At 36.9% G+C, this 72,089-nt stretch overlaps 1 protein-coding gene and 1 pseudogene across 1 annotated transcript in view; one reads left to right on the forward strand and one right to left on the reverse strand.

The window, feature by feature from the left end:
• The first annotated feature begins 1,016 nt into the window (after nucleotides 1-1,016).
• On the forward strand, nucleotides 1,017-18,808 carry LOC113750726 (annotated as a pseudogene).
• A 49,078-nt stretch (nucleotides 18,809-67,886) lies between these two features.
• The window catches only part of LOC113750728, a 6,014-nt gene continuing 1,811 nt past the window's right edge, over nucleotides 67,887-72,089 (reverse strand). The window contains exon 5 of the mRNA XM_027294672.1: nucleotides 67,887-67,989. Coding sequence (XP_027150473.1) covers nucleotides 67,887-67,989 — 103 coding nt within the window. The remainder of the gene's footprint in view (nucleotides 67,990-72,089) is intronic.

Raw genomic sequence — 72,089 nt, forward strand, 5'->3', positions numbered from 1 at the left:
TTTATAGCAATTGATTATATTTAGCACCTATTTTCAGATGATTTTGTTATTTTGTTAGTTGTAGTTGCATGTGAAAATGGATGAAAAAATAGAGGTTTATACCAACATAATATTGGCAGTTATCATATGCTTAGCATGCTCAAAGACATAATGGATATTCTCTGCTTATCCTTGAAAACTGTTACCTATTCTGCTCATGGTTGTTTTACTTAAGCACGAGAGGACTTAAGATGATCATAGATATTATGAGGTCTGGGCACCTGCTGCAGCATATTGAGAACTTTATGAATTACGAATTGAGTCTAATATCTACTCATGGACGAAAAGAGTAGGTGTATACCTGTATGATACGTGCAAGGTTTTTTATTAAAACATTTTGGGGGGGGGGGGTTCTTGATGGTTAGACTGTTTAATCAGGTATGCTGGAGGTACCTTTTGGGGTTCTTTAGCGGATTATTTCCAAATCTCTGGCATAAAGTTGCTGGATTGTCTCCCTTTTGTACTCTTCTTTTAAGTTGTCTACTTTTATTCTTTTTAAGGACTTTCCTTTCTTGCAGTTTTAAAGTTCAGCATTTTATCAGTCTTTGAACATTTTTTCTACTCTACCTTTGAGTATCAAATCAGGACCCTTAGTTTGACATCTCTCCTTTGGTCCAGCCAATGATGACCCTTTTGTGGACATATCAATAGTTACTAATTTGTTGAAACAGTTCTTTTTCAGAGCCATCATTAATTATTAATTGATGAAGAGCTGCTTTACCATGATTCTTCCCTTGCTCTGTGGCTGCTTTGTCGTTTGTGATTGAACTTAAAAAATTTTGCTCTTGAAGCATTTGGTGACAAGTAATGTTTAATTGCTAGTTCATTGGCTCATTTGGTGTTTGAATATTAAAGGCTTGTTAGTAGTCTTATCAGTACTTCAGATACATGGTTAAAAAGGGATTCCTTGCTTTAGTCTTGTTGCAGTTGCTTTTTAAATCAAATAGATAAATTGTCTGATAACTTAACTAATTCTCATGGTTAGCTGTACAAAAGTTACTCAGAAGGTTATTAGATGGTCGTTACAATAACGAGTCACTGTAGAATTTGTTTATTGCAATATTTCCTGTTTTGTAGTATGGATTAATACCTTTTCTCTTTGGTGATTTATTTATGTCTCTTGCAGGGTGGATCTGGTGGCTTTGCTCGGCTTGCTGTTTCTGTCATTCAGAACTGCAATGAAAAGCTTGAACGCTGTATATGTACATTTTTAAGATCTTGTATTTTGAACAGAGAAAGTATTGGGAGTGAACTTAAAGAGTGGTACCATGACATTCTCTATGAAATCTTCCGGAGTGCTCCTCAAATGCTTGTTTCTGTAATCCCTAGCTTAAGCCATGAATTACTTGTGAGTCATTTTCCTTTCTGAGTAGCACCTTTCACTATGCAAATGGGATAGATTTTGCTGGTAACTGGTATCCTACTAGAGATTACTAAGTCATCATATTATGACTGCATCATCTTTCAGAATCATTTACCAATCTGTATATCATGATAATATTTTTTGTCATTCCTCTTGATGCTTTAATTAATCATTTGTGTAATATGATTTGCAGACAGATCAGGTTGATGTCCGGATAAAAGCTCTTAATTTACTTAGAAAATGTTTTTCTTTGCCTGGCCACAACATTGCTGAGGAGTATCACAACCTTTTCATGGATTTTCTGAATAGATTTACGGATAAGTCTGCTGAAGTAAGGTTATGTGCTCTTTCATGTGGTAGAGCTTTGTATGCTAACAATCCATCTGGGACAGGATCATCACAAATTCTCAGTAAGCTTTGAAAATTTGATTGTTCTGCTGCATTTCATGAACATTGTTCTGCTATCTGAGATAATCTTAAACTTCTTTTTTTTTTTTTTGTCTTTTTTTTTTTTGTACATTCTTTGAAATGAGCAGCAGAGCTGGAGAGTCGACTCTTAGATTTTGATGATAGAGTTCGAATGCAGGCTGTGAGTATTGTGTGTGATGTAGCAAGATTACAAATAGGCTCTGTTACTAATGAACTAATAAGTCAAGTGGCTGATAGGCTTCGTGATAAGAAGGTTACATCTATTCCCGCCTTTGTAGTTTCTGTTTAGGGTGGCGATTCTGATTATCAAAGAAATAAGGAGAATAGAGCTGATGATTTTTTTTTTTTTTAAAAAAAGAACAGGTATCTGTCAGAAAGAAAGCTTTGCAGAAGTTGCTGGAACTATATCAGGATTATTGTACAAAGTGTATTGGAGATATCAAGATGCATTTTGAGCAAATACCTTGCAAAATTTTAATGCTTTGTTATGACAAAGACTGCAAGGAGTTCAGGTAAAGTCTATTCCCTCATCAATCTTTGTTAGATAAAAACTCATTGCTGTTTCAATACACATTTTTTTGACTAAATTTTTTTAACTTTCAGGCCACAAAGCCTGGAGTATGTACTAGCAGAAGATCTATTTCCTGTTTCACTTTCAGTTGAGGAAAGAACAAATCACTGGATTTTTTTTGTCCTCTCTTTTTACACCATTGCATGTGAAGGCATTGAATGCGATTCTATCACAAAAAAGAAGGTATTGGTCCCAAGTTGTTGGCTTAACTTAATCAAAGAGTATTTTCTCTATTCATGTCTTTTATGCTTTCAGGTTACGGAATGCACTGCAAGCTTACTTACATCTCCGGGTCAACGAGGAGGTAACTTTAAGCTAGCTAATTAGCAAGCTGTTAGTTCCTGTGTCATCCTGCAAAATTCCTTTAGTGGGCCCTCATGACTTGAAGATTAATTACTTTTGAAGCTGTTCTCCTTAGTTTTCTTTTCATGGTTATACGTAAGTTTGTGTGGCGATGAGGTTTATTTACTTTGCCTGGATAATTCTTGTTAATTACTTGATGACAAGCTCTGGATAATTGTTATTAGTTACTAGACGACTAGCGATTAGGATTATTTTGCATGTAGAGATGAAGATCTTTCCAGTGGATAAGAGCCTCTTTGAAACTTGAGGTTGTATCTATGAATCTCACTCTGCAAGCACCCCTCCCCTCGGGCAGGGTTCTCCAACAGACAAATTTCCATATGCATACTAATTTGTGAATGCATCATACTCACAATTTATGGCACTGATTGCACATGAGAACCTGACACTATAGTCAACATAATAATGCTTTCAAGACTTTGAGATCTCTTGTGAAATTTGTGAAAACTTATGCCTCATTTTGGACATGAGTAGTATTGAATGTATAATCCTCCAGTGTCATATTGAATGTATAATCCTCCAGTGTCATAGTTTACTCCAGATTCTAGATGGAAGTATTGTAATTGTGGATTTAAATACTTCATTCCACTGCATATATTACATCTGTAAATCAGATTGACCAATTTTACAAAAAATGGATTGCTCAAATTTCCAATGATTTATAAGCAGAGTTAAAGTATATAAGCACATGACAATGTAATAGTAATGTCAAAAGAACAATGATTCTAAAACTTTGGAGATTTCAAATGAAGTATGTATGTAGCTAGTGTTTTTGGATATGAATAATAGTGGATATATAACTCCCCTGTGCCGTAGTTCACTCCAGATTCTAGATAGAGGCTACCTAGTTATGAATTTAAGCACTTCAGTCCAGTGTGTTTGTGCACCTATAAAGCAGATCTTACAGATTAATATTACATTGCTGAAATTCCCCATGATTATACTCAGAATTAGAAGTTTTCATTGGAAAATGTTTAATGATAATTTCCTTAGACCAGAAATATGCTTCACCATGTTTAGATTGATATATCATGAGTGTATGCCTCTTGAAGGATGCAGTTTCAAATGAATTCATCAGTTTTTATTTGTTTGGATCAATGTTTCCATGTGTTAAGTTCATTTTAGTCTAGTGAGTTGGACAATTGGTCATTAATTCAACTAATGAGTGTTGATGTGAGCCTACCAGGTGATGACTTGCTTTGGAGCATACTTATATGAAGCTTAATTTTCTTTAATTCTGCAATTGCAATGTGCTGTGCATGTGATTTTGGTTACAGCTGTTTAAGAAGGGTGTATAGGTATGATTGCAATACTGGACCACGCATTTTGAAGCCAACATTCAGTATTAGCTCTCTAGATGCTGATGCTAACTTTCAGAATATATTAAAATTCTATTTGAGATTGAATTGCTGATGTTTCTCTTAATTGTTGCTGAAATAGTTTCTCCTTTCCTAAATTGGAATGATATCTTTCAAAAGGCATTAGGAACAGTTGATCAGGGTCCATTAATAATCTTTAAATAGTTTTAAAATCAATAAACTAAGCTGTAGACCCATTGCTCTTCTCCTGTAGCCGTCGTCCACACTTGTATCTTTAGAGAATTTATTCTCCACCTCTTAGTTCGGCTGATTATGAAACAAAATTTGGAAGATGACAAGAAAAAATTGCGAATAGGTTAACAGTAAAAACGTGCAAAACTCGACATAAGAAGAGGACATTATTAGTTGGTATAACTGGTCTGATAATGTTTTACTTTCTTAAATTACAATTGGCACACCAGTCCCATTTTCTTAATTTGACTACTGCTAATAGCAGTTGGCACTTTTATCCTTTTTTTGGCAAAATGGTACTTGTTTTTACTTCTTTTCTCTATGAATCACAAACATGAGAGCAAGGGTTTTATTGTTTGCACTATATTTTTCATATATCAACCCAATATATTCATTTTCTAATAGTTGTCTAAAATCTTATGCTTTTACAGGAGATAGGCTCTGATGAAATGGAAAGGAATACCAAAGCTCTATTTAAAAAAATGTCAGCTTTGTTTCCTGATCCTGCAGAAGCAGAAGAGTGCTTTTATAAGCTGAATCAAGTCGATGATAATGATATTTCAAAATGCTGGCAGACTTGATAAACGTCGGAGATGCTCTTTCTACTAGAGTAAGTTTGTCATCCTTGCAATTGGTTTTCTACTTTGCTTCTACTTGACTCTGTTTAATAGAGATCATGTCCACTTACTCATCCATAGAGCATAAAGTCAGTGCTGTTGTGAGAATGAAGTTTTGTTTTTTAATAGGAGCTTTAGTATTCCAGAACTTGCATTGGCTTTCCAAAAAGTTTAAGAGAATTGGTTATTTGGCCATCTTGTAGAATAATTTTTCCATGATTGCTCCTAAATTTAAGTCAGATTTTGTTGCTTTCAGAGTTCTAATTTTTTAAATGATATTTTATTGTAATTGATGTTGGAAAATGACTTTAATTTGTGTTTTCAGGAATTGTATGAATGATGCAATAGGGTTAAACCATGAGAAAAATCAGGAGATAAGAAAATAGAATTCATAGCTATTAAAATGGGATGGAAACATTGCAGACAAGTTTATTGCTGTACAGGATATCTTCTATTTCGAGCATAAATTTGATTCTTACAATACAAAGAGATGATAATCTGCTTAACTATTGCTGCTCAACATTTGCTTATCTTCCTAAGCACTGATCTTGAAACGGCTACTGTTAGCTTCTGAACATTTTGTCTTCCATATAAAAACTATTACTGGTAGGCAAATGATGAGAGTAGTTAAAATTTTCAACTGGTCCTTATTTTTTTATTTTGTATTAGCTTGTTTTATTTTTTTGAACTCTTTGTTTGTTTTTGTTCACTTTATGTTCTGGAGTCTTTTTTTCTCAACTTGTTCATGGGAGTAGATGTCAGGTATGGTACATAGCAGATCCGGTACAAATACCAACTGAAATGACATTCTCCTGCCATATGTTGGTTTGTTCCAGTGAAATGAATGGTCTAGGCAGAAAATGAGGATGCCTACACAGATTTCAGATGTTGCATGCTTTGTCTTACATTTACATGCTTTTCTTTTCTGTGACCAATCCTAGTTTTGTTTTACTCACTGAAATTAAGAGAAGAGGACTTCCCTGTTGATTTATTACCAGACTTTAAAAGGCTTGAGCTATCCAAAATAGAAGCAACATGTTGCAGTTAAAGAGCTTTTCAATAAGGTGGCCATTGTTTTGCCTGGACATAGCATTTAATCTGCATTGCAATCATGAACATGGCTACTAATGTTTGTTGTTCTCAGAGCAGATCACTTATGTCTCTTAGCATTTAGAAACATGAATGTATTATTGAACAGTCTCCAGTAGCTGGTAGAGACAAAACTGCAGTCAAGATTTTTTTGTGGATATATCAAATAGGGTAAAAGTTTATGGTTTTCTGACTTTGAGATAATTAAAGCATGAAACTTTGAAAGACTGCTTATATGCAAGGTCAAAGTCTGTTAGTATGCTGCAATATGATATCCGAGGCTAAGGCCAATCAAGCTGCTACACTTGAATCTGAATGTTTTTCAGTAATGTGTGATTGCTACTCTACAAATTAGTATAAAAAGAAAGAATTAATGTTATATACACTCTGAGTGTAAAGATTTTTTATGCTAATAGGTATAGATGTATGATACATGGACAAAAAGTGAATTTAAAATTTGAACAGTAATGATGTGGTGTTCATCTAAACCTGCTTGTGTAAAAAAATCTGTACACTGACAGTGTATAAAAATTAATCCCAAAAAGAAAACAAAGAGAAACAAAAAGGAAGAAAGAGAAAATTGTAGTGGAAAATGTTTTGGTAAAAGAAGCATGCAAAAATAGATTCAAGACTGCTTGAAAAATATTGGCGTACTTTAAAGCAATCAAAGTTCCAAAGCAAACAGCAAACAAGAATATCTTATAGTTAGGATGGCATAGACCTGGCAAAACAAACCCAAAGCCAGCCATCTGCCAAACTCAGCTGAGAAATTTGGAAGGTTTTATCGGTCTAGTTTGGCTTTGAGTTTAGTTAGGTTGGGTTGCTTATATTGGTTTGTGTTTGTGCCCATTGAATATCCAAGTTTTAAACCAATTCATTTACGCAACACAACAGAATACCATCAGCCCTAGAACGAAATAAATAAATAAATAGATAACGTCTCAGCCTTTTCCCTCCTACAGCAGCTTTCCTTCTGTGGCTCTAGTAGCAGCTCTACGGGCATCCAGTCTTTCATTCTGATAGCACTTGAGAGAAACTAGACATACTATGTTCATCTATTGTTATAGATATATTTGACAACGACATTGATTATACAACTTGCTATGCTTCATTGGTATTTGAATGTTCAAGCCTTAGATCTTAAATGTTTTATTTAGATTTGAGCAAAAAATTACCAATGGATTCTTTCTTGGGTTTAAAAAAGCTATGTGTAGAATTTGTGAGTTTTTTGCTCAGTGGCAGAGAGAAGATAATGGTGCCCAGATTATACACCCCCATTGTATGTGATTTTGGTGATTTTTGCTTCATTGTGACCACAGATTTGTTATCTATGCCCAAGACGGAGAGTGATTTTGATGTCCTGTAAAGGGACGGGCAACTGTCATAGTGAGCGACAGTCGAGGGGAAGGTAATTGGAGATGTTAGTTGTATTTTGAGGTTAAGCTGTGGCTGCGAGGTTTTTCTGGTGAAGAAGAAAATAGAAATGTAAAACAAAAAGCTTTGATCATTATTGGCTTTTGTGGGTTCAAATGATCCAAAGATGAACTGACACAATGTTAGTCCCCTGACCAGTTGGCCAAGGTGGGTTATGACCCATTTTTCCAAAACCCACTGCTGGTCTGCCAAGTACAATTGGATGCACCCTATTGCCATCACAAGGATGGCAGCAGGATTTGCGGAAGAAATACTGGAAAATGTGATTAATAACAATATTTTGGAACAAAAAAGCAGCAGCATTAGCCATGCAATGAAATAACAAAAAGCAATAAATAGTGTGGGAGGGATGTTTAGTTGTCTAGAAGAAGGGTGGTTCAGGTGGGAGGATCTGTGGGTTATTGTTACTGTTGTAATTGAAGTGAAAGAAAAAGGAGAACTGGACAGTGGGATGGATCTAACCAGTGGGATTCTGCCTGGAAAAAGAATTGGAAGAGCGGGAAGAAGAGGAGAGATATTCAGAGAGAAAAATACAGCATTCAGGTGGCCTTTTTGGGGCAGGGGGACTGTACTGTTTTGGCATTTAGGAAGCTTTTTTCAGTTATCCAATTGAATCTGATTTTTGAATCTTCAACACCCTTGATTGACAATTTAAGCAAATTGTCAGTCAGCTTAGATTCTTCAGTGTTTGCTACAACTGCAAAATGGGGTGTAAGCAAATAACAGTCAGTAATGTAAGTGGCACTAACTAAAACAAGCACAATTGTCAAGAGATGCATGTCTTGTATGTTCTTCTTAAGTGGTTAGACTTGTATTCACTAAAATGACACAGCATTTTTCTGTGGCCGTAGCAATTGGTTTGATTTATGCTGTCAGGAAAAGCTCTATTCATTAAGGCTTAGCTGTTTTGGAGGTTAAGAACTTCCTGATTTTATGGATTTATCCCCTGTGTTTCATCATATACTTTCCATGATCTAAAATTCTGAGTTTGCTGAGCTATTGTCTCCGGTGTTGACATGATAAAGCCCTTATGTTATTGCCTTTCCACTCAGTTAGAGATCATCTTCCCTGTATGCTTGCGTTATGAATTTGATATAAACTTGACTCTGAATAGAGATGACTTATTATTTGTTCATTAAGGATTCTGGCTATGGTTGCAATTCTTTTTTGCTTGTTGTCAAGTAGCTCTCGCCTAAGCAACCTTCCAAGATCCACTTACTTTTCCTCTTTGTGCCATCATACTGAGTGAATTTTGACTTGCCTTTCAAAATTTAACAGGATTGAATGGTATTACTATTACATTTAACAGTCATGTTGAGATATCCTTCTATTGGTTTCCATTAAAATAGGGAAGGCGTGTTTACCTTCTGAGAAATTACTCTTGTTTATTCCTGTAAATCAGAAGGGTATAAACAAGAACTGAAAAAGATTGCTACAGCTTGTCGCTTTGTAAGATGTAGCCTAACAGAGATGGATTCTTTGATTTGGCCTTTCAATATTACTGTTCTTTTTTTTTAAACCCTCAACTTTCTTTCTGCATGTGGTCTGATTTGATATTATGTATCAAGTTCAACTTTTTCATCTCTAGTATCGACCTCTTATCTTGTATTTTTTCTTCCAGGATAACCTTCTGAGGAAGATTGGAGACCAGAGTCCACTTTTTGATTTCTTGAGATTGCTGTCATCCAAGTGCTTGTTAAACATATTTAGTTCTAGGCATGTCAGCTGTATCTTAGACCATCTTACTTTTGATACGAGCGTTCGCAATACAAAATTGGACTATTCTCCTCTGCTGCTTCTTTCAGTAAGTTGGATTGCTCATTATACAACTTAAGTTGATCTCTTTCTTCTTTATGTAGCTACATAGTGCTGCTCTTATTGCCATTTTTCTATCTAAAATTTTTGTGGTGTCTCACAGGACATGAACAAGATGCAGAGGTAAAAGATATTAGGTTTTCATCCTTTCCTTCAATCAATTCTCAATCAAGTGCAAATTTGTGATTCAAGCATAAACGATTAAATTCATAGAGTACCACAATGCCCTTGTCCAAAGAGGGGGAAAAAAGGTTCCAGTCAATTGAGAGCCAAAAAGGAAAAAGATTGCAGTAGAATTACATTTAGTGTTGTGAAAGTACCTATATCTGCCTGTGTTACCACATTGCAAACTTTTAATATCTCCTTATGTGAAACTGGTTGCAGAGAACCTGTCTTGATTGGTTGAGTATAAGCATGCTTTTGGAAAAAAATGACCAGGATCTTGAAACACTAGTGCATTTGTGAGAAGTAAGTTTGGTGTCTGTTTTAAAGCTTAGTGTTTTGACAATTAAATTCTCCTTTAATTGAGAACTTCATAACGATATCAAAGAATGGAATTCTAGTTTAGAAAATAATGCACCTGACAATCCACCCAATGCAGATATGCCCTACCAACTTGGTGTGGTATACAATGTTTGCAATCTTGTTGCAGCGACAAAGTCTATGTAGTATGCTGTATGGGAATTTTTTTTTCCCATATGAATGCAGAAGGTTTGGCCGTAGCTTTATATGCTTCCAGTTAACTAAGAAACCTTCTACTGAGTTTCCACTCATGTAGAATGATAAAGTAGGAAATATTATCCTGTTCCAATTAAACTTTTTTTTTGAATAAAATTGATGTAGTAAGAGGCAATGTAGAAGCACAAGCAAGACGCTTGAGTTATTGGAAGTAGTCACTCTAATTCTCATCTAGCAAGAAAAGTTTTTGCCTTTTAAGTGAAGTGACAGGCAGTAGATTATTTCTTAATTTTCCAACAATTGGACTAGTGGATGCAGTTTCCAGGGTGTAGAAGAGTTATTAAGGTGGCAAATATTTCTTTTACACACTGTTTCAAGATAATTCTCAATAGCTGTTGGAATTACTCAAGCATAAGGAGTGTATCTGCAAGTAAAAAGCCTTGCTATCAAAGAGTTTTTTAATAAGCAGAAATAAGCATCTGACTTGAATTCATATATAATTTTAACCAAAATAGCCTCAAGATCAGCTACAAGGGAACAAGGGCTCAGATAAATGGGGAATGGATCTAATTGCTGCAGTTGCATGACAATCTCATACTTACTGCAGTCTCTCATTGGGTAAATAGGGGAATCCTGGAACAGCAGTAGCTATATGGGATGCTTTTTTCATACTATCTTTTGCACATAGCCATGCATGCATAAGAAGTAGATGTATAAACAAAAGATGTAATTTCTATAGATTTGCCACATATACATATTTTGGTTTATCCTTGGTTATTAAGGATGGAAAGAAGACCTGTGTTGGTCTGTTCTGCTGGACTCATATAATGATATTCCAGCAGTATCTCTTATGTACTAAAGTCAAATTTTCGTTTACCTTGTATAGGCTATTATCAGTGCTTTTCCCTCACTTCTTAGAAGTTCTGAAGAGAAGTTCTGGCAATTGTTAGCTGATGACGATATCCCTTTCAATGAGCAGCTTATTCAGTTTCTAGCAAAAGAAGGATCAAATATTTCTATCAAGCTGAGGTAGGGTTTTCCAGTCTCAATGTCATTTTGGCATTTGGTAAGATGTACACTGAGGTATAATGGGTTTTATAGTTATTATCTTCTGTAGTTTACTTTTCATTTGAACTCAAAAAAATATTTTCCAAGAAGATAGCTTGTTGAGATGCATATTCTATGTTAAAAAAATAAAAATAAAACAACGTGCTAACTGTTTATTATCAGAATGCTTCTATTTGTTAAGAGTACTTTTTATTTTCAAACAGGAAGTGTATCCCCATCCAGAAAGGACGTGATTATTGGCAAATTTTCTAATGCAAAATTGATATATATATATATATATATAGAGAGAGAGAGAGAGAGAGAGAGAGAGGCAGACAGAGAGAGAGAGAGTCTACATGCATGAGTGTGGGTAAGCTATGCTTATTTGAAAAGCAGCCCTGAATTCCAGTTGAGAATTTTTGTTAATTGGCAGAAAGAAGAGGTCCATGTACACAAGGCTTATTACTCTATCTATCTGCTGTCTATCTTTTCGATGTTTATGTTACTTTAGTCTATTAGTTCTGTGTTGTCCTTTTTGTTACTATTTTGATTGGTTATATGGAATTTATCCATGTAGTGATTGTTACAATTTTTTGGAGAGGGTGCGCTTGGAAGGGACTCAAGCAGAGGCAAAACTTGCTGTGTCTGCAATTGCAGCTTTAAATGATTCTTCTGAGCAAGTCATTGTCCCAAATTTGTGTAAGGTTTGTCTATCTCATTTTCTGTATGTTGATGCAGTTTTAAGTCATGTAATCAGCATAGGAACTAAACTAAGGTGATTGACTTGTTTTGCCTAGAATATTCATTGCATAATAAGATATGTACTTTTGGGGCTTTGTTTCATCAACTAAGCCTAGTTCTCTGCTGTAGTATGATTAGGAGCATGAATTTTGGTAAACATCCAGATCTGATGAAATCTCATGCATTCATGCATTTACTTAATAGACGAATAGATGAATTAATGGATAAACTTCATGCACGTGTTTTATCATGCTTTTGCATTTTTTGTCTTTGATGCATAAAATTTCTCTTAATGACATTGTCAAAGTAGGTTTTTTATTTTCTTTTTTTCCTTTTTCCTTTTTATGAGGCAATCTGGTTCTTGTATGCTGTGAACAGGCATCATATGTCAAACATCATCAAGTTCTGTCGGTTCAAAGTGGTGCAGATAGTATATGCACTTTATCTTGTTGATGCGGTTGTCCTTGAATTTTATGTTTTATGCAACCAAGTTGTTGACTTTCGGCATGATTGCATTGTTGCAGGATATCAACTTCTTTGTTCTTAAAGAGATGATGCTATACTTGATAGTAGTGTTGAAGGGAAAAAATTAATGAAATAATGAAATTTATGGAGGAATTAACGGGCAATTAAATGATTTTCAAAATACTAGTATAGTAGATGGGCTTTCTTCATCTACTTCATTTAGTGAGATTATGAGAACTTGTGTTTCTGCTCTCACCTATGGTAGCATCGCGAAAGACAAAACTTTGACCCACTTGGCCATATTAGGTATGCTATATATGTGATGATTTTTAAAGTTTTTTGTTATGGTAGTGCCTTTCTGGGTCATTCCAGTTGGTATTTGATCAGGCTCCATGTGGTTCCATGACAAGATTAACTGGGCCTCTCAGGGCTTCAATAAGGCAAGTTATTATGCGAGTAGGGGTCATTGCATTTCGTATTAAGTTAGCATCTGTGTGGTCTTTGTTAAGGATGGCAATGGGTGCGGCACCCGCCCCACGGGGGGCTAATGCCCCCCCCCCCCCCCCGGTTTAGAAACGGGACGGGGGAGTGTACTCATGCGCCATCCTCCGCCCTGCCACCTGCTTAAAAAAAAATAAATATATAAATATATATGTATATAATTATATATATAATATTTAATTTAATTAGTTAGAAACTTATGATAATTATATTATTAGTTATATGTATTATATAATGTATATTAGTATATGTAATATAATTGATATTATCATTATACTAATAATTATATATGTCTACTAATAGAAATATTAATTAGTTATATTAAATTTACTAATACATTTATATTAAATCCCTAATTACACTTAATACAATAACATCTTTTTCTCAAAATGAAAAGCACAAGCATAATAATGAATTAGTGATTGGATTTGTGTCAAAAGTGAAAACTTGACTACTTTAATTGTATTTATTTCATCATGTTAGATTGTATTCAAATAACTTTTGTTTGATTGTTTTTGTAAGTTTCAATTGTGAAATTACAATGAATATGGTGATGTATTGATATTTTAATACTTGATTATTTGCTAAAATTTAACTATAATAAAATTATATAACAAATTTTATTAGCCCCGCGGGGGAAGCGGGGCAGGGGGCTAGGGAGGGTTGCCATCCTTAGTCTTTGTGGGGATTAGCAAGAACTTTCTGGGTGTCAACAAGGAAAGTTGTTAAGCTAGTGCAGAGGGTTATCCCCCTTTAGTTTAAGCTCCTGACATGACCATTGTGTTAAAAGAAACAGTGTTTGAACTGTTTTATACACTGTTGAGGAGGGTTAAGGTATGTATTATGAACACTCTCAGATATATATTAAAGTCAAAAATGGAACTTTTAATACTACTTAAATTTTGGAAATATACCAGTGAACTTTTAAAGTTTGTTGTCATTATACATCGAGATAAACTCAGGAAAAATTACAGTTTTGGAGTATTAGAATAAACTTTAAGTTTATTGTTGTCAACATATATTAAGGTAAACTGAGGCGAGAAATCTAAATCTGGCATCTTACTGATTTTTTTATGTGAATGCTTTTTGGAATTTCATGTTAATGGTTGATTAAGGTTTACTAGTGAATGAGTTTCAGTCAGGCCTTCAGAATATTTAATCTTCTGTTTAGTAATTTTAACTTGACGCACAAACAGAAGTGATCTTAGTTTTCAAGAACTTTGGGTTCTTTCAGCTGTGGGCTCCACTGAAACTAGATTCAAACTGATTCAGACCCAGATTACTGGCATGGAACAAAATGAGATACCATTTCTAATTTCTTTCTCCACAGAACTTGTCATTACACTACTGCAATCTTTTATTCTCTCTCTCTCCCCCCCCCCCCCCCCCCAAAACAAAATATCTGAAGCATTTTGTGTCTACCGTGTCTCCCTATCTGCCTTCCAAATTTGGGGCAAATAATGTTTTTGTCTTAATACTGGGCAATAGTGGGACCCAAACCCATGATGCTTGTGCCATATGTGAATCATCAGGGAAATCTTTGGGGCAAGTATTATTAGGAAGTTGACTCGTAATTTTGGAATTCAGACTTCTCAAGTAAATTAATCATGTTCTTCTCATTATTCATCTGCTGTTATACTTACAGTAATTATGCATATTTGTCTTGTTCTTATTTGTCAGACTTCTTGTACTATCAAGAAACATAGTGAACAACGTTTAAAGAGTTCTTTGACTACTGATGCCAACAAATCTGCCAATTCGAACTTGACACTATCTAAGAGTGCTGATGCATCAAGAATTTGGATAGAGGGTTTGCAGAAAACGACGCATCAGGAGGTTCATTCTGGAGGGACTGTTGAAGTGCGCAATGAGTCCTCTGTCGATAATCAGCATGAAATGCATGCAAGTGTAATATCTGAATCCATCATGAGTAAAGAACGAGTTGGATCTTCTTGTGACTCTGTAGCAACAAAACGCACATTGGGCTTGAATGAAGACTTTCCAAGCTGTTTACAAGAGAGGGACATGAATATGACACAACAGCAATACCGATAAAGTTGCCAAATTGTCAACAGCCAACCACAAGAAAGCTAATTTAGCCAAGGTATATGTATTATTTAACTCTAAAATGACTAGAAAAAATTTTTTTTGGCTAAGTGCCTGGAAAATTTTGTTCTTTCTACCATTGCTGATTGTCCTACTGTGATTTGTCGGACTACTATAGGAAAACAAAGACAAGGGTGAAGCATCAGATGTTGAGCACCAACAAATGCGAGCTTCAACTCATTATAGGTGAGAACCGGCAGGTGAAGTTGCACAGTTGTGAAACACTGTCCTGTCTTTATGTAACAGACTTCTCTTGTTCTTTTACTTCTTAATTAAAATGCAGCTAGTCTGGTGAATTTGATACCACCAAATTTAGTAGGCAATCAGGATGAATTGCCAGTTGCTTGTTGGTTTAATACACAAATCAATTCTAACATCCGTTGATTTAAACCAATTAAACATATGATAGCAATAATAATCTATTCGTTGGGACTGAGATCTTAAAACCAAATATCTCCTTTGATTCAAAATTTTAGTTCATGAGTTTGAATTTAACCATTTTGGTTGACCTATAATGACTTGTTTGACTGAAGCATTGACTTGTTCTGCATTTGCTGAAAATACAAAATATGCCAAGCACTAAACTCAACAAGACACAAAGGAAACATTGATGCCTAAATCTAACATTGAACACTAAAAAGAAATATATATGACCTTGGGCCAAAGCTTCTTTTGAATAATGTATATTCAGTCTTGGCCTAAAAACTTCGGTAGTGCACTAGAGGACCATTATTGGTCCTGGTTTGGATTTGGATTGGTCCAGTTCCAGTAATGTAAAAAACAATATAAATTTAGCGCTAGACCTGTTCATGAGATCCAACCCATATTTGATTAATAGGTTTCACAAGTAGATTGGTTAGATCTGCTTGTTCCCCTGTGACAAGGAGCATACCTCATTATGTATGTGTGTATTAGTTATTTTATGTTTATTACGCCTTAAAAGTATTTATAACTATTAGCCATTGGATCGCACCTCTAGTATTCTCTACATTTAAATCTGTGAAACTCTACCCCCGTTTCTGGCATTTTGCAACTTCTTCACCTATGCACCACAGCCCAGTGCATTCTCTCTCTCTCTCTCATGCGCAGACAGACATATTCAAAAAGGACAATACACGAAGTGTGTTTCTGTGTGAGTATATAAAAAATTTGCTTATTGTGGGCTCAAGCCGACTTGCTTTAGGTGAGTTGGCCACCAAGTGAAGCATAAGGTGCAGGCCTAGCTGCAGGTCTGGGGTTCAAACCTCTGCACCCTGCAGTCAAATCTGAATGGTGTACTGTAGTGCACCCCTTTGGTCCAGAGGTGGAAACTGCTCCTTCTAGCCCTCCTTTGCCTAGTTGGGCCCTCCCTTAAACAGGTTAGAGTAGGAGTAGGAGCAGTAGAGTTGACGATTGACCCAAAGGAATAAAAAGCTTATTCTGGGCTCATATGTGCATATCTACTGTGGTTCTAGTAGTGCCTCTCACACAGGAATAGATTCATAACTTTGGAAATTTTGAAGAACTTTCTTTCCTTATTGACACTTTAACTCAAGCATGACTTTATGGAAAATCAGTTCTTGGTTTCCTTATGATCAATAATTCAGTGTTTCACTTTTATTTTTTCCCTAATTTTGTTGTTGTTTATTTTTCCAGCTTCAGTTTTGGTGTGACTGGTCTGTTTGCAGTGAGATCATTTTCCTTCACTATAATGGTGTAGCAAAAATGTTAAAATAATTAAAGTGGATAATAGCCATAGTGACTCTTGATGAATATTAACTATCAAACTTGAGAATTGAGGCAAGAGTCCGCCTAATGATGGTGCTACATCTAAATATATTGAATCCTTTGAAATGGTTTTGGAGTGAACTATGGATGAATGTGTTCCATCTATCTGGTGATTTATGTTACTGAAACTTTGTGTCATTGTGGTACAAGACTTTTCACATGTGGTGGTTGGCCAACTTCACTGAACATCTAATACCTCAGTACCATATTTTGGCATTACATTTCACACAATGTGGGTCCAGCAAGGCATCTGCATGTTTTAGGCCTGTAGGAATATGGACCGGATGATGCACATGTCAATCTATCTGATCTGGATCCTAAAAGATGTCTTGTGGATCTGCCTGCTTATATCTCTATCCGCTTATACGAGCCCTTATTCTGTAAAACTGTAAAGTTAGATCCATTTTCCTTCTGATGGTGAATTAATGAACCAGAAGAATGTTCAATCTTCATACCTCCATTGTTTTCCTCATTGGACTTTATTGATAAAAGGTAGCAAAACTCCGCAACTTTTTTTTTCTCTCTTTTCCTTTTTAAAAGACAAGTATTGCTAGGATTATACCTGAAACTGAAGATTAAGACATTCCTTTAATATTGTGGACCCAAGCTCTTTATGCTATTCTCTTGCTCCATCATGTCAAGATGCAGGTGCCTCTTCCCTCAAACCTATTTAGCCTTTCACGTCATCTTCCTTTTATTTTCACTTCTTTAATCACGTGTATCGGAATACCTGATTCGCAAAATCTTTACATTGTGGTTATCAATCTGAAATTTCCCTTGTATATGTATATGCTTCCACCTTACTGGAAAGTACCTTTGATATATTTGGCTTTGATTCACAATTGCTTACTAGTATTTTTGGCATTACAACTGTCATGGCTATAGGATGTGTAGCTCAAATAGGTCCTATGAGAGATTATGTCTTTCCATATTATCCTTCATGATAAATGGTTGCTTTTACCCATATATTTGCGTTCCACCGTCGAAAATATATTATTTTTAACAAGATTTGACATGGATGATTATAGCAATGATGGGGAGAACTCTTCTGTCCACAGCAAAAGGGAAACCTCTGGTGCATGTGACTCTGATTGCGAAGGAAACTCACTCAAGAAGACAAAATTTTTTGCTGAAGAGATTCCTCTCCCTGGTAATCTCTAGATATGTCTTAATTAAAATCACAATAATTCAGTTTATCTTGAAAATTTATATAACATGAAAGCATCTTGTATAAAATTCAACACCTGTATCTCTTTTTTGTCAAGCCAATAACTTAACTGTTGTTGGCTCCGTTGGCCATTATTTTGTGGTGCACCTCTACTGCTGCACTGCCTTCTGAACATTACTTATGTTTTAGTGTGCTTTAATACTATTTTCTTCTCTCTGATATATATCGGTCAATGTTCTTGGTCAACGCATGATACTTTGTGGAACTACAGTTTCCATTAGAGAGCAGCTAACAGGTTCTATTAAAAACTAAACATTACAGGGGAAGTTACGTTAAGGATTTTGAATAACTTTTGAAGGGTGCAGATAACATATTATGTTGGTGATATGGATATGTAGTGTGACATCTCTGACTTCTAGCTGCAGAGAATACTAAGAAGATACGAAGATCAAAAGTTGCGGCATCTAAAGCCATCAATGTGAACAAGGACATGGTAAAGGTTCTTCTGGCTTTTTTCTCTTTGTGCTTGATATGCTTCTAATAACCACATGCTTCTTAAGATAAAGTTTGATTCCCATAAGTTAGCAATTTCTAATGACCACAGCTTCCATCTAAATAAACAATCTATAGTGTTCATTTTTGCGCCACAAACAACTAATCTCTACATCTTTGTGATGACTTTTGTGTTGTATCATTTCAGATTGCATGGAGGACTCGAAGACAGAAAGTTTAACTTGGTTAACTGTTCTATTAACGTTCTTGTCAGTAAATTGTTTGTCTCTATGCCATATGACGTGTTTTAGTGAATTCATACGTTCACTATTAGTGCATATGTACGACTTTTTTCATCTTGTTTATGGAGCTCTGTCACAAATATAGTATCCCTAGGTTGGGATGCTCCTTGGTTATGTATTTCGTGTACGGATGATGCAGATTGTTGGAATTGCTGTTGGATTTTAGATTGACGCCCAGTCTGAGGACTGAAAAGTTTTTAGCTGATTGAACAATTAACATTCCTTGTAATTGTTCAGTTAAAATTTTGTTTATCAAGTCCGGCCTTGGAACTCTACCTTGAGGTTAAATGATATGTGTACCCTCTGATTCTTTTCAATTTCATGAGGGGTAGCTCTTCTTTTTGGTTTATGGAATGGAAAAGACTAAGCGGTAAGTGAAAAGTGGGCTGGCTAAGATTAAGATTATGTAGTAATACAGAGTAAAGATCCATTTCTAATGGTGTTGACACAAGGGGGGAAAAAGGCTTTGCATTATTGGGGTATTTTTTTTAAAATTAAAAAAATCATCCATCACCACCCCCTCCTTCCTCTCTCCTCCTCCCTTTTCCTCCCTCTTCCTTCCCTCCCATTTTTCCTACTTGCAAAACCCTCCACCTCCCTTCCAGAAGCCAGTTGCGATCAGAGCTTCTCATTGCGGGATGGGGAGGGTTTTTGGGCAAAGGGGAGGGGAGGAAGAGGGAGGAGGAGAAAGGAAGAAGTATTTTTTATATTGTTGAAACTGACACGGTAAACATCAAATCGTTCGAGACCAGTATTGTTGTTATAACCCCAAGCCAGACCACCAATGTGCTTCTAAAAGCCAAGCCAGCCTCTCCAACTGTCACCTTCATCATGGCTGTCGCCTGCCACACCCTACTTTACAGGGTTAGGTACCTTATTCTACTATTACCAGGATCCTTGAATGCCAAAAACATGCTTCCCACGCAAACAAAACGGTCATAAATCCAACCCTGCCTGCACTACTGAATGCCACTGGCTTTCTTGCAAACTTCACCAGGAAATTTCGTAGCTTAGCCACAACCAAATTTCCAGCAGATGTTCCACAGACCATGCAAAACAAGTTTTTCTTCACCATACGACTTGGATCGAGTCCTTGCCCTGCTAACAAAACTTGCCAAGGACCAAATGGCACAAAATTTGCAGTTTCAGTTAACAATATTTCTTTTGCTCTCCCATCAACAACTCTTCTGCATTCCTACTTCTTTGGGAAACCAGGTAAATCAAATGGTGTTTTCACCACTGATTTCCCAACCCCAACCCCCAAATCCATTGAACTATACTGGAACACTGCTTAATAATACACCAGTTAGCAATGCAACTTGGACTGTCGGGTTACAATTTAATACGTGTTGAGGTAGTGTTGCAAGACACTAGCATTCTGGGGCCAGAGAGCCATCCTCTTCACCTGCATGGTTTCAACTTCTTCGTCGCTGGGGAGGGGTTTGGAAACTATAATCCAAACAATGACCCTTCCTAATTCAAACTAGTGGATCCAGCTGAAAGGAATACAGTGGAGGTTCAATCAGGTGGCTGGATCGCCATTCGGCTCTTTACAGACAATCCAGGTACCTTGCATGAAAAACAAGATGCACCTCTTACCAGAAAGAAATATAGTCAACTTTAGACCAGATCAATGGATTTTCAAGTACTAAAAAAAACACATTGACATGTGGTCATACTGCTGTTTCTCCGTTGAGCCAACGAACTTGTACTGATTGTTTGCCATGTCAAACAGGTTTCAAGGTTCATCTTTTGTTTTCATCGCATGAATCATAAAGAGAATTTACCTCATTATCACCAGTAGCCATGAAATTCAGTTGTCCTTCTAAGGATGAAGACCTATTGGCTGCCATGAAATTCAGTTGCCCTTCTAAGCATGAACACCTATTGGCTGCCATGATAATTTACTCCTAAGTATGAAAAATTTAGAAGATGAAATTTTGCAAATAATCTACAAGATTAAAAGAACAAGAAAAACTCAAATCAACCAAATTAGCAAATAAGAACCACAATTAAAGATAAGGAGAGTAGAGAAAGAGAAATCAAACACAATATATTTACAGTAGTTTAGTCACCCTCCTTGGTGCTTGTAGTCACTCTCAACCTTTTTCCAAACCTTAGTGTTTCTTCACTATTGTCCCTCTTTCAACAAGTGAAGCAACAAAACCATATACACTTAAGGATCACCTTTCTTCCTCGAATTCATTAATTCTTGAGCCAATGTTTTTAATCCTCTTTAGAGCAACCTCAATCTATTACAAATGAGGATTACCTCTCCAAGGTTTTACTTCTCTTTAATAAGAAACCTCACATGAACACTCAAATAATTTCATGTATAGTAAGAACTAACACTCTAGTAGTCACTCTAGTAGTGTTGAACTGTTGATATGATACAAATGAAAATTCATTAGTACCCTCAGTAGTGAGAATTGTACAATAGAAGTTCAAGATTGAAACATATTCAAGTTTAATCTCATGATTTAGAAGAATAGATGAAAGGTAATAGGTGACTATTTTGTGTAGATTTTGAATTATATTTCATGATATTTTGAGTCACTTTTGGAATGTTTCAAGAAGAAAATGGTTCATTTTGATTAGAATTTGTTCTAAGTATAATCTAGCATTTAGTTGAAATTTTGTCCCTTTTTCACTCACGAAAGTTCATATTTTGCAGGGTTTCTAGATATCAACTTTAAAGTTGGATGCAAGATGAGATCATGATGCACTTGATGAAGTACAAAAGTTCATGAAATTGGTGAACTTTGAAGGCAAAAGCTGCACACAATTTAACCTAGATGGATGAAAATTTGTCAAGCAAGAAATGTCCAAAAGAAATCCATAGCCGGATTCATGACGGGATTCACAACCGGATTTAGAGCATAAGCAAGGCTTTGAAGCACTAAAATTTCACAAAGATAGGAACCAATCCGTAGCTAGATGCCGGATTCACGGTAGAGACTAGTTGAGAAGTTTGTTGACTAGTAAGAATAATTATTTATCAACTTTCTCTTGTTTACTTGTTTCATTTGTGAATTATTATGAGAAAGATATAAACTTTGGTATTAAATTTGATATATCTAGTTAAATACTCTTGTTCTAGGTTTAGATGCAGTTATTTGTATCTTAGTTACAGATTGATTTATGATTCAATATTACTATATCTTCTATTTGTTGATCTATTTATTCCAAACTTTACCATTTATAGTTGTTTAATCACTAATTGCAGATCATCCAATTGCTATTAATTAATGAAAGTTGTTAGCAACAATGAAAAAGGAATAGATAGAACTTACAGAGTAGGTACACGAAAATAGTGGTATTTCCTTCCTCCTTTAATATAATCATTTAACTTTATGTGATTAAAGTTCTTTACATCCTATATTTGGGATACCATGGCTACTCCCAAATACACAATGCAAGAAAATTTCTAATGAAAATTCATAAAAATCAAGTAGTCAACTTGTTGGTCAGGAATCTTTGATTTCGATCACTGAACTATATGTGATTAAAATTGTAGTTCACCAAACATCAAAGATGCTGTGGCTACTCTCAGACAGATAGTGTGCTAAACTTTATAAGAATAGTAAAATAGTCAAACAATTAGTATTTTGATAAAAGAATTTCTTAATTTTCTTTTTTTATATTCATTTTTAAATCACCAATCTTTATGTGATTAAAATACCTTATGCATCAAATAATTGAGATACAAGAAAAACTTTATAAAGAAAATTTTATGAAGTTCAAATGTAATCAACTATACTAATGTTGGCGTCATAATATGAGATAAATAAACATAAATGTAGTGCACAAAAATAGTACATAATTCCAAATAATAATAGGAACGTAGAGGCAAAACTAATATTGAAATCATGCCTTTAAATATTTATCTCATAATAAAGCAGTATAGATTCAATAAGCATGCAGATCCATTCACATAAAGTCAACAAATGATCTTGCATAGATTAATATAATACTAATCCTTTTGATTGTTGAATGATACAATATATTATAAGTTTCCTAAATGTATGATTGTTTGATTATTGCAACATGTTAGAGTCTTGAAATTATACCACAAATCTAATTGGCATATGCATTAATGCAATATATCAATATAGCCAAAACATGCCTTGGCATGAAAAATGAATCAAGCAGTCTGCATGATATAGATGTTCAGCCAACTTAAATATAAGAATGTAAGATTCAAATGAATTACATACTGATGGTTGAATAACAACTCTTTGTAGGTTTCTCGGATTGTTATACTATTGATAACAACAATCAATACATATAACACTCACAATCACAAATGTGTAAGTCCAAGAAACATTCAAATTACTTGCAAGTCAAACTAGACTATTGGAGAAAATCTAAATGAATTGCATAACCAAATAAGATATCATATGAATGATACATTTGCATGGGATTAGTCAATAAATCTCAATTATTGTGAAAATGAGATCATAGATCCCATGACAAATTAAATTCAGTTCGTTTAAACTTGATACGAATCTCTAAAACTTTTATCATATTGCCAATGAATCATAAAAGTTATAAGCTGAACAACATGGCTAGATTTGGCTCTGATACCACATGTTAAACTAATTATGTACATATGAATGTACTATGCAGCGGAAATCTAAATAAACTTATCTCCAACTATTGCTGTCAAGCACAAATTGATCCATCCTTGTCTCTTTGACTTCTTCTTGTCTATTCCAACAAAACAAAATATGTAGAAGAAGAAATTAGAGTAAGGAGCTTCTAACCTATGCCTAACCAAGAAGAAATTAGACTGCTGATGGAATACCATATGCTATTTATAGGCTAGACTAGGGACCCTTACTGGCAATTATCAAAATCTCTAGGTTTCCTTTCATCAAGAAAATCTTGCCATAATCCATAAACTTTTCTGACTAATTGATGGATTTGATTTGATTGGTTAACTAATTGAATAAGATATCAATTAGCAGAAGATACCAATCAATCATTAACAAATGGGGGATACTAATTAATTATTAACAAAATATCAATCAATTAATTAGAATATCAGTCAGTTTAAAATCAATCATGTGGATCATAATTGCCTCTAAAAGAGGCAAGTGTTACATCTTGGTCATAAAACTGATTCTCAAGTTTGATATGATGAAGGCCTTTGACAGTGTTTCATGGACCTTTCACGCTTCATTGCAGCAACAATTTGGTTTCTCTTATCGCTTTGTTACTTTAATTCTCAATAATCTTTCATTAGCTTGGTTTTCAGTTTTGGTCAATGGGAAACCGCGTGCTTCTTCCAAGCATCACAAGCGCTTAAGCAAGGAGATCCTTTCTCTCCTTTCTTGTTTATCTTGGCGTTAGAAGCCAAAATATTTTAGTGTCTTCAGGCAAAGTTACCTCATTTGGTTTACCAAGAAACTGTATTTCGATATCTCATTTAAGCTTTGTGGACGATTTTGTTATTTTTACTCGAGGTTAACGCAACTCTATTAAAGCTCTTATGGTTTTTCTAGATTTGTATCAAAGAGGTTCTGTGACGCCCCACATCTCCCTAAGGCGGACCAAAGGGTATCCGCGGACGCCTGCCCAGCTCACGCCAGGACTCAAGCAATTCCATTCAATTTCAAACCGAACCAAACACTTCGAAGAGAGCAACATAAAACAATAATGCGGAAGCGTTCAAGCTTAATAAGTCACTTAATGTATAACCAGTACATCGGGTAATCATAAAACGACTTAAATTCAAAGTACACATCAGGGCCCAAACCTTTCAAGTTTTCAATTTCCAAAAGTACAACCCAAACCAGGGCCTAGTCAAAATATATAACAGGAGTCTTAACAAAATTACAACGGATGGTTTCTCCATATTTCTCCAAGAGTCGGTCCTGTTAAGGAAAACAAAACTATAGGGTGAGCTAAACGATCGTGAGGCCAAGAACACACATGCAAGCACTTAGTCAAATAACAATCCCAAACTTAATAAATAAAGCCATGTCTTTTTAATAATCAATCTTTCAAACAGGAAAAGTAATCAGAAACAATTCAAGGATATAGTAGCTCTCAGGAGCTAAGTTCCACTCGATCTGCCGATGTCATTCGTATACCTTCCCGCATTGACCCTCCTGTCAACCGGGTCGGTATTTCCATTTCCGTAGATCACCACTTACTTTCCTCCGTCCACCGTACACCCCAAGGGCCCACAAGTCTATTATTAGGCGATACTTTACGAGTATGCCAAGCAAGACCTCTTATTAGGTCGAGCTTATGTGTATCTCATGGCTCGCCCCAGTCCCCGACCAAGCCCATTACCGGCTCGAGTCTAAGGTTGGCCTATGAGTTTGGGCGTCCCCCATTCATTTGAAGGTCGAGGAGGTTCACTCCAACGACACAAGCATTCATGACATAACATTGCATTTCATTCATTCATTCAATACATTCCATTCATTCATTTGAAATTAGAACGAGTACGATAAAGTACGCACCCGCCCTTATTTTTAAAACTTTCAACAAATACCACAATAAGCAAGTATCAAATTTCACACACTTGACACTCACCGAGCAATTCAATAAGAATTATTTTCTGGGAGTTCAAGTGTCCACGGTGAGATCCTCTTGAAGGTCTCCTTGTGCGCCTGGCAATTAACAGTGGATAATCACACAATTAATCCACTTATCAAGAAGATTGTACACTAGTACAATCTAAGGATTATTTTGCAAAAAGGAACCTCAATTACACGTAAATTGAGGTCCAACTTGCCTTTTATTATGTACAATATTATTTGAGTTTTTATCATGAAAATTGAGAGCAAAACGTTTAAGGATATCAAAAGAATAAAGAGTTCTTGAAAAACTCTATTTCTTTGAGATTGGAAAATTTTCAGTTTTACGATGAATCTTTGAAAAATCGTAACTCGCTCGGTATAAGTTGAGAATTGGAAAACTTTATACCGTTGGAAACCTTTTAGAAAGTACTATAAGTTCCTAGAAGACATTTTTCCATGAATCGAAGTGAAAAGTGGTCAAAAATGAGCTTGAAGACGCAGGGTTGGTTTTCATGGCAGAATTAAGTTGGATTTCGGCCAACTTTGGAAATTCGGCACGATTCACACGTTGCAAACCGGCCTCTGAAATTTGTAGCCCAATTAGTGTTGCAAGTGAGGTTTATAACAAAACAAGCGGATCAAGAATCGGAGTTTCGAGTACCGAGATACGGTAGCCCGAAGTTTGGGAAATTCAAGACTGGAGAAGAATTTCCAGATTTGAACCTCCAACATGAGGAATTTAATTGGGTATCGAAACGAACTTGGATTGGTACGAAAATTGGCAGTATTTCAATACTATATGAAAAGTATCTCTCTATCGAATTTCGAGGAAAAATACCTTCGGCAAGGTAGTTAATTAGCCCACCAAAGTTCAAGAAAAATCCTAAGGCAATCTGCCTTTGACTTGCATTTCCCAATTTCCAATCGTCTAACCAAGAAAGTTATCCAACCATGGTTCATTTGTGAAATAAGGGTCTAAGATACACCCATAATATCTTTGGTAAGTGTTTAATATCAAAAACATCAACTAACAAGTTCACTCCAAGATTTGGTTCCAAACCAGTCCAAACATTAGGGTTTTCCAAAACAGAGCAGTCCACTTGTTTCAGTCACAAATCAGTCAATATAGCTCGAAATTGAGCATGGCTTACGCCGTTGGAAAAGTACATTCATAGGACTAAAATATCACAGAAGAAATCATTTCCAAATTCGGCACCCATCTGGTTCAAATTCGGGCATCAAGTTGCTGCCTGAACACTTCATTCCAGACGAACAGAGCAACAGGACAGCGAACTTAAAACATTTGGTTCGGCTTGCTCACAAAGAATCAGAACGTGCATTATATACCAAATTAAAGCTAGGAATGTCTAGTTTCAAACGCCACCGACGGCACATGATTTCGACATCCGAGGTCAGAGTTATAGCCAAAATACTACCGCTGGTCAGGGCATACGCGAATCAGTTTTCCAGATTTGCTGGTTTCTAAAAAAAATTCATTTGCCCATTCAAACCTCATTATTTTTGGATGAAATTTTCCACACCTCTAATACATCATATAAGCATCCAGTACAAGCCATTAGTTCATTAAAAACTAGCCTTAAAATGGCCGAATAAAACAGGGGTAGAATCGGAAGTTTTCGCTTCTTGCACCCAATGAAGTTCCTACTAATTACCCACCACTAATGCATCATTATAATCACTAAACCAACAATATAATCACCATTAATTATCACATCAGCAACAACAACCCAAGTGTGGGAATTCCAAGAGCCCACAATCACATTTTTACACCATAATCAAGTAACTAAGTGCATGCATGAGCTTAATCTTGCCATATAATCTCCATAAGATAAGAATCCAAGGGTTGATCATTACCTACTCCTTTGGTTTGCAAGGTCAGAATTTTCGGCCCTCTTGAAGCTCCAAGAAACCGTGAAAGCTCCCCTCCTCCTTAGCTAGATATAATCTCCAAGAGGTTTGCTAAGTGGTCTCCAAGTTGGGTGTGATTTGGAGGTGATTTGGGTGAGATTAGTGTGCAGAAATTTTAGAACAAGGAGTTAGAGAGAGGGAGTGTTTTGGCCGGCCATGAGGGGAGAGAAGAGAGAGTGTGATTGATCTAAGTTAGCTTCCAAGAGAAGGTGCAATGTGTGGTGCAAAATCACCCAAAAGTCAACTCTCATTAGGGGCCGTTTGGTGCGATTACGGCTCGATTTTTTTCGCGCGTTTGGTTCACTAGTGCACTAAACCTCCAAGGCATATATATTCATGTAAATATTATTCACTCTTATTTGTCCCGGAATAAGGGTCTAAAGTCCCTCAAATGAAGTCGCGCGTGTGAAAACGCGTACCGTCAATTTTACCGCTATAACGCGAAACTTTCGAAAAATTCTTATAACGATTGCACTACTAACTATCACTTGAATATTTATTCATAAAATTACCTACTTTAGGACCATAGTACAAGTCTCCAATATTCCAAGCTTATTGTGCTACTACGCGGATAAAATCTCCAAGTACTAATCACTATTTTTACTAAACGCGCTCTAGGAAATTAATTTTCGAAACGAATCATTTTAAAAATATAACGAAGTTATATTACCACTTATTTAGGTCTAATAAGACTAGAAAATATTCCTTGGAAATAAAATCCAATTAAATAATTTATTAAGCCATAAATTAGGCATAAAATAATAGTTTTTGCGAGTCCTCACATCCTCTCCCCCTTAAGAAAATTTCGTCCTCGAAATTTACCTTGGTTGATGAACAAGTCTGGATACTTCTCTCTGATTGTCTCTTCAACTTCCCATGTTGCTTCCTCTACTCCATGGTTCTTCCATAGAACTTTCACTAGTGGTATCTGCTTGTTCCTTAGTTCCTTCACCTTTCGATCCAAAAGTTTTACCGGTCTCTCCTCGTAGGTCAGGGTTTCATCGATCTCAATACTCTCCGGTTGTAAAACATGAGAGGGGTTTGGATGATATTTCTTAAGCATGGACACATGAAACACATTATGAATACGAGATAAGCTCGGTGGTAATTCCAGCTTATAGGCTACATTCCCAACTCGTTGAATAATCTTATATGGCCCTACAAACCTTGGTTGTAGTTTCTTCCCTTTTCCGAACATCAAGCTTGCTTTTAAAGGCGTAATCTTGAGAAATACCACATCTCCAACAGTGAACTCCAAATCCTTTCTCCGATTGTCGGCATAACTTTTTTGTCTACTTTGAGCGGTTTGAATCCTTTGCCGTACCAATTTTACCTTTTCATTAGCCTCCTCAATCCAAGATACAGTAGTCGTGTCTAAGATCTTCCGTTCACCTACTTCGTCCCAACAAATTGGGGATCTACACTTCCGACCATACAGTGCCTCATACGGAGCCATCTGAATAGAAGAGTGGAAACTATTGTTATAGGCAAATTCCACTAAAGTCAAAAACTTACTCCAATTCTCTCCAAAATCCAGTACACAAGTCCTCAACATGTCCTCAAGAGTTTGAATTGTTCTTTCAGATTGTCCATCAGTCTGGGGATGATAGGTGGTACTAAAGTTCAACTTAGTCCCCAACACTTCTTGCATCTTTTGCCAAAACCTCGAAACAAATCTTGGATCCCTATCCGACACAATACTCACAGGTATACCATGTAGTCTAATGATCTCATCCAAGTATAATCTGGCCAACTTCTCCAATGGATATTTCATATTAATCGGCAGAAAATGAGCTGATTTAGTCAATCTATCTACTATCACCCAAATGGCATCATGGCCTCTCTGTGTCCTTGGTAAGCCTGATACAAAATCCATGGTAATATTTTCCCATTTCCACTCAGGTATTTCTAGAGGTTGCAAAAGTCCCGAGGGTTTTTGATGTTCGGCTTTAACCTGTTGACAAACCAAGCATGTCTGAACAAATTGGGCAATTTCCTTCTTCATATTTTTCCACCAATATAGACTTTTCAAGTCTTGGTACATTTTATTTTCTCCTGGATGTACTGTAAACCTTGATCGGTGTGCCTCTTCCAAAATTTCTTTTCTAAGCTCTTCATCCTTTGGCATAACCACCCGATTTCGAAATCTCAATATTCCATCTGATCCCAAAGTGAAATCGGTCTGGTCTCCCATCTTGACTTTCTCCACCAATTTCTGCATTTCAGGGTCCTTTTCCTGAGATTCCTTAATACGTTCCAATAAAGTGGAGGTTATCACAATATTCCCCAAAATCACTTTCCTTGGTTCTAATCGAGGATTCCAATAACTAACTTCCTCCAACAATCGAAATTCCTTAATCATCAATCCGGCCATTTGTACCTGACGGCTCAAAGCATCGGCCACTACATTGGCCTTTCCAGGGTGGTACTTAATCGTACAATCATAATCTTCCAGAAATTCCATCCATTTACGTTGCCTCAAATTTAGCTCCTTCTGAGAAAATAAGTACTTAAGACTTTTGTGATCTGTAAAAACCTCAAATGTTTCTCATGATCTTTTACATTCTTAGAATACACCAAAATGTCATCAATGAAGATCACCACAAATTGATCCAAGTAAGGCTTAAAAACCCTATGCATTAAATCCATGAAAGCGGCAGGTGCATTGGTTAACCCAAAAGGCATTACTGCAAACTCGAAGTGCCCATACCTCGAGTTAAAAGCAGTCTTAGGTATGTCCTTCTCCAAAATCCTCAATTGATAGTAACCTTGCCTTAGATCCAACTTTGAAAACACTACCGCCCCTTGCAGTTGGTCAAACAGTTCATCAATGTGGGGTAGTGGGTATTTATTCTTAATCGTAACATCATTTAAGCCTCGATAATCTATACATAACCTCAAACTCCCATCTTTCTTCTTTACAAACAAAACTGGGGCTCCCCACGGGGAATCACTCTCTCGAATAAAACCCCGTTCCAACAAATCCTGTAATTGTAACTTCAACTCCTTCAACTCAGCTGGAGCCATCCTATATGGTGTCCTTGATATAGGTGCTGTTCCCGGAGCTACATCAATTTTAAAAGCTATTTTCCGTTCCGGGGGTAGAGACTCCAATTCTTCAGGAAAAACATCAGAAAATTCTTTCACTACCGGTGTGTCCTCCAGATTCACCTTATCGCTAGGGGTATTAATAAGAAAAGCCAAATACCCTTGAGCTCCTTTACTTAACAACTTTCTAGCCCGAATTCCCGAAATAAGTGCAGACGAAGCTAACTTACCCCTCACATCCAATTTCAGGGTTGCCTCCCCTGGAAAACACAATTCTACAATTTTCGTCCTACAATTCAGTTGGGCATTATAACGGGCTAACCAATCCATCCCTAGGATCACATCATATCCTTTAATCGCTAAGCCTATCAAATCGGCCAGCAATTTTCTTTCGTTCACGCAGATTTCACTATCCTTATACACCAGATTAGCAATTAAACTTTTGTCCCCTAAGGTTGGGCCTGTCTAGACGCTCGCCCACGGCCTCGACCCCTCCTTAATCCTTCCAATAATCTAAATGTGCCTAGTGCAAGAAATAGATTAATTTAAGCAGAAAACAAGAATTATATCGAATTTAGAACTAACCAAGAAAGCATTGAAATTAACAATAATTTACATTCATAAGCATGTCAAGTTCGTACAATCAGCAAGTTAGGGACAATTCACAAAAATATAGCACACAGGTGCTCAAAAGTATACTTTTAGTCACAGAAGACTAAAGTAAGAACAAGTGCCAAAAAGTAGGCCATACAAGCATGCAAAATACAATGGCCTCAGCACTCGCGTCACCCTAACTAGTCCTAACTGTACCAGTCAAAAGTCAAAAGGGGTCAACGACCAAGATCCTAGTCCATAGCAGGGCTATCAGGAGGAACCTCCTCCTCGGGATCCTCCTCCGGATCCTCCTCCTCCTCATCAGGAATCACCTCAGCAGCGTCCTCAACCAAACTAGTCGCATCAGCCAGAATCTCGAAAGCCCGGTTACGGACATCCCGTCCTAGCCTAGTGAGTCGAGCCCTAGTATCCTGAAGCTCCTCATTAACCACTGCAGATGTGGCTACCTCACCCTCCAGCACCTCCTCGAGCTCGGCAATCCGCTCACCCTGAGCGCCGACCATCTGCCTAAGCTCGTCTATCTCAGCCTGTAAAGCGCGGTTGGTATCCACCAACTGACGACGCTCATCGTCCATAGCATGCACTACATGGCTCGGGTAAGCGTAAGTCAACCTACACGGACATCGAGGGTATCTATCATACGGTGAGTAGCGTACTCGAGCTCCTCCTACTCGAGCTCGGTAGAAGATAGTCCTAAGAGGCTCATAATGACCATTCGCATGGCCATTCCCGTTAGCTGCCGGGGCTCCGTTTCCGTCAACCATCCCTGCAAAATAATAATACTTTTCAGGTTAGAAACTTAAATCACTACTCAGTTCCATTATCCTGCAATGCATGCCTAACTTAATCGTTGGTTCATCCCGATCGTCACTTGAGGTAGGACTAACTTAGTTGCTAGCTCGCCTCAAGTATCACTTAGGGTAGGATTAAATCATCTCGTATCGAGTCTTAAAGGTAGAGTATCTAATATGTCTCCCATATAGACCTCTAACCTAGCGCTCTGATACCAACTGTGCCGCCCCACATCTCCCTAAGGCGGACCAAAGGGTATCCGCGGACGCCTGCCCAGCTCACGCCAGGACTCAAGCAATTCCATTCAATTTCAAACCGAACCAAACACTTCGAAGAGAGCAACATAAAACAATAATGCTGAAGCGTTCAAGCTTAATAAGTCACTTAATGTATAACCAGTACATCGGGTAATCATAAAACGACTTAAATTCAAAGTACACATCAGGGCCCAAACCTTTCAAGTTTTCAATTTCCAAAAGTACAACCCAAACCAGGGCCTAGTCAAAATATATAACAGGAGTCTTAACAAAATTACAACGGATGGTTTCTCCATATTTCTCCAAGAGTCGGTCCTGTTAAGGAAAACAAAACTATAGGGTGAGCTAAACGATCGTGAGGCCAAGAACACACATGCAAGCACTTAGTCAAATAACAATCCCAAACTTAATAAATAAAGCCATGTCTTTTTAATAATCAATCTTTCAAACAGGAAAAGTAATCAGAAACAATTCAAGGATATAGTAGCTCTCAGGAGCTAAGTTCCACTCGATCTGCCGATGTCATTCGTATACCTTCCCGCATTGACCCTCCTGTCAACCGGGTCGGTATTTCCATTTCCGTAGATCACCACTTACTTTCCTCCGTCCACCGTACACCCCAAGGGCCCACAAGTCTATTATTAGGCGATACTTTACGAGTATGCCAAGCAAGACCTCTTATTAGGTCGAGCTTATGTGTATCTCATGGCTCGCCCCAGTCCCCGACCAAGCCCATTACCGGCTCGAGTCTAAGGTTGGCCTATGAGTTTGGGCGTCCCCCATTCATTTGAAGGTCGAGGAGGTTCACTCCAACGACACAAGCATTCATGACATAACATTGCATTTCATTCATTCATTCAATACATTCCATTCATTCATTTGAAATTAGAACGAGTACGATAAAGTACGCACCCGCCCTTATTTTTAAAACTTTCAACAAATACCACAATAAGCAAGTATCAAATTTCACACACTTGACACTCACCGAGCAATTCAATAAGAATTATTTTCTGGGAGTTCAAGTGTCCACGGTGAGATCCTCTTGAAGGTCTCCTTGTGCGCCTGGCAATTAACAGTGGATAATCACACAATTAATCCACTTATCAAGAAGATTGTACACTAGTACAATCTAAGGATTATTTTGCAAAAAGGAACCTCAATTACACGTAAATCGAGGTCCAACTTGCCTTTTATTATGTACAATATTATTTGAGTTTTTATCATGAAAATTGAGAGCAAAACGTTTAAGGATATCAAAAGAATAAAGAGTTCTTGAAAAACTCTATTTCTTTGAGATTGGAAAATTTTCAGTTTTACGATGAATCTTTGAAAAATCGTAACTCGCTCGGTATAAGTTGAGAATTGGAAAACTTTATACCGTTGGAAACCTTTTAGAAAGTACTATAAGTTCCTAGAATACATTTTTCCATGAATCGAAGTGAAAAGTGGTCAAAAATGAGCTTGAAGACGCAGGGTTGGTTTTCATGGCAGAATTAAGTTGGATTTCGGCCAACTTTGGAAATTCGGCACGATTCACACGTTGCAAACCGGCCTCTGAAATTTGTAGCCCAATTAGTGTTGCAAGTGAGGTTTATAACAAAACAAGCGGATCAAGAATCGGAGTTTCGAGTACCGAGATACGGTAGCCCGAAGTTTGGGAAATTCAAGACTGGAGAAGAATTTCCAGATTTGAACCTCCAACATGAGGAATTTAATTGGGTATCGAAACGAACTTGGATTGGTACGAAAATTGGCAGTATTTCAATACTATATGAAAAGTATCTCTCTATCGAATTTCGAGGAAAAATACCTTCGGCAAGGTAGTTAATTAGCCCACCAAAGTTCAAGAAAAATCCTAAGGCAATCTGCCTTTGACTTGCATTTCCCAATTTCCAATCGTCTAACCAAGAAAGTTATCCAACCATGGTTCATTTGTGAAATAAGGGTCTAAGATACACCCATAATATCTTTGGTAAGTGTTTAATATCAAAAACATCAACTAACAAGTTCACTCCAAGATTTGGTTCCAAACCAGTCCAAACATTAGGGTTTTCCAAAACAGAGCAGTCCACTTGTTTCAGTCACAAATCAGTCAATATAGCTCGAAATTGAGCATGGATTACGCCGTTGGAAAGTACATTCATAGGACTAAAATATCACAGAAGAAATCATTTCCAAATTCGGCACCCATCTGGTTCAAATTCGGGCATCAAGTTGCTGCCTGAACACTTCATTCCAGACGAGCAGAGCAACAGGACAGCGAACTTAAAACATTTGGTTCGGCTTTCTCACAAAGAATCAGAACGTGCATTATATACCAAATTAAAGCTAGGAATGTCTAGTTTCAAACGCCACCGACGGCACATGATTTCGACATCCGAGGTCAGAGTTATAGCCAAAATACTATATCTGGTCAGGGCATACGCGAATCAGTTTTCCAGATTTGCTGGTTTCTAAAAAAAATTCATTTGCCCATTCAAACCTCATTATTTTTGGATGAAATTTTCCACACCTCTAATACATCATATAAGCATCCAGTACAAGCCATTAGTTCATTAAAAACTAGCCTTAAAATGGCCGAATAAAACAGGGGTAGAATCGGAAGTTTTCGCTTCTTGCACCCAATGAAGTTCCTACTAACTACCCACCACTAATGCATCATTATAATCTTTTTTTTTTTTTTTTTTTTATCTTAATATTTTTTTTTTTTTTTTATTGATGAGAATAATTGTTACACACAAAGAAACACCATTTTGAAGTACAGGATTGAACTATAAAGACAACAAATGAACCAGAAATGTTTGGTGCTTAGTTGAAAAGCAAAATAGCTCCAATTCTCCATTATCCTCAGCCCTTCATACGCTTAATTTTCCGAATTGAAGGCATCCGTAATCTATCGAGGCGAATTGCTCCACGAGCCATAGTTGGGAACATGTGGAAGGAGTCGTATAACTTGAGTTGATGCTCTGGATGAGAGACGCCCACATTGGACAATGCATCAGCGACTGTGTTAGCTTCCCTATAACAATGTGAAAAACGATCAGGATCTTCCACGAACTGCCAAATATGCCTAATCTCTCGTCGAATCTTCCAAGGACAGTGAATACGTTTCTGAAGAATTCCAATTAATACCAAAGAATCCGATTGAATATAGAGATTCTCAAAACCCCAATGTATGCATGTTTGAATGCCAATAAGAAGAGCCCGGGCCTCTGCACTTAGACATGTAGTTTCTCCAAGATATGCCGAAAAACCAATCAAAGGAATGCCATGTGAATCCCGAAGAACCCCACCTCCTCCACCCAATCCTGGATTACCTTTAGAACAGCCATCAGTATTTAGTGTAAACCGACCGGTTTCCTTTGGTTCCCAACAAACAAGTTTGTACGTGACATAAGTGTGAGATGAATAGTGCCAATCATACAAATGATAGAATGAATGAGCCTTGAAAACTTGTCTGAAATAAATTTCCACAATGGTATGGATTTCCAAGGAAATGGCGACACAAATGGCGGGCGATCTCATATGGACATCCTCAAAAAATGCTTTATTTCTTGCTTTCCAAATTTGCCAACATACTATACTGGGAAGAATGCGTCCAATGAATCGCTGTATGTCTGAATCATATGAGTGCAACCACCAACTCACTATACGGGAGCGTAAAGAAGAGCCTGGAAAAGTCAATCCACATGAAGCTCCAAAGTAATTCCAAACTGTTGAAGCTATATGTCCTTTGGAAAATAAATGTTCAATTGACTCCTCAGATGCGGTATCGCAGCAGAAACACTTTGATGGTAAATGTAAACCAAGTTTACATAACCTATCCGGTAAAGGCAGCCTTTCCAGCAACAATCTTAACATGAAGAATGAAATTTTGAGTGGGATATGAGGATGCCAAATGCTATCAAAAACCATAGACTTGTTTCGTGCTTGCCTAATATCCCGGAATGCCGAAGCTAGAGAGAAGTTTCCAGATGTTGTGGACATCCAAATGACTTCAGCTTCACCCCAGTCTTCCGGGACTGGATGCTCTAAAATAGAGGGAACCAGATCCGTCGGCAATGTCTGATATAATCTAATCACATCCCAGTGTCCATTGATGATAAAATCACCAAACGACAAATTAGAGACAACCGTCGTATGGAGAAATAAGGCACCCCCTCCCAACCAATTGTCGTACCAAAAATGACAAGCTCCGTTTTTGATATCCCATAGCATAGATAGCTCCACTTGTCGACTTACATTGACCATCCTTCTCCAGATTGCGGAGTCCATTGACCTGATTTCTACCTGACAAGGATGTAGTAGTCTACAATACTTAGCTTTCATGAACGAAGCCCACAACGAGTATCCCTTTCTGAAGTTCCACCAAAGCTTGAATGAGAATGCTGTGTAGATGTCCTGTAACCTCCGGAAACCAACTCCTCCCTCATCAACCGGATAGCACATCTGAGACCACCGTATCCAGTGAAATTTAGACTCGTCGGAGGATGACCCCCATAGGAAGGTCGAGAAGGCTTTTTCTATAGTTCTAAATACCTTACCCGGGATAACCGCTGCTGACAACAGATGTACTGGCATCGTTGCCAACACATGTTTGATTAGAACTATTTTGCCTCCAAGAGAAAGCATCCTTGATTTCCATGACCTTATTCTCCCTAGGATAGATTGGCAAACTTCCCCAAAAAATGATGATTTACATCTGCCAAAGTAGAGGGGGAATCCCAAATAACGTATCGGAAATGGTTGATAATTAAATTTGGTGATACGTTCAATCACCCTTCTTCTTGCCGGTGATATCGAGGGATGTACTAAGTAACAACTTTTCTGCACATTTATCAATTGCCCAGAACACCTTTGATACGCATCTAGCACCTGCATGATAAGCTTTAGAGAATAAGAGGATCCATTTGAAAAAATTAGAATATCATCCGCAAAAGCCAAATGAGTTATAGTAGGACATGCCAAGGGGACTTTGAAACCCACAAACGCCGATTGCATAGCAAGATTATTCAATCCTCTAGATAACACCTCAGCTCCTATAATGAATAAAGCAGGCGATAATGGATCACCCTGACGTAGGCCTCGTGTAGATTTAAAGAAACCATGCGATGCCCCATTTATAATGATAGAAAACCAGACATTGGAGATCAATCGCCAAACCAAATCAATGAATCTTTCTCCAAAGCCAAATCTCCTGAGAACACCAATGATATGATCCCATGCAACTCGGTCATATGCCTTAGACATGTCCAGCTTCATTACCACATTACCACCTCTAGTTTTTTTCCCAATACCCGACACTACCTCCTGTGCTAGCAGAAAATTTTCTGTTATATTACGGCCCTTCACAAAGCATGTCTGCTGGGGCGAAATAATTTTGGGCAATAGAGAAGCCACTCTATCAGCTAAGATCCTGGATAGCAACTTGTTGAAGAAGTTACACAGACTGATTGGCCTATAATGAGAAAACTCCTGAGGATTTGGTTTTTTTGGAATTAATACAATTCAGGTAGAGGTGATAAATCGAGGTAACTCTGCTCCACAGAAAAAACTGAGAATTGCCTTGTAAACATCTTGGGCAATAATTTCCCAGGCGAATGTAAAAAATTTGCCTGTGAAGCCATCGGGGCCAGCAGCACTATCTCCATCCATTGACTTTAGGACTCGATGAATCTCTTCAATGGAAGGCATTTCTTCCAATTTTATATTTTCCTCTTCCGATATCATGTGCGGAATCATATGTCGCATATCAGAAGATGACTCAAGATATCCAGTGAAGAGATCAGAGAAATATGATATGGCCTCAGTTGCTATGTCAGCATTGGTGTCCACCCAAACTCCGTTTGACTTTTTGATTCGGTGTATCATTCCTTTAATTCGTCTCTGTCTTACAACCGCATGGAAATATTTTGAATTGCGATCTCCCTCTTTAAGCCATTTTGCCCTGGCTTTTTGACTCCAAAATTGCTCTTCTATTGACAATGCATTCCGCAACTCTGCCTGAGCCTTACTGAGCTCAACCTGAGATTCCTCCGATGCATATTGATCCATCGATTCTTCTGCTTGTTGGACCACCACTTCCGCAGAACGTACAGCATCAAATATATTCCCAAAATGTTGCTTGTTCCATGTATGAATAGCCCTCCTCGTTGCCAATAATTTAGAGCACAAAACACGTAGCGGAGATCCACTCACATCTTGATTCCAAGCCTGTCGAATCACATCTAATAGTTCTGGTTTGCTCGTCCAGACATTCAAAAATCTGAAAGGTCGTGGACTATTGTCTGATCTATCAGAAAAAGTAATTTTCAATGGTGCATGATCCGAGGGATGTCTTGGCAGATGGAGTACAGAAATCACGTCTGAGAGATCCAAACAAGACCCATTAATTAAAAATCTGTCTAATCTCTTTGAAACCCGAGCTCTACCTCTCCGATTATTAGACCACGTGAAACTAGCTCCTGAAAAGCCAACATCCAAAACCCCTGCCTCTTCCATAAAAGACATGAAATCCGCTCCTTCCGCTATAGCAAACGGACGTCCACCTCGTTTTTCATGAGGGGCTAAAATAACATTAAAGTCACCCCCAATACACCAAGGTAGTGAAATAGGCTTGTCATTTAATAATGAACACCATAAGCCACACCGCTCCTCTAATGAACATTTAGCATGGACAAAAGACATGATGATTGGAGAAGAGAACAATTGACTTTGAACATGTATGGAAATATGCTGATCCGAACTACCAATAATGGAACACACAAAAGGGCTATTATAGAATATCCAAATATCACCCGATAAGTTAACAAAGGAATAATCAAATAATAATCGTAGACGAATGGACTCAATTTTGGACACGTCTAACTTCGGTTCACAAATGACAACAAACTTCAAATGATGAGCACGAACTAAATTTATCAATCTTCTTATATTAGGGGCTTTTGCAACCCCTCTGATATTCCAAAATAAACCACTAATCATGAGAAAAAACCTGGAAAGAGTTTTGAGATGATGTCGCTGAACGGAGCTGTCTGTCGGATGGGAAGCCAGCTCGCACACCCTTAACACGATCTTGTCGGCAATCCATTTGAACACCTACAGATTGGTCAATGTTTAGAGTGTGTATTGATGGCTCAGCCGACTTCTCACGTGGTATAACCAATCTCGGAGATAAATTTCCTGCGTTAGTTGGCAAAGCTACTTCATCAGCCGCATTGGATTTGGAATCTTCATCATCATCTCCACGCAAATCGACATAAAGATTATCTATGTCAGTGGTGTCGGGCCTTTCATTATAAACTAATCCCAAGTTATGCTCCTCAATAAGCTGGGGCCCCGCTGAATTATTCCCATTGGAATTGTCGGGCAGTTGATTAATTGTGCTTGTGGTGTCGATCATTTGATGCTGAACCATTCCCACGTTATGTTTCCTGAGACTTTGTGGCCCCTCACAATCATTTCCATAGCAAACTGTCAATTGGTCTTCCACTACCGAATGCTCCTTATGGACATGCATGGCGACATCAGCAACCGATTGTGGATGTGCATCAGTTTTTGAAGTTGCTGTTTTTTTTCCCTCCTTGACCGCGTAAGCGTCGGCAACTGCATCGTTTTGCTCAGGTGCTCCAGAATGTTCCATTGCACCTATTGACGTTCCTTCAATTTCAATTACGCCCGTAAGTCGAGCCTCTTCAGTAGCTGACTTGAATTCCATTGATGCTTTCCCTTTGGCTTCAGTGTTGCATTTATCAGCAGTTCCCGCAGATTCCTTTGTTACAGCTGTTGTAATTCCTTCGTCTTCTTTCTCACCAGAACTTTGCATTTGTTCAGGAGCTGTTGTACCCTCTTTTGATAATTTATCTTTAGCTTCTAAGTCATTACATTCATTTGTAATGACTAATTCATGCTGAGTATTTCCAGACAGCTTTGAACCATGCTTAAGCCTTTTGGTTTGATTGTTTTGGTGTTGATGTCCACTATCGACGAAGTGCTTCTTGCAGTTTTCAGATGAATGACCCAATCTCCAGCAAACTGAGCAATATCTTGGCATATCATCTGGTACAATTTTTTGCCAAAAGCCGGTTTCTCCTTCAACCGCCATCCAGATTCTCGATAAAACAGGCTTTGCTACATCGATCTCCACGCATACCCTTGCCACACTAGGACGCGTCCCAACAGCCGTTGCCGAATCCAAAAACAATGGTCTTCCTACTGGAGATAATATGGAAAACAACGAATGTTTATCAAAATAATGGATAGGTAAATTTGGAAGTTCAACCCAAACTGGAACCAGAGAGGATTCTCTGAGCACATGAAATTCCCGGGACCATCGAAATACACGCATTGGAAATTTGCCTAATTGCCAAATCCCTCTCGTCCAAATCCTGTTAAAATCTGCTTCAGCGGAGCACTTGATCAGAACATGCCTGTAATCCATCAAGCCAATGAAAATGTGGTCTTTTAGATTTAATGAAGCAAAGAACTTGCGAATATCTTCTAAAGAAGGTCTCCCATGAGAGAATTTTCCAACTAAAGACCATCGAAAAGGCTCCGCAAGTTTTTCTGCATCTGCTCTGGAGAAAATGACTGCAGCTTCACCTTTGTAGATAGTCGCTTGCCGAATTGGGATAACAGATGTTGAAGGTTGTGAAAAAAGTTGGGAGAAAGATTTTTTTTCTGTAGGAGATCCTTGCCCCTCAGCCGACGGCTGAAGGGCAGCCATGAAACGTAGAGCAAACTGAAGAAATTTTTAGAGAGAGAGAGATAGAAAGTTTTAGAGAGAGAGAGAGAGAGAGTTTAACTTGTTGAATTTAGGGTGCATCATTATAATCACTAAACCAACAATATAATCACCATTAATTATCACATCAGCAACAACAACCCAAGTGTGGGAATTCCAAGAGCCCACAATCACATTTTTACACCATAATCAAGTAACTAAGTGCATGCATGAGCTTAATCTTGCCATATAATCTCCATAAGATAAGAATCCAAGGGTTGATCATTACCTACTCCTTTGGTTTGCAAGGTCAGAATTTTCGGCCCTCTTGAAGCTCCAAGAAACCGTGAAAGCTCCCCTCCTCCTTAGCTAGATATAATCTCCAAGAGGTTTGCTAAGTGGTCTCCAAGTTGGGTGTGATTTGGAGGTGATTTGGGTGAGATTAGTGTGCAGAAATTTTAGAACAAGGAGTTAGAGAGAGGGAGTGTTTTGGCCGGCCATGAGGGGAGAGAAGAGAGAGTGTGATTGATCTAAGTTAGCTTCCAAGAGAAGGTGCAATGTGTGGTGCAAAATCACCCAAAAGTCAACTCTCATTAGGGGCCGTTTGGTGCGATTACGGCTCGATTTTTTTCGCGCGTTTGGTTCACTAGTGCACTAAACCTCCAAGGCATATATATTCATGTAAATATTATTCACTCTTATTTGTCCCGGAATAAGGGTCTAAAGTCCCTCAAATGAAGTCGCGCGTGTGAAAACGCGTACCGTCAATTTTACCGCTATAACGCGAAACTTTCGAAAAATTCTTATAACGATTGCACTACTAACTATCACTTGAATATTTATTCATAAAATTACCTACTTTAGGACCATAGTACAAGTCTCCAATATTCCAAGCTTATTGTGCTACTACGCGGATAAAATCTCCAAGTACTAATCACTATTTTTACTAAACGCGCTCTAGGAAATTAATTTTCGAAACGAATCATTTTAAAAATATAACGAAGTTATATTACCACTTATTTAGGTCTAATAAGACTAGAAAATATTCCTTGGAAATAAAATCCAATTAAATAATTTATTAAGCCATAAATTAGGCATAAAATAATAGTTTTTGCGAGTCCTCACATCCTCTCCCCCTTAAGAAAATTTCGTCCTCGAAATTTACCTTGGTTGATGAACAAGTCTGGATACTTCTCTCTGATTGTCTCTTCAACTTCCCATGTTGCTTCCTCTACTCCATGGTTCTTCCATAGAACTTTCACTAGTGGTATCTGCTTGTTCCTTAGTTCCTTCACCTTTCGATCCAAAAGTTTTACCGGTCTCTCCTCGTAGGTCAGGGTTTCATCGATCTCAATACTCTCCGGTTGTAAAACATGAGAGGGGTTTGGATGATATTTCTTAAGCATGGACACATGAAACACATTATGAATACGAGATAAGCTCGGTGGTAATTCCAGCTTATAGGCTACATTCCCAACTCGTTGAATAATCTTATATGGCCCTACAAACCTTGGTTGTAGTTTCTTCCCTTTTCCGAACATCAAGCTTGCTTTTAAAGGCGTAATCTTGAGAAATACCACATCTCCAACAGTGAACTCCAAATCCTTTCTCCGATTGTCGGCATAACTTTTTTGTCTACTTTGAGCGGTTTGAATCCTTTGCCGTACCAATTTTACCTTTTCATTAGCCTCCTCAATCCAAGATACAGTAGTCGTGTCTAAGATCTTCCGTTCACCTACTTCGTCCCAACAAATTGGGGATCTACACTTCCGACCATACAGTGCCTCATACGGAGCCATCTGAATAGAAGAGTGGAAACTATTGTTATAGGCAAATTCCACTAAAGTCAAAAACTTACTCCAATTCTCTCCAAAATCCAGTACACAAGTCCTCAACATGTCCTCAAGAGTTTGAATTGTTCTTTCAGATTGTCCATCAGTCTGGGGATGATAGGTGGTACTAAAGTTCAACTTAGTCCCCAACACTTCTTGCATCTTTTGCCAAAACCTCGAAACAAATCTTGGATCCCTATCCGACACAATACTCACAGGTATACCATGTAGTCTAATGATCTCATCCAAGTATAATCTGGCCAACTTCTCCAATGGATATTTCATATTAATCGGCAGAAAATGAGCTGATTTAGTCAATCTATCTACTATCACCCAAATGGCATCATGGCCTCTCTGTGTCCTTGGTAAGCCTGATACAAAATCCATGGTAATATTTTCCCATTTCCACTCAGGTATTTCTAGAGGTTGCAAAAGTCCCGAGGGTTTTTGATGTTCGGCTTTAACCTGTTGACAAACCAAGCATGTCTGAACAAATTGGGCAATTTCCTTCTTCATATTTTTCCACCAATATAGACTTTTCAAGTCTTGGTACATTTTATTTTCTCCTGGATGTACTGTAAACCTTGATCGGTGTGCCTCTTCCAAAATTTCTTTTCTAAGCTCTTCATCCTTTGGCATAACCACCCGATTTCGAAATCTCAATATTCCATCTGATCCCAAAGTGAAATCGGTCTGGTCTCCCATCTTGACTTTCTCCACCAATTTCTGCATTTCAGGGTCCTTTTCCTGAGATTCCTTAATACGTTCCAATAAAGTGGAGGTTATCACAATATTCCCCAAAATCACTTTCCTTGGTTCTAATCGAGGATTCCAATAACTAACTTCCTCCAACAATCGAAATTCCTTAATCATCAATCCGGCCATTTGTACCTGACGGCTCAAAGCATCGGCCACTACATTGGCCTTTCCAGGGTGGTACTTAATCGTACAATCATAATCTTCCAGAAATTCCATCCATTTACGTTGCCTCAAATTTAGCTCCTTCTGAGAAAATAAGTACTTAAGACTTTTGTGATCTGTAAAAACCTCAAATGTTTCTCATGATCTTTTACATTCTTAGAATACACCAAAATGTCATCAATGAAGATCACCACAAATTGATCCAAGTAAGGCTTAAAAACCCTATGCATTAAATCCATGAAAGCGGCAGGTGCATTGGTTAACCCAAAAGGCATTACTGCAAACTCGAAGTGCCCATACCTCGAGTTAAAAGCAGTCTTAGGTATGTCCTTCTCCAAAATCCTCAATTGATAGTAACCTTGCCTTAGATCCAACTTTGAAAACACTACCGCCCCTTGCAGTTGGTCAAACAGTTCATCAATGTGGGGTAGTGGGTATTTATTCTTAATCGTAACATCATTTAAGCCTCGATAATCTATACATAACCTCAAACTCCCATCTTTCTTCTTTACAAACAAAACTGGGGCTCCCCACGGGGAATCACTCTCTCGAATAAAACCCCGTTCCAACAAATCCTGTAATTGTAACTTCAACTCCTTCAACTCAGCTGGAGCCATCCTATATGGTGTCCTTGATATAGGTGCTGTTCCCGGAGCTACATCAATTTTAAAAGCTATTTTCCGTTCCGGGGGTAGAGACTCCAATTCTTCAGGAAAAACATCAGAAAATTCTTTCACTACCGGTGTGTCCTCCAGATTCACCTTATCGCTAGGGGTATTAATAAGAAAAACCAAATACCCTTGAGCTCCTTTACTTAACAACTTTCTAGCCCGAATTCCCGAAATAAGTGCAGACGAAGCTAACTTACCCCTCACATCCAATTTCAGGGTTGCCTCCCCTGGAATACACAATTCTACAATTTTCGTCCTACAATTCAGTTGGGCATTATAACGGGCTAACCAATCCATCCCTAGGATCACATCATATCCTTTAATCGCTAAGCCTATCAAATCGGCCAGCAATTTTCTTTCGTTCACGCAGATTTCACTATCCTTATACACCAGATTAGCAATTAAACTTTTGTCCCCTAAGGTTGGGCCTGTCTAGACGCTCGCCCACGGCCTCGACCCCTCCTTAATCCTTCCAATAATCTAAATGTGCCTAGTGCAAGAAATAGATTAATTTAAGCAGAAAACAAGAATTATATCGAATTTAGAACTAACCAAGAAAGCATTGAAATTAACAATAATTTACATTCATAAGCATGTCAAGTTCGTACAATCAGCAAGTTAGGGACAATTCACAAAAATATAGCACACAGGTGCTCAAAAGTATACTTTTAGTCACAGAAGACTAAAGTAAGAACAAGTGCCAAAAAGTAGGCCATACAAGCATGCAAAATACAATGGCCTCAGCACTCGCGTCACCCTAACTAGTCCTAACTGTACCAGTCAAAAGTCAAAAGGGGTCAACGACCAAGATCCTAGTCCATAGCAGGGCTATCAGGAGGAACCTCCTCCTCGGGATCCTCCTCCGGATCCTCCTCCTCCTCATCAGGAATCACCTCAGCAGCGTCCTCAACCAAACTAGTCGCATCAGCCAGAATCTCGAAAGCCCGGTTACGGACATCCCGTCCTAGCCTAGTGAGTCGAGCCCTAGTATCCTGAAGCTCCTCATTAACCACTGCAGATGTGGCTACCTCACCCTCCAGCACCTCCTCGAGCTCGGCAATCCGCTCACCCTGAGCGCCGACCATCTGCCTAAGCTCGTCTATCTCAGCCTGTAAAGCGCGGTTGGTATCCACCAACTGACGACGCTCATCGTCCATAGCATGCACTACATGGCTCGGGTAAGCGTAAGTCAACCTACACGGACATCGAGGGTATCTATCATACGGTGAGTAGCGTACTCGAGCTCCTCCTACTCGAGCTCGGTAGAAGATAGTCCTAAGAGGCTCATAATGACCATTCGCATGGCCATTCCCGTTAGCTGCCGGGGCTCCGTTTCCGTCAACCATCCCTGCAAAATAATAATACTTTTCAGGTTAGAAACTTAAATCACTACTCAGTTCCATTATCCTGCAATGCATGCCTAACTTAATCGTTGGTTCATCCCGATCGTCACTTGAGGTAGGACTAACTTAGTTGCTAGCTCGCCTCAAGTATCACTTAGGGTAGGATTAAATCATCTCGTATCGAGTCTTAAAGGTAGAGTATCTAATATGTCTCCCATATAGACCTCTAACCTAGCGCTCTGATACCAACTGTGCCGCCCCACATCTCCCTAAGGCGGACCAAAGGGTATCCGCGGACGCCTGCCCAGCTCACGCCAGGACTCAAGCAATTCCATTCAATTTCAAACCGAACTAAACACTTCGAAGAGAGCAACATAAAACAATAATGCTGAAGCGTTCAAGCTTAATAAGTCACTTAATGTATAACCAGTACATTGGGTAATCATAAAACGACTTAAATTCAAAGTACACATCAGGGCCCAAACCTTTCAAGTTTTCAATTTCCAAAAGTACAACCCAAACCAGGGCCTAGTCAAAATATATAACAGGAGTCTTAACAAAATTACAACGGATGGTTTCTCCATATTTCTCCAAGAGTCGGTCCTGTTAAGGAAAACAAAACTATAGGGTGAGCTAAACGCTCGTGAGGCCAAGAACACACATGCAAGCACTTAGTCAAATAACAATCCCAAACTTAATAAATAAAGCCATGTCTTTTTAATAATCAATCTTTCAAACAGGAAAAGTAATCAGAAACAATTCAAGGATATAGTAGCTCTCAGGAGCTAAGTTCCACTCGATCTGCCGATGTCATTCGTATACCTTCCCGCATTGACCCTCCTGTCAACCGGGTCGGTATTTCCATTTCCGTAGATCACCACTTACTTTCCTCCGTCCACCGTACACCCCAAGGGCCCACAAGTCTATTATTAGGCGATACTTTACGAGTATGCCAAGCAAGACCTCTTATTAGGTCGAGCTTATGTGTATCTCATGGCTCGCCCCAGTCCCCGACCAAGCCCATTACCGGCTCGAGTCTAAGGTTGGCCTATGAGTTTGGGCGTCCCCCATTCATTTGAAGGTCGAGGAGGTTCACTCCAACGACACAAGCATTCATGACATAACATTGCATTTCATTCATTCATTCAATACATTCCATTCATTCATTTGAAATTAGAACGAGTACGATAAAGTACGCACCCGCCCTTATTTTTAAAACTTTCAACAAATACCACAATAAGCAAGTATCAAATTTCACACACTTGACACTCACCGAGCAATTCAATAAGAATTATTTTCTGGGAGTTCAAGTGTCCACGGTGAGATCCTCTTGAAGGTCTCCTTGTGCGCCTGGCAATTAACAGTGGATAATCACACAATTAATCCACTTATCAAGAAGATTGTACACTAGTACAATCTAAGGATTATTTTGCAAAAAGGAACCTCAATTACACGTAAATCGAGGTCCAACTTGCCTTTTATTATGTACAATATTATTTGAGTTTTTATCATGAAAATTGAGAGCAAAACGTTTAAGGATATCAAAAGAATAAAGAGTTCTTGAAAAACTCTATTTCTTTGAGATTGGAAAATTTTCAGTTTTACGATGAATCTTTGAAAAATCGTAACTCGCTCGGTATAAGTTGAGAATTGGAAAACTTTATACCGTTGGAAACCTTTTAGAAAGTACTATAAGTTCCTAGAAGACACTTTTCCATGAATCGAAGTGAAAAGTGGTCAAAAATGAGCTTGAAGACGCAGGGTTGGTTTTCATGGCAGAATTAAGTTGGATTTCGGCCAACTTTGGAAATTCGGCACGATTCACACGTTGCAAACCGGCCTCTGAAATTTGTAGCCCAATTAGTGTTGCAAGTGAGGTTTATAACAAAACAAGCGGATCAAGAATCGGAGTTTCGAGTACCGAGATACGGTAGCCCGAAGTTTGGGAAATTCAAGACTGGAGAAGAATTTCCAGATTTGAACCTCCAACATGAGGAATTTAATTGGGTATCGAAACGAACTTGGATTGGTACGAAAATTGGCAGTATTTCAATACTATATGAAAAGTATCTCTCTATCGAATTTCGAGGAAAAATACCTTCGGCAAGGTAGTTAATTAGCCCACCAAAGTTCAAGAAAAATCCTAAGGCAATCTGCCTTTGACTTGCATTTCCCAATTTCCAATCGTCTAACCAAGAAAGTTATCCAACCATGGTTCATTTGTGAAATAAGGGTCTAAGATACACCCATAATATCTTTGGTAAGTGTTTAATATCAAAAACATCAACTAACAAGTTCACTCCAAGATTTGGTTCCAAACCAGTCCAAACATTAGGGTTTTCCAAAACAGAGCAGTCCACTTGTTTCAGTCACAAATCAGTCAATATAGCTCGAAATTGAGCATGGATTACGCCGTTGGAAAGTACATTCATAGGACTAAAATATCACAGAAGAAATCATTTCCAAATTCGGCACCCATCTGGTTCAAATTCGGGCATCAAGTTGCTGCCTGAACACTTCATTCCAGACGAACAGAGCAACAGGACAGCGAACTTAAAACATTTGGTTCGGCTTTCTCACAAAGAATCAGAACGTGCATTATATACCAAATTAAAGCTAGGAATGTCTAGTTTCAAACGCCACCGACGGCACATGATTTCGACATCCGAGGTCAGAGTTATAGCCAAAATACTACCGCTGGTCAGGGCATACGCGAATCAGTTTTCCAGATTTGCTGGTTTCTAAAAAAAATTCATTTGCCCATTCAAACCTCATTATTTTTGGATGAAATTTTCCACACCTCTAATACATCATATAAGCATCCAGTACAAGCCATTAGTTCATTAAAAACTAGCCTTAAAATGGCCGAATAAAACAGGGGTAGAATCGGAAGTTTTCGCTTCTTGCACCCAATGAAGTTCCTACTAATTACCCACCACTAATGCATCATTATAATCACTAAACCAACAATATAATCACCATTAATTATCACATCAGCAACAACAACCCAAGTGTGGGAATTCCAAGAGCCCACAATCACATTTTTACACCATAATCAAGTAACTAAGTGCATGCATGAGCTTAATCTTGCCATATAATCTCCATAAGATAAGAATCCAAGGGTTGATCATTACCTACTCCTTTGGTTTGCAAGGTCAGAATTTTCGGCCCTCTTGAAGCTCCAAGAAACCGTGAAAGCTCCCCTCCTCCTTAGCTAGATATAATCTCCAAGAGGTTTGCTAAGTGGTCTCCAAGTTGGGTGTGATTTGGAGGTGATTTGGATGAGATTAGTGTGCAGAAATTTTAGAACAAGGAGTTAGAGAGAGGGAGTGTTTTGGCCGGCCATGAGGGGAGAGAAGAGAGAGTGTGATTGATCTAAGTTAGCTTCCAAGAGAAGGTGCAATGTGTGGTGCAAAATCACCCAAAAGTCAACTCTCATTAGGGGCCGTTTGGTGCGATTACGGCTCGATTTTTTTCGCGCGTTTGGTTCACTAGTGCACTAAACCTCCAAGGCATATATATTCATGTAAATATTATTCACTCTTATTTGTCCCGGAATAAGGGTCTAAAGTCCCTCAAATGAAGTCGCGCGTGTGAAAACGCGTACCGTCAATTTTACCGCTATAACGCGAAACTTTCGAAAAATTCTTATAACGATTGCACTACTAACTATCACTTGAATATTTATTCATAAAATTACCTACTTTAGGACCATAGTACAAGTCTCCAATATTCCAAGCTTATTGTGCTACTACGCGGATAAAATCTCCAAGTACTAATCACTATTTTTACTAAACGCGCTCTAGGAAATTAATTTTCGAAACGAATCATTTTAAAAATATAACGAAGTTATATTACCACTTATTTAGGTCTAATAAGACTAGAAAATATTCCTTGGAAATAAAATCCAATTAAATAATTTATTAAGCCATAAATTAGGTATAAAATAATAGTTTTTGCGAGTCCTCACAGGTTCTAGTCAATATTTATTTCTTCTAAATGTTTGGATGCAAATGCTAGATTGCCAGCTCAATTTACAAGTATTCAAAGGAAAGATCTCCATTTTGTTTACCTTGGCTGTATGCTGTTTAAGGAGAGGAGGAAAATCTCTCATTTTCAACACCATATAAAAAATATGAATGCTAAATTTACTAGCTGGAAAGACAAGGCTTTTGTCGGTGTGTGATAGAATGGTTTTAATTGTTGTGTTAGCCATTCTTTTGTATACAATGGCTTTTATGGAGCCACAAAGGCTATCCTTTCCCTGTAGAGTATAATATCCAAAGCTCTTCTAAGGTGAGATGATGGTAAGGATTCTAGACATTGGATGAGGTGTTCACAGCTGTGGTATCCCACTGAAGAAAATGGCTTAGATTTTTCCATATTAGATGATTTGTTGGTTGCTTTTATCTATAAACTATAGCAGAAAATCCTCACATCATCATGTCTTTGTGCCCGTTTTATGTTTGCCAAGTATACTTTGACCATATTACTATTGTCCCGCCCTAGTCCTTTTTGCCAAGAACTTGGAAGGTATGCTATGAGCTAGAGCAATAGTTGAAGAGAACTCTACAAGTGTTCTTGTGTGATGGTCGTAGGTTATTCTAGTATGACGATTGATTAAGTTCAGGGTCTCGTATAACTCGATAATCCTCCGCTGCCGCTGCCAAACATGGTTCAAATGCGTGGTCGCTATTGCGGTCGTGATCCGGACTGTTCCACATCGGTCTCAGCATATCGGTTACGGTCTCAGCGAGAAGTAAAATTTTGAAATATTTAATATTTTAAAATTGTAAAAAAATATGATAAACAAAAATAATTAAAAAATTAGCAAAAATAAAAATAATTCAAATTGATATGGGATGACTAGAACGATTGGACCATTTTTATCCGTCTCGGAGTCGTTTCGGCCGAGTTCTCGGCGATCCATTATTTCAAAATCATCTCGTCCTGGTACTGGAACGGAAAGCCGCGTTCCGGTGACAACTTGACCGAGTCTTTGAACCATACTACCAAATGCAACAATCGGTGATATTTTTGTATATAGAGTTTGGCATTTTCAAAACATTGAGGATATTCTTACCTACTCCAAAAAATTGTGGACATTAAATACTCTAGTTCACATCATGCAAGGTCAAGATGCTATAATCTTCTACCCCTCGATGAGTGGCTTTTTAAATGTCTCTTCAACTTTGAACCTTCTTCGGCCTTCAAGGAGTCCTTTTAATTTCTCCTGAGGTTGATCTGGAATCAGAGTCTCTCTTTGAAAATCTCAATTTTCTGCAGAGAGAAGGTCAAGATACTATAATCTGGAACCCCTCGATGAGTGGCTTTTTGAAGGTCTCTTCAGCTTTGAACCTTCTTTGGCTTTCAAGAAATCCTTTAATTTCTCCAAGGTTGATCTGGAATCACAGGCTCTCTCTCAAAATCTCAATTTTCTACAGAGAGTTCTTAATTGCTTACTTTTTTTTCCTGATATCTACATGCAATTTGGTTTCAACTTTCCATCCAAATGTTTGTTTCGCAGATGTGAGGAAAACTGAAATCATTTTTTTAGAATGTGGTACAGCTTCATTTGTTTGGTAGAGATGTGCAACAAGCAGAAAGTGGCTTCAAGTAGAACCTTCATTGAGAGAAATGAACTGATAGATGTGGGATATTAAGGAATTCCATGGATTTGATGTAATAGGTGGGAGAAAGGAGCGAAAATCAAACAAAGACGGGATAGATGTCCTGGCTTTCAGGCTTAGTGTCAAATCTTTGTAAATACAAAAAATGATCACATACAGAAAGAAGCATATTACTAACTCATGCTGTTGAACACCAACCCTGAGATGAGGAGAGTGAAAAAGAAAATTTTGATTTGACAAAAGATGGACCACTAATAGAGGGGGCAAAAAAGATCATTAGTAAGTCCTAGAATGAAGAACAACAATCGTCTTCTAATATATGAATTGCTGCAGATCCTTTCTATTCATGCTGCAATTGCCATAGACTGACTTTGCTGAATTGGAATAGCAAGGTCAAGAATAACCCAGGAGTTAAAATAAAGCAGTTGGAAGAACAAATTGCACAAGTCATAGGGAACAATCATGAAGGGAAAAAAGAAAAGATAGTAGAACTCAAAACCCAGCTAGGTAGGGCATACAAGGAAGAATGGATATTTTGAAAACATAAATCAAGAAAGAAATGGCTCAAAAAGAGTGACAGGGATACTGCCTACTCCATGCAAGTGTAGGTATTAGAAAAAGAATGAATAGACTTTCCAAATTGCCAAAAGTTGGGGGTGATTGGTGCAATAATGATCAGGAACTGAAAAAAGAACTATGTCCAGAATCTCTTCACCTCATATCAACCAAGAGCGGTACATGAAGTGTTGGAAGATGTTTCTTACTCAATACCAAGATAGATGAATAACAAGCTGACTAAACATGTTGAAACAGAACAAGTCAAAACTAAAGTTTTTTTCAATGCATTCTACAAAGGCCCTTAGGCCGAATGGTATGTCTCTATTATTCTTTCAACATTATAGCATATTATGGGTGTGGATGGTATGTCTCTGTTATTCTTTCAACACTGTAGCATATTATCGGTATGGATGTTGTTAAAGCTATTCAAAGTTTCTCTCATAGTAGATATGTGCTTAAATCTTTAAATGCAATTTTGGTTACTCTCATTCCAAAAATTGCTGCACCCATCAACCTTTCTAACTACAGACCTGTTAGTCTTTATAATGGTCTGTACAAGATTATTGCTAAAATCTTGTCCGATTGTATTACCATTTCCCAATTTGTTTTTGTGCCTGGAAGACAATTCCTAGATAATGTGATTAGAGCTTATGAATTTTAACATTTTTTGAAAAAATGAAAGGAAAGAGAAAGAGCTAGTTTTATGACTCTTAAGTTGATAAGGCAAAAGCTTATGATATGGTGAAGTAGCTATTTTTAGGAAAAATGATAGGTAAAAATTTTTGTCCTATGTGGTTAAAGTGGATTATGGCCTACCTTTCTTCAGTCTCTTACTCTTTCAACTTAAATAGAAAAACAGTGGGATTTGTAAATCCTTCAAGGTGGATAAGATAAAGGGATCCATTGTCCCCATATCTATCCTCATACGTGTTAAAGGATTTGTCCAATCTAATACAGAGGGCTACTCATAGTAAAAATCTAATCGGTGTTAAAGTGTGCAAGGGTAGACTAGCTGTTACTCATCTATTTTCTATAGATGACTCATTGGTGTGCTGCAAAGCTATTGTACAGGAAGCCTCGAAGCTGAATGAGGTATTGGACCTATATAGCAAGGCATCTGGACAACTGTTGAACTTTGATAAGCTAGCAATCTTCTATAGTAGAAATACTCCTCTTGAATGTAGAACAGATATTTGTGAAATCCTGGGAAACATGAATGAAGCAACCAATGGCAAGTACTTGGGCCTATCAATGGTAATTGGGAGCTCGAAGAATTGAGTGTTCAAATATTTGAAAGGAAGCATCAACATTAAGCTCCAATAATGGAAACAAAAGCTGCTAAGTCATGCTGGCAACATAATATTGTTGAAATCAATTGTCATAGCATTTCCCACATATACACTATCATGCTTCAGGATTCCAAAGGGGCTTTAAAAAGATATATGCAAGAAGATAGCAAAGTTCTGATGGGGAGGAAGAGAACAGGAGAGGAAAATGCATATGGTCAGCTAGAGTAAAATTTTAGAGGTGAAAGGAAAAGGGGCCTTCGATTCAGAAACTTGGAGCACTACAGCACTACATTTCTGGCCAAGCAGTTGTGAAGGATACTCATTTCACCAAATGCTAGTAAGCAAAATAATAAAAGCAAAGTATCTGAAGAAGGAAGATAGCTGGCAAAGGCACCCTCCCAAAAAATGCTTCTTGGGTCTAGAACTGTATTTCAAGTGCAAAAACCCTACTCCTGAAAGGTTTTAATAAAGAATGTAAGATATGGAAGGAACGTTGATGTTTGGAAGGACAAGTGGATAATTGAGACAGAAAATGTAATGTTTAGTATAACCAGGATCCATGATTGCCAGATTGAGAAGGTAAGCGATCTTATCACTCATGGCAAAAAGATTAACTAAGGAGCATGATTAGCAATATTGACCGATTTCGATACGACTTAGCCGAGTCGTAACCAGAATGGAGGAGATCGATACGATACCAATTCACAAATTGCAGATAATACCATATTCGCAATGACTCACTCTAACTCGGCCGATTCGAATCCGTGATGCATGGTATTGGCTGATATATCTGAGTCAACTCGGAGTCATTTCAGATATTTTTTTAGATTGTACCTTTTCTAATTTTTTTCAGATTTTTTTGAAAATTTTTATGTGTTGTAATATGCGTATCATCCAATATTCAATCAATATGCCGCGAATGATGTAGAACAACCACGACCACAACCCATGGCGAACCATGCTTAGGAGGCTTTTCAAATGCAGGACGCAAGCAAGATCATCGTAATCCCTTTGAGCCTACATCATAGAAAACATAGGACATATACACCACATTTAGTATGCATACTGCCAAATCTAGATATGTTGCTGCAAGATAGGAGGGAGAGGATCAATAAAGAAGCTCAGACAAGTGTGAACAACTCATATGGGAAGGTATGAAAGAGCATTTGGGGTTCAAATGTGAAACACAAACTAAAGCACTTCATCTGGAAATGATTCACGATAGCTTACCTGTAAATGAAGTCATGAATAGCAGGCTGGAAATGGGAATAAAATGTGCAAGAGTTGTGGAGAAGGCGTTGGAACATTAGAGCACTTATTCTTCAACTGCACCGTAGCCAGAAGAATCTGGAAATTGTCTCATGTAAATTGGGAAAGACTAGAGGACCTGCAATTCAATTTTTGGAGATGGTGGGAAGGTAAAACTAAAAGCAAGAATCAGATAGAAATGAGAGGACTGCACGAAGCTTACAATCAATATACTTTGGCAAATTTGGAAAGCTAGAAATAAGGTACAGTTAATAGATAACCAAGATATAGAATGGGATGTAGTACAAAAAGTTCAACAAAACTGGATAGAGTTTAAAGAAGCTGAGGAAAGTGTTAATAGAGAGATCATTGAAAGAACAACTCGAATTTAATCCAGGCAATATTGGGTCCACCAAGGGAAAGGGCATGTAGAATCAATACAAATGCTGCCATCTCCTCTCAGATGATAAGAACCGGCGGAGGAATCATAGCCAGGAACTGATCGGACAAAATAAACAAAGCTTGGGCACAAATGGTGCAGAAAATAGGGAATTCCAATGCTGGAAGCAGCACTGACAGTAAGAGCTTCTCTTCTAATGGTAGTGGAAGCAAAATGGAAGGTTGTTGTGGTCTAATCAAATTGTAAATACCTCATCGACAGAATCCAAGTCAAAAACTATAATCACACCATTATTGGAACTATGATCGAAGATATCATGGAGTTGAAAGAGTTGTTTCAACAATGCACCTTCTCTTATTCATAGGAAAGGAAACTCATGTAATCATAAGCTAGCGCAATATACAACTAGGCTAGTTAAAGATATTTAGTGGGAACCAAATTTTCCAGTTTGGCTCACTCAAAGTGTACAAGATGATACAATGGCAGTTGCCTCCTTTTTTAATTAAAACTTGTACTATCGAGTGTTTATATAAATGCAAAGATGCCATTTGACTAAAAAAAAGGGTATCTTCAACAAGCAAATTTTACTTCATATGATTGCTACAAAGATATCAATTCAACTGCTGATGCATCGGTTAAAGGAGCGAGCACATCACAAATGTCAACTATCTATTGCACCTTATATGCAAAAATTTCTTTATTTATGTCATGTATCGGGTATTAATTGTAAAAGCCTAGTACTCTTTTTCTTTTTCACGCTGCATATTGGAGTTTGTCTCTACACGCCCCTCCAAACCTTGTACGCTTACTCTTTGAATTAATAAAATTTGAATTGACATCCGTTCCCCTTAAACGAAGTTTTTTTTTTAAAAAAAAATAGGGAATAAAGAAAATAAACTTAAAAAATGTAAAACTAATAGCCACTTGATAATTTTTCTAGATGACTATAATTATGTTTTAGATTACCTTTGTCGCGCCCCTATATTTGAAAATAAAACAATGGGGTTGAAAAATGAGTTTTGATTTTAGAAAAATAATAAAGAAAAAGTGCCTAAAAATGGGATTGAAAATATGTGACGATTTGGGTTCAGAATAATAGTTTGAAAAGGGTTTTTAGGAAAAAATAGGAGTTGCCACTTGATATTGAGTTTGGGAGTACCAAGTTATCCAAAATACATTTTAAATAAATAATAAATAAAAAATCCTCTTTTAGACGATTCCAGATCTTTGAAAATAGGAGAAAAGAGTTCGAAAGTCATGGTTGAAGAAAGAGAAAGCAAAGATTTGATAGGCACCCTTTTAACTTAACCAAAACTAGTTGCGAGATTTAGTCGAAAATTTTCCTAGTCTAACCTATAAAAGTTATCGCATTAGGATGTTTCTATATAGATGCGAATCTAGATCTAAGGGGTATCGGGAGGGTTAGAATATCTCTTCAAAATTTAATTTATGCAAATCACATTAATTGCGATGCCTAGGAATGATCCTTTAAAGAGGTTACGAATATGCAAAAGATGAGACTCGAAAAAAAGAAAAAATTATAATATATAAATATACATGTGCTAACAGAGAAGAATGTAACATAACGGGTACGAGGAACTGAAATTCATGACACAATTTTCCTTCATAGAGGGCGGAAGAGCGTGCTAAAACCAAAAAGCCATACTCGTTCGTTTTTCATATTTGAAAAGTAACTCTCTAACATAGTCAAACAAATAGACTAGCTTATTTCTAATTTTCTAAATAAAATGCAAATATAGGTGTCATGTTTTGCGCATATAGGGATAAGAGAGATATTATAAAGAGGAAATATCATGTAAGATGAGAAAAGATCCTAAAATGAAAAAAAACAAGTATGAAATGTGATGAATATCACGCAAAATATGAATCTAGCCCGAACACGGCCTAAAAGGTCTAGCATTAAACTAGTCCATTTCTATAAGTTTTCACTTGCGTTAGACTAGTGAGAAATCAGGGGAAAAAGGTCACAATTAGCATTGGACTAATGTGGTAACGTCATGCATTTATTATAAATAAATAAAGTATATAAAGCATAATCAAAATAAATAAATATACAAAACACATAGAGTACATAACACATAGACATGATATCTAGATGCAAAATCCTAAAAAAAGTAAATAAATACATAAGTACACAAGCATACAAGTACATAAGCAAATAAAATTACATAAAGACCTAACTATTACATTCGGGGTCTTAATTACAATCTAAGAAGGGAATTTGAAAATAATAACCTAACTATTACATTCATCTAACTAATTACATTTTGACAAAAACAAAGTCTATCTATTACATAGCCTAGCTAAATACAGTTCTGGGCATTTATCTATTATAATTTGGCATTTAAATGCCTCTCAAATAATCATAAAAAATTAAATATAATAAATGAAAATTTAAAAATAAATAAAATGTGTGAATACAAGAAAAAGCACTCAAAATATGCAATTACATATAAAAAAGACATAGGAGCACATAAAGGATTTGAAATAATAATAGAAAGTACCTCCGTTGAAATTGTGGTTAAATGAGGTGGAAATTGCCCTATTTATACCCCAAAATCAACAAAATAGTCAAGGCACCAATTTAATTAACAATCAAAAGAAAAATGTAAACACATAGCAAATTCACTTTTACTATAATAAGGAAATATAAACAAACATAAAATCCCTAAAATTTATAAGTTAAATGTATTTAAATGAAGCATGATTAACAACTAATTATCCTTAAGAAATCAAAGTTGTTAAGGACCAAATTGTAAAAATTGAGAAATTTTTTAGGGTTAAATTATAATTATTACAAAGATTAGGAGTCAAAATCAAAGAAAAATAAAGTTTAGGGACTAAATTACAATTCAATTAGGGATCAACTGAAAGAAAGCCATATTTTTAGGGTCATAGTAAAATTTCTCAAAAGGTCAGGGGCTAAACTGTAAATTTTGTTTCTGGTCTCTTAAGAATCAAAGGTCAACGGGACATTTTTATTAATTTATTCGGCCAGAAACCATTTTAGCCCGATGAAAAGGGACAGGCCAGCCCATCATTTGGCTAAATAAATCCATCCAAAAAGATTGGATTTTAACCACCCAAACCCATGTCATAACCCAAAAAATAAAACAAAACCCTTTACTAAAAACCCAATCAAAATAACATTACCCAAATCTTAACATCTTTTTACTAAACCTAATAAAACATTAAATCTACCAAAATTATTAAGCCTTAATTATGCTCTAAAATGCGGAAATAATTTGCTCAAAAATATACTTAGAACATGTAAAAGAGAGTTAAAGCTTGAAAAAGAGAGATTTGATTCATTTCTTCCAAAATTTGAGCCAAAATATAATTATGCAAAAGTTGAGGGGTCAAATTGCAATTCATAAAACTATTCATGCAAGCTTGTTCAAAGCATCTTTCTGCAATTTTGAAAGTTCATCATCAACTCAACAATAGTGCCGGATAATCTCCAAACACACACAAGACCATGTAACTCCCCTATAATCTGTTTGCATAACTTGCCATTGAAGGAAATTAAAATGGGAAAACAAGACAAAATAAGAAAAACGCAAGAAACAGCAGCAACAAGGAAACGAAAGAGAGCAGAAAAGGAATAAAGCAGCAAATGAAAATGATAGGAACCAAGACATTAGTTTAGGGGAGTACCTAACAATGATCTTGAGCGAGGTTGAGGTCGAAAGACACGAACAAAAATGGATCTTGCTGCGTTTTTTCTTTTGCACGAAGCTGGGACTGGTGCAGTGGAGGCGGAGCAGCACCTTTGCGGCCAACTTTGGCAGTCTTCCAGTCGTTTTTTCTATGAGATGTGAACAAAAGTTGCTCTCCTGACTTCGGAGAGTGTGTGGAAATCAATATCTTTGCAAAAGACACTAAATCAGATGAGAAAATCCCCTCAGAAGAAGGCCATATAATCAGCCTTATCCCTGAAAACTGCAAAAGAATTTTTTTTCTTTTCTCTCTCTATTTTCTCTCTTTTTTCCCCCATTTTCTCTTTTTCCGCCCCTCTCTTTCTTACCCTAATGACTGCGTTTTGATGCTATTTAAATGGAGTCAAAACCCCCAAACCTTGAGAACAAAGATGGAGATGGAGCTGGGTTTTTGTGGCTCATTTGGAGCCATTTGATCCCTTATTTTCTAGATGTTTATTGATAAATCTTAAGGGGTGATGTGGCTCTTTGTACCAGCAATGTATTGGGGAGAAAACAAGGAAAAAATGCCAACCAAAATTGCTCAAAATGCCAGCTGCAATTGTGTACTCGATGCTGGTTTCTGTACCAGCTTATGAAGAAGACGCGTGCGTTGTGCGCGCGTGGAGAATTTTTTTTTGCAAAAATCTAATTTTTTTTATTCATTTTTTTATGTTCTTTTCTTTTCTTTCTGATTTTTTTCTGCAAAAAAAATAAATAAAAATCAAATGAGATGAGATAATTTTTCATAGAAAAATAAAATAAAAATATAAAAATAGATATAAATAATGAAATGATTTATGAAATTTTTGGTGTCTACAACCTTAATCCAAATCAGAGCAAATGTAGTACCTAATATTTTTTCTAATGAGATTTTAATCCACTTGTTTTTAGAGTTAAAAGACAAAATAAACTACACAATACTTGATCAAGTTCAACTCCATAAGATTTTAAAAATTTGGACAAACCTACTAATTAAGCCAAGGTTGAACAACCTTTGTGTTCAGTAAAATTTTTAGTTTGGCTCGAACTTAGTTTGATTGGCATTAAATTGGAATCTATAACTAGAAACGTTCAAACAACTCGACCTCGATTCAAGTTAACTCGATAAAAACTCTTTCGAACTCGGGTCGGTAAATAAACAAATTAAATTTAAACATAATTTCAAGTTCATAATATAATCAAACAAATTTAAATATTAAAATGTTCGAATTGATTAGACTTATTTACACCACCACCTCTTCGTAAAAGGAGTCCTTTTCGGTCATAAAACAACTTGTTCTAGCACCATTAAGACAGGTATGTTGAAGACATATGGCAACAATCCTTCTAAGCGTTCTACTACAGCAACATCGTGGAACAACTATTGCCAACCACAATAAATAAAAGACTTAATCACATATTGTCTCCCTGTAATTAACGATGAATAGCAAATCCTCCCTCCTAACTAAAAATAAATCTATTTGAGTAACAAAAGACAATTACCCACTCATGCCCTCATATCACTTGTATAATGTTTGAGTTTACAGCATAGAATTTTTCTAACAGGTTACGACCATAAAATAAATATAAGTTACCATATAAATAGACATTTACATTTATTTTATCCCATAAATTATGACAATTTTTCAAATTAACTGTGCTTTACTAAAAAAACTTAACACCTAAATACCCGAGTGCCCAACCAGCATCCATTAGCCAAGCCATATAGCATGATTCCTTGAATATGTCAAGTATGTGCTATTCCTTTTTGTGACTATTTATTAATAAATTGATTTTTCTTACTTTTTGTTGACTGACGAGTAATTTGAAATGTCCGGAAAATAATTTAGAATCCCTTATGTGTAGTACGTACCTATACTCGGCTGGACTGAGCGGATTTAGGAAAGTTTTTTGATATTGTTTGGTGCAACTGGAAAGGATGAAGGCAAATCAAGAAAACATATGAGAGTGGCTTGATCCACACCTTGAATACCAATATGACACTTAAGCATAGATCTCTTTGATCAAATCCAAACTCATTAAATTTAGTTAGACCCAAATCCAAATCCAAACCCTTATGAGTTTGAAAAAATAAGTCCAAATTCAAACCCTCATAGATTTGGGTATCTAATGGGTATCCATTATATTTTTTGAACATACTAAAGTAAAAATATATTAAAAATATATAGAGTTAAAAAATAATAGAAATACCATCCAATATTTATTTTCAAATAATAAAATTAATATGCAAGAGTTAAATGCAATATTATAAACTCAAAAAAAGACTACTTCTATTTATTTTCAAAGATTCAACTATATCCACATCCAATTTTTCATTTGTTTTCCTTTACTTTTTCTCCGTTTTCTGAAAAGGTTTGTACTAATTATAATAACGATGAGGATTATAATAACTAATGGCCATAGAATGTTAGATTATTTTATAAATTTACTAATATGGATGCACACACATATACATACATACACACAATATGTATATGTATGTATGTATGTCTATATATATGTGTGTGTGTGTGTGTATATATGAGTTTAGATAGGATGATATGGATTTGAGCTGGGTTTGGATCATAAAAAATCTATTAAAAGAACGTTGAATGATTTATTTTTTTTAAAATGTAGGAGACAATGAAAAGAATTATTGCACCAAGAATCTAGTTCAGTAAGCAAGTCAAATCAGACCAGGAACACGAGCCCATGGAGAAGGTCCATTCTTGAAGTTCGAGTTCTAAATATAAGACTGATTGAAGTTCCAGCCACTCGCTATCTTATACAGCTTATAAACTGAAAGAATTGCAATAATTAGATGTTGTCTTTGAGGGTGCAGGGTGGAAAATATGCAAACCAAAAAGAGGAAACCTTTTCGTGTTTAAGTTTGAAAAAAAAAAGGAACTACGGTAAATAAACAAAATTGAAATGCTAATTCGCCCTTTGACTATTGAATCTGGCTTGTTTGCCATATCAAACCTACTACCTTGCATGTTAAGTATTCAGTCTGCCCAATATCGAAACAATAGTGTAGCTTTTCAGAATGTTTCAATCACGAAAAAACTTGTCAAGGCAAATTGGTTAATATCATCTTCTTCCAGCGAGCATGTTAATGCTATACTCTCTATGTGAGAACTACCACGTTTGACAACTTTCACTATTTACTGCCAGCCATGCTAATTAGAAACTCATTCATTGAAAGTGTCGTTTGAAATCTCTCCCCCTTTCCAAAACTATCAGTGTCTGGGATTTACTCAATCATTTAAGCTGAATTGATAAACAACATTCCCTTTCTCACATTTTCTTGTAGTTGATAATTCATTTTTTCTTTTTAATTTTTTTAGCAGAAAAGGGATGGGAATCAATAAATGGGAAAAGGGAAAAGGGATTTGAGCTTAAAATCTTTAAGTCCTAGGATTTCGATTTTAATCAATAGATTAAAGCTCATTCAACAATTTGCATTATCTACCACAATTCTAGGACCATCTCTCTCTCTCTCTCTCTCGGCTTGGGAGGGGGCGGTGGATTAATCTACCATCTGTATTCTGAGAAGCTAGAACTTTCTTTTCCCATTTGTATGTATTTAAATTAAAAGGAACAAAAAAGACTATTCTAACTCTAGGAATCTCTATTTTCTTGCTCAAGGGTTTGAAGACTGATGCAAGACCCTTGTTTAGCACAAATTAAGTTCTTTTACTAGCAATTGTAGGCATGGTAAAGCTATTACAAAAGGATCCAGTGCTCCGAGCTTCTTCCATCTATATGAAAATTTTGACCGTTGGTGGAAGTAGGCAAAATATAATCAACAGTCCCACCATAAATATCGGAATATGGAACCTGTGAATATGGTCGTCAGGATCTTATAGTTCCATCAAAGTTTAGTACTTTCAGGTTTTTTTTGTGGAAATGCTTGAACACTGCATTACCTGTGAATGAAGTCATGCATGGTAGAACTAAAATAGGATCACCTAATAGCAATTGGTGTGGAGAAGGAATTGAGACTGTTGAACACCTATTATTTCAATGCAGGATAGCTAAAGAAACATGGCATCCAGCTCCATTACATTGGGATGGAATTGAAGACCAGAGAGGAGACTTTAAGAAGTGGTGGAACTCACTAATAGAAGCCAAGTGCAGAAGGGAGGGTATGGAACACATAACCTTAATAGCTAATATCTTATGACAGATTTGGAAAGCAAGAAACAACAGCATTTTCAACAATGTACAGCAACATCCATTGAAGATAGTACAAAAGGCATAGAATGAATGGATGGAATACAAAGAAGCTAAGGATCAAGAGAAAAGAATGAGCATGCTGGAAACACCAAGAGCAGCTGCACTACAGGTACAGAGGAAGGAGGGTGCAAACACCATTCATCTAACGATTGCAGTACAACAGAGGATGAGAGGCTGTGACATGGGGATTGGAATAGTAGTAGAAGATGATAACAAACAAATTCTTGCGCAATGGGCACTCAAAGAAGCTACTGATGGTAACAAACTCAGAAACCAAGCAGTGGCTGTTAAATTAGCATTATGTAAGGCAAGAAAGAAGGAATGGGAGAAGATACAGATCAAGATTAAACAAAAACAGTTGCTGAAAATGATCCAAACCTATAATTCCAAAGACATGGCAATATACTCTCACTTGGAGGACATCAGAAATTTGTGCTCAATGTTTATGGAATGCTCATTCATTTTGTCCAGTAACTTAACGAAGGAAAGGGTTGATTTAGTAAGTTTGCATGCATTAAGCAGTTCTTTTGATGAAGAGTGGCTACACTCTTAGTGCCAAGATGCACTTGTAAAGTAAATTTGGGCATTTGCTCAATAATTGTATAGTTTACAACATATCAATGTAATTATCTAACGTTTCAGGAAAAAAAAAGTGCTTTCGGGTTTCAACTGGTTTAGGCTCCCCTACAAAGGAACATTCATAGGAAAGGAGGTAAAGAAATGCTTCTTTGCAATAGCGACTAACTAGTTATTCATTCGTGTATTTGCACACACGTACTTTTTATCTTCTATAGTTTTTTCTCTTTCACTTTCTTAATGAATATTGATACCAAAGAACCAAATTACTAAGTAAAAGTATTGAAGTTAAACACTATAAAAAATAATTAATTCATAAATAGGATATTCAATTTTGCTTCCTCTAATTATTGGTGCAAAACACAACAATTACAAAAATTAAGTAAAGAAAGTTGGTAGAAAAACTAGGATTGATTCTTGTTAAAAAAAAAACACTAAAATCTGAGGAAATAAATTGTAAGATATGTACACATGGCAAAAAGATAGAGCTTTCATTTGGTATAACAAGAGAGTAGTAAGTGAACAACTTAACATGTAGTAAATTGAACAACAAATTATTATATGATATATGATATAATAAAATATGATAGATTCATTAACAATTTATGACTAATGTATTGAATTTTGTAATATCTAAAACTATTAAAATTTTAATAATAGGATTTTATAGTAAAACCAAATAATAAGAATAGAAAATGTGATAAGAAAAGAATTAAAAAATGGAAATGGAAAAAAATACTATCAAATAGTGACTGTACAGCGTATTATTTTACATACATACATGTGTGTGAATAAAAAAAAATCAGTTTACATAGATGAAATTGGAATCATAACAATAGTAAAGTGGAATAGAATTATGAAGTGATAAATCAGGACCAACAAATATGTCCCTGATCGGCCAGACATGCACTACTATACGTAGATGAGTAGGCAAAAAATCAGGACCGAGAATAGAGACACACCCTACTGTAACAAACAAATGGGAAGCAATGAAAGCTTGACCAATGCATGGGCACTTCTCCAAACGTTATTAGAAGTATTTAGAAAACCTTAGAGGCTTCCAACTCATTTTAGGTTGTTCAAGAACCTTGTAGAATAACCTAAAACTTTGCATATAAGAATTTGTCTTGTATAGAAGATTTTAGAGACTAAATGTAGAAAGACTTAGTGTAGAATTCTCTAACATCTTGTAAAGCTTTCTTGTCTTGTCTATAAATAGTTGCCAGCTTTAGATTTATAAAGACCATGACATCAAATTTCAAGGTTAAACAGAATTACATTAGAAAAAGCTAGCATTTGTGCTTTTTATTTCTACAGAGAACTATCAAGCCATACAACTTAACAAAGTGAAACTATCATTATATTTTCCTGAATTATATGTAAATGAGGAAGTTAACAAGACGCTAAAAAGTGCAAAAAAAAATGTTCCAAGCATTCGATGTAAATGAGGAAAAAGTGCATATAAGTAAATGAGGAAGTTAAAAAGTGCAAAAAAAAAGTTCCTCATTTATATGTAAATAAGGAAGTTAACAAGACTCTAAAAAGTGCCTCGTCCAATGCAAACTTCCAAGCATTTCTATTCCATTTTTTCAAAAAAAAAAAATTGCATTTCCATTCCATTCGATGGATTGACAAGAAAAACAAAGAAAAGAAAAATCTCTCTTCAACGGAATAGACCATGGATGAGTTTCGTACTCTTCAATCTCTTCCACCTTGACTCTTGTCTGCTGCCACCACTCTTCTTCAATCTCTTCCACTAGAATACGAGAGCTACATAGAAACCATGGCTGCTCGTCTTCAATCTCTTCTACCAGAATACGAGAGTTACATAGAAATGTGGGGTAAAATTTTGCCCAAGAAGGGGGCTTCCCAACGCCAACTTGCTTCCTGTTTTGGAATTGGAACATCCCCTCCGCCGGCTACTTTCTAAAGCCCAAGGACTAGTATTGGGATTTCATCACCTAGTCAACCTAGTAGCAGTGGTACCAAGCCTAAACATAAAGATACCCATATCTGGCTACCACTCTAGATTAGAAGCCTCTCTTTTATTGATAAGAGCAAACTATCTAGTAAGGACTATTGGGAGAAACCTCCTAAAGAAAGGGTATGGCTGTCAGTTTACCCCATTTTGTTTGTTCGTTTACTTTATTTTGCTGGTTTAGAATAGTTTGATGTTTGTTCATTTACTTTATTTTATTTTGTTTGTTCAAAAAGTATGATCTAGGAAGCAAAGTTGTGAAAGGAAATGAAACAGTCAGCATGCAGTAAAAAACTTGACAGCAAAAATTTACACAAAAAAAATAAATAAATGTTTCTTGCACCCCATTTGAGGAAATAGACTAGTATGATGATAGTTTGTTATCCCTAAAATTTGGGGAAATATATATATATATCCCAGTATGAGTATGTCTTGGATTTCGGATTCATTCTTGTCCTGATCCACCCTAGAAGAGGGCTCGTAATGATCTTCTCAAAGATCACAAGATGCTGAAGCGATTAGACTTAACATAAATGTAGTCACTAGAGCCATTCTAAAAACAGAGAAATTTGCACTACTTGGTGAAATAGGTTCTTTTAGAATCAATTTCAAACCATCTGCTAGAAGTTGTAACAATTCAAACGATCCCACTACATCAGGACCCTTATATATATATATATACATATACACGCTATTATATATTTGGTGAATTCTTATTCTATCCTTTTGTCTAGATTTTTCAAACTGAATACAGACATATCCTTTAATCCAGCAGGAGACCAAGGTTATGGAGTGGGGGTGCTGAGAGATGAATATGGGAATGTGATCGCAACATTCTACTACAAACATGTGGGTTAGTCTGATGACACCACTCTAGTAGAGATGACTGCCATGTCTGATCTCCTCGAACAAGCCCATACTATGCAGTCTCAAATGGGGTTGAGTGATATACACCTTATTCTCGAAGGTGACTACAGAGATGCGATATTAGCATATGAGAACTACAAAAGCGATTTCAGACTCCTACTACTGCTGACACTAAAGGGAAAGGGAAGGAAAAACCCCCAAAAGCCTTTCATAAGTATTGCGGGCAATGATGTCAAAAGTCTGCATAAATAATCTGCTTTTGTTACGTAAATACTTAAAGGTGGCTTACTTACATCTGATTTTCTCAAGCGTATCTTGAAGATTGAAGGCAAGTGTACCACACTGTATGTGATTAGCGTAAAGAGAGCTCAAAATAGGTTAGCAAATTTGGAAGCGAAGCATAAAGCTGTCAAGATTGATACAACCAATTTTGTGTCCCAAAAACAAATATACTTGAAAAATTCAAGTGAGGCTGGGGTTATGAAATTAAAAGAAAAGCAAGACTAGGGGAGGTGAATGCGTTCTTCTGCTCTTCTTAGTGTTTGTATGTCTGTTATCATCATAGCAATAGAATGTCCAAAGAAAGTAGTAGAGGGCAAAGGCCACATTGTGGATCAATAGTTCCGAGTTCTTGTGTTTGGCTATTGGCAAGCTCTCCTCTTGTTTAATATTTTATTATTCTTTATTATAGCATTCTATGTGTATATCTCATTTGGTTTTTTCCCAATTGGTAGGCTGTATAAAGCAATCAAACCCTTTTATACTTGTTTATTAGTGTCAGTAAATTTTCACCTTTTTTTTTGGATTGTAGCAAGTGTAAAGATATTTAATCAAAAAGCAACTTTAATTCTTTTACAAGATGGAATAAACTAGTACTTTAAATAACTCCTACTTTTGAAGATTGAAAGCGTTACCCTAAACTCTGGAAGCTGGCATTAGCCATAAATAGGGACCAATCCTCACACAGTAGTTTCTACTTTTTTCTGTATCGTGAGCGGCGAGACCAGAAGTTAAGGTTTGTTAGCCAAAGTTGGCAACCAGGAACTAGAAAATCCTGGACAAGTTGAAGTAGTTGCGCTATCAGCCAACATTTCATAACTAGAGGAAAGCGTTGATCATAGAAAGATACATTGCAAGAATTAGGAAATGATAACCACTCTTAAAATCATTGGACAGTTGATGCACCCTAAAACATCCTTCTTAGCTGATCTACTAAGTTACTTGTACCTGTTGCTGTGCAGGCTAGTTGGCTCTAAGTTACAAGGAAATTGAAGAAAACTTCCTTGTTAACCTTTGTATATGCTATTAGCAACTTGAAGGACTGCCTATCTCAAACTCAAGAGGATCATTTCACGTTGCGAACATCGATCATAGATGTCTTTACTATGTCTTTAACTAGTAATCATGCTGAATCTATCCTCGGCTTTATGAACAGTCCTCTCATACTCTCTAACTGCTTCAGCTGCTAAAAATGATTTGTTTTCTGCTTCAGCAATCCTATGTGTGGCATTGTTTTTTCTTGTTTTGATCTATGTCTAAATTCTAGCTTAAATGCATTATTTTTTGTTCTTTGATTATAGCATCACTGTATACTGCTTTCATTGGATTGTGCCATGAATGCTTGATTGGGATTACTAAAACAATGACTTATTGGTTTTTCCTTTGATTTTTTCTTTTTTTACTTTTTATGCAGAAATTGCACATCTTCTCATGGCCAATAGGAGGTGAAGACATTGGATCAATAGTAGAGGCTTTTCTTTTAGCATGCATTTGGTTGTTCATTTTAGACTGTTTTGAGTAATTTATCTTTGAAAAATGAATCTGCTAATAGAGAAGAAAACTTGTATTTTGGTTAGTATTGTGTCGTGTGATGATGGAATGTTTGGTGTCCTTGTATTAGCTTCCAGCTAGTGACATATTAAGCCAAGGAGTGTCTGTTTCTGTAGGTGCAACTGTTATCTTGTCAAAGAGATTTAAGTTCTGAGAGCAGAAGATCAGTGTTGGAAGCAGTTACTAGGAATATGATAGAAATCTTATTAATCGATGTTGATTAGCTGGCTAATGGTTGTTGCTCTCCAGCTTCTTTAAGCTGAACAGCATTGGATCATATTCCTCTACATGGCGGCCTAGCTAAATTATGAAAAAACCTTTTTTGGACGCTTTTTTATTTATTTATTTGGTAATATCTTTTATCAAGTCATTGAGGCAGAGGAGCTGGCTGTGGCAAAAGCTTATAGGCAGGAAGAGGCTTCTTTAAAGTCTGACGGCTTTGCATTCTGCACAAGTCTCTTTGAGACATGCTTTAAATATTGAAATACACTATCAGAAGCAAAAAGTCTCATGGTAAGTGGTTGGAATAGGGAGATAGGAATACTAAGTACTCGAAATCCATCAGTGCTTAAACAAGAATGTCTCAGTCTATAATTCATTAGATTAAAATGTAGATGGTGATTGGATTTTTGTTGAACAGGACATCAGGGAAGAGGCTGTTCATTTCTTTCCTACTTTGTATACCTCAGGTCATACTAAAATTGATTAGAGGAGGACAATGCTCACTTTGAACACATTCCTTATTTGGAAAAGATTAAAAAGGCTGGTTTTTGACATTGAAGGGGATAGCACTGTAGGGCCAGATGGCTTTACTGGAAAATTCTTTAACTGCTTCATGAGAGGTTATGCTAGAGAATTTGTATATGACTGTGGTATCTTTCTTTTGTGGTGATAGCTTGCCTTGCTCTATTACATCTACTTTGATAGTTCTGATTCTAAAAGGGTTGAATCCTTGTGACTAGGGCTGCAAACGAGCCGAGCCGAGTCGAGCTTTGAGCTAATCGAGCCGAGCCTCGGCTAAATTTTATCAAGCTCGAGCTCGAGCTCGAGCTCGACGAGCTGGCAATTTTCGAGCTCGAGCTCGACTCGAATCAAGTCGAGCCGAGCTCGAAAAAAATAAAAAAAAATTATTTTATTTTTAAAAAAATAAATAAAATAATATTTTTTCTGAATAAATAATAAAATATTAAGGATATATCCGTAATTTCACTATGAAAATAAAAAATAAAAAAATATATATATAATATACGTAATTTATTATTAAATAAAAATAAAAATAAAAAATATATATATATATACTCAAGCTCGCGAGCCGGCTCACGAGCTAATGAGCTTAATATTCTGAGCTCGAGTTCGAGCTCGAGTTTGACTCGAGCTGGCTCGAGCTCGACTCGAGCTGGCTCGAGCTCGACTCGAGCTCGATTAATGTCGAGCTCGACTCGAGCTTGACTCGAGCGGCTCGCGAGCGGCTCGATTCGTTTGCAGCCCTACTTGTGACTTTATCCAATTTTGTGCAATAAGTTTGTGTAATTTATCAACAAGAATTTTTTTTCCAGAACCTTGGTTGATATGCGGTCCGACAAGCTTCACTGAATTATTTTTTTGTAGTGAAGTTGTTTCATCAAAGGCCGCCATTTTTTTGATAAGTTCCTACTTGCTCAAGAAATGCATCCTAGTATTGCTAGGACAAGTGGGGGACGTAATGTAGCTTGAAATTAGACATAATTAAGGCCGATTATAGCGTTTAATGCCTTTTTTTCATTCAGATTCTTCAGGCCTTTGGTTTTGGAAAGATCTGTATAAATATAGTCTGGAGACTCTTTTTTTCCTTTCCGAATTCATCATTTCATTGATTGTTAATGGGTCTTGAATCACGACTTTTTAAATCATCTGTGGGGTTTCATCATGGAGCCCCAATATCTCCAGCCTTGTTTTTTTTATTAGTGCAGAGGTTCTTTCGAGAGTTTTCCTTCTTGTTCTGGTTTCAAGGTCCCAGGGCATATGTCCTATGGTTTCTCATCTAGTGTTTGTGTATAATGTCCTAGTTTTCACTACTGCTTCAGATTCATCTTGCGGCCTATCATGGAGATGCTGCATAATTGTGAACGTGCATCTAGGCAGAAAATTAATGCATCAAAGTGTGGTTTCTAGCTCATCAAGGACTTCCTGTGGTTGGGCATAATGTGACAACTAATTTTTGACATATTTTTCGTACAAATAATTTTCTGTTAAATACTTGGATGTCCTCTTTTTTGTGATCACATGGTGAACTATGTTAGACAGTTATGCACGAGGTCCATTCTTGGAAGTCTTGTTTGCTTTCTGCTGGGGGAACTTAAATTAATAAAATGCGAATTCAGCTTCTATTCCAATTTATATCTTAGCAGTTGCAGATCCATCTGTATTATCTATGCATAAACCAAGTTCGGGTGCTTGGTGCTTGTGCAAAAAAAGTAATTAAACTTTTAATTGAAGTTATGCATCATCAATTCAGACTTTTCTTTTCTTTTTTTTTTTTGAAAAAAAAAGTTTACATGGGCAGTATAAGTTATGCATCATCAATCCAGACTCAATGCAACAAAGTTTTATATGGGTAGTGTAAGTTAAATAACTATTATTCAAACTTGTAAGTTTCACCAAGTCTAATTGTATTGAACATCTAAAAAGTAGATTACAATTTTTTCTTGAAATGTTGAACTATACATATACTAAAATTTAATTGTATTTTTTTTTGAATTATAAAGTATATTAGGATGATCCTAATTTTGGACTGTTCAAACATCCAATGATTTATTGCCACCTAGACTTCCCTAACTATTCTAACCACCTAGACTTCCCTAACTATTCCAACTTGACTTTGCTTTTCATTTTCTATAAAAAGTAGTCTTTTGATGCATATCGTTTCTTTTGAAGTAGTACAATACATAGTAAGCTGATGTCACAATTTACATAAACCAATTGTACGTATTTTCTATTCATGATTTTCAATTCATGCATTTGGTTCTATTTCTAGTACAATATTCAAGAAGCACAAGAGGCCATTTCTATAACTTTCAATTTTACCATTTTTTTTCTCGTTTTAGTTGCTAATAAAATACTTATTCGCTTGGATATGCAGGTTCAAACTTCTTCAACAAAACATCCGTCATTGAAGCTAAAATTTATCTAACTAATCCAATAAATGGTAGAAGTTCAATGAGAGGGGAACCACACTTTCCATTTTATAGTTTACAACCCCTACTCATTTTAGAAACTCTGCAATTAAATTATCTAAATAAACAAAAATTATTTACAGAAAATTAGAAAACACATTTTGACATTAGTAAGTTAAGCAAAGCACTTACATGTGTATGATGATATTAAGTTTAATAATCATCAATGTGGACCAATAAATATTTTGACCTTTTTTTTTAATCTATTGGCTATTGTTTGTGCACTATTGAATATTCGCATAAAGTTTATTTATTACACCATCTAGGAGTCACACTCTAAAATATCCATAAGTTTTGGAATAATACCAAAAAATAGTATATTAAATAGGGAATCGGTAGTGGAGACGGATACCAATGATAGGTGACAGAGCTTTTTGGTGATAGATGTCGAGTGGTGGGAGAGAGACAATGTTTTGAGTATTTCAAATAAATACCAACGAGCGTGTTAGATGGTTTTTTTTTTGGTATTTATGTAAAATTTTTACAAATTTTTTATGTCTATTTAAAAGTATTGGAGAATATTTATAAAACTCCATCATCTCCCATGCCCCACTCAACATGGATGCCACATCCAACATCAACCACCACCACCCTCCCCCACTTGTAACCCTCACCACCTCTCCCACACCCGCTATCACCCCTTCTTCTCCTTTTGCTTGTCATCCCTCTTCTTCTCCTCCTTTTCAATATACTCTTTCTTTCTCCCTCTCCCTCTTCTCCTACCACCCCCTTTCCCCATCTCCTCTTGTACCCCATCCCTCATTCATCTTTTTCGCCTCCCACCACTATCCTCATTCCCCCTCTTCTCTCTCCTACAGTCCACTGCCATCCTTCTTGTTCATTTTTTTTCTCTTCTCCTCTTTCTTTCCCCTTTTCCTCCCTTCCCATTCTCGTGACTCTCACCCTCTCCTTTGTTTGATTTAGAGTAGATCAGGCAAGAGAAGGAGGTTACGGGTCGAGTGAAGAGAGGATGAAGAGAGGAAAGAAAGGGAAAAAGGAAGGGAGAAAGAAAAAAAAAGAAAGGAGTAGGAGATTGTGGTGACAGTAGAAAGGGGGGAAAAAGGAAAAAAACTTTGTGAAAGATAGAGGGGTTGGTAGCAGTAGGGAGAGAGTGAAGAGATAGGGAGGAGAAAGAGGGATTATGGTAGTGGTAAAAGCGCTGGGGAGAATGACGTGGAGGGTGGTACTAGTGGTAGAACGGTGTGGGTAATTTTTTAATTTATTTTTTACATTGGAGTATATCAAAGATTTTGTGAGCGTTTTTAGAGGGTTACCATAGGTAAAGCTGTAAAGAAAATTTATTTATTAAAAACATAGAAAGAATAGAGATGCTAAACGGACTTGACATTTTTTCTAAA

This window comes from Coffea eugenioides, chromosome 10 (genome assembly GCF_003713205.1).
Source record: "Coffea eugenioides isolate CCC68of chromosome 10, Ceug_1.0, whole genome shotgun sequence".
NCBI lineage: Eukaryota > Viridiplantae > Streptophyta > Magnoliopsida > Gentianales > Rubiaceae > Coffea > Coffea eugenioides.